The 72,089-nt window shown below is 39.8% G+C and overlaps 4 protein-coding genes across 9 annotated transcripts in view; 3 read left to right on the top strand and 1 right to left on the bottom strand.

Moving 5' to 3' along the window:
- The window catches only part of zc3h4 (zinc finger CCCH-type containing 4), an 18,590-nt gene extending 14,500 nt beyond the window's left edge, over positions 1-4,090 (top strand). For all 5 annotated transcript variants that reach the window (XM_078247008.1, XM_078247011.1, XM_078247009.1 and 2 more), the window contains one exon: positions 1-4,090. This exon is cut by the window's left edge and continues 16 nt beyond it. In XM_078247008.1, the coding sequence (XP_078103134.1) occupies positions 1-1,678 (1,678 nt within the window). In that variant the 3' untranslated portion in view covers positions 1,679-4,090.
- A 20,237-nt stretch (positions 4,091-24,327) lies between these two features.
- Positions 24,328-33,778, top strand: LOC144515848 (cdc42 effector protein 3). Its single transcript, XM_078247005.1, has 2 exons — positions 24,328-24,488; positions 29,903-33,778. Exon 2 carries the CDS (start codon positions 30,482-30,484, stop codon positions 31,397-31,399), a length of 918 nt encoding a protein of 305 aa, XP_078103131.1. The 5' UTR covers positions 24,328-24,488; positions 29,903-30,481; the 3' UTR covers positions 31,400-33,778.
- Positions 33,779-36,444: 2,666 nt separating this feature from the next.
- On the top strand, positions 36,445-51,219 carry ercc2 (excision repair cross-complementation group 2). Its single transcript, XM_078247002.1, has 23 exons — positions 36,445-36,586; positions 37,648-37,747; positions 38,428-38,505; positions 39,008-39,070; positions 39,299-39,412; positions 39,572-39,688; positions 41,163-41,279; positions 41,673-41,796; positions 42,127-42,223; positions 42,887-43,020; positions 43,147-43,315; positions 45,060-45,178; positions 45,403-45,472; positions 46,343-46,412; positions 46,881-46,982; positions 47,222-47,285; positions 47,505-47,626; positions 47,906-47,998; positions 48,260-48,332; positions 48,482-48,552; positions 49,542-49,685; positions 49,897-50,040; positions 50,268-51,219. Exons 1-23 carry the CDS (start codon positions 36,582-36,584, stop codon positions 50,358-50,360), a joined length of 2,283 nt encoding a protein of 760 aa, XP_078103128.1. The 5' UTR covers positions 36,445-36,581; the 3' UTR covers positions 50,361-51,219.
- A 203-nt stretch (positions 51,220-51,422) lies between these two features.
- Positions 51,423-70,170, bottom strand: klc3 (kinesin light chain 3). Of its 2 annotated transcripts, none has more exons than XM_078247003.1 (14): positions 69,951-70,170; positions 68,325-68,582; positions 66,611-66,676; positions 65,965-66,129; positions 64,895-64,970; positions 63,395-63,540; positions 62,649-62,731; positions 59,817-59,904; positions 59,390-59,491; positions 55,517-55,690; positions 55,014-55,113; positions 54,685-54,865; positions 54,231-54,297; positions 51,423-53,593 (listed from the first exon to the last, which is right to left on the bottom strand). In XM_078247003.1, the coding sequence occupies exons 2-14, from the start codon at positions 68,541-68,543 to the stop codon at positions 53,510-53,512; spliced, it is 1,551 nt and encodes a 516-aa protein (XP_078103129.1). In that variant the 5' UTR covers positions 68,544-68,582; positions 69,951-70,170; the 3' UTR covers positions 51,423-53,509. The 2 variants fall into 2 exon arrangements, with proteins under 2 accessions (XP_078103129.1, XP_078103130.1); XM_078247004.1 differs by having other exon boundaries at positions 68,334-68,582.
- Between the last annotated feature and the right edge of the window lie 1,919 nt (positions 70,171-72,089).

Here is a 72,089-nt window from a genome sequence, read left to right as displayed (position 1 = left end):
GTACTCCAGTGAGGATGAGGATGGCGGAGGTAGTGTGACCTCCATCTTGAAGACGCTCCGTCAGCAGACCAAGGCTCCTCAGAAATCTGACGCCCCTCCGAGCGACCCTCGCCTCCAGAAGGCCTCCCCTGCCAACGCTCCAGCTCGGCCAGCAGATCCCCGCTTGGCTCGAGACCCACGCCTGGCACGTGCTGCAGATCCGGCCGACACCACCCACTCAATGCCCGCTCTATCTTCCTCTGGACCGCCTGCAGACCCGAGGTTAGCGCGGCTAACTACTGCTGGTTCTGCGGGATCCACTTCCCACTCGCATCCTGCTCCTAAACCAGAGCCTCCTCTCGTCTACAAACCCCCGCCGCTTACAACCCCGGCAGCGGAGGAGGAGGAGACGGAGCGGGTTCTACGGGACAAGCCGGTGCCGATTCCTCTGGATCCGCTCATGGGTATGGCTCTGAGAGACCCACGCTCGCAGCTGCAGCAGTTCAGCCACATCAAGAAGGATATTGTTCTCCACATGCCGGCCTTCGCCAAAGCCATCACCTGGTCTCCTGAGGATCTTCTTCCTCTCCCCATACCTAAGCAGGACCTCCTTCCACTCCCACCAGGCATCCCTCCAGTCTCCTCCATAGACCCACGTCTGTCTCGCACTCAGCAGCCGCTCCAAACATCGCTCCCTCACTCACAGCCTCCTCCTGTCCAGCCTCCTCCCTCCTCCTTGGACCCCCCTGCTCCTTCTTCCTCCACCTCCTCCCTCCCAGACTTTGAACTCCTGTCTCGTATCCTGAAGACTGTCAACTCCAGCCCGTCCCAGACTCCCTCCCCTCCTCTCTTAACCGCCCCTATTGCCCCTATGTCGCTGCTGGGTCCACCTCCCCCCATGCCTATGCCTCCCCCACCTGCAGAAAAGCCTGTTGACCCCCGTATGTCCCGTAAAGTCCTCACAGACCCACGTCTCCAGCCCCAGAAGTCAGCACTTAAGCAACCATCCGACCCTGTGCCTCCTCCTGTCTCCTCTACCTCTCCAGCAACAACATCTAGCTCCTCTCCTCCTACCATCGCCCCCTATGACCCAAGGCTGCTCTCCTCAGGTGGGGCAGGCCGCGGTGTGGGTGCCGGGGCACCAGGGGGAGCCAGTGTGCTGAGCAACATCAGTCTTTATGACCCTCGGACTAACAAACCAGGCAGCCCTGGTACCAGCAGTGGCTCTAACAACTCCCCCAACTCAGCCAGCACAGAGTCCAAACCCACTGACCCCCCGGCAGGTAAACCTAAGTCCAAGGAACCCCTGTTTGTTCGGAAGTCTGCGTTGGACCAACCAGAGCCAGAAAAAAGTGCAGAGCAAGGAACCGATCGATACAACAGCTATAACAGGCCCCGGCCTAAGCCTGCACCCTCGCCCAACTCCGCGGCCCAGGGAGGGCCCGCTGCAGCAGCAGCCGCCGCAGGCCAGGGGGCTCCAGGAGCTGCTGGGGATCAGGGGCCCGCAGGTGTCCACAACCTACCAGTGTCCTCTTTATTTGGTGTGGTGAAGCAGGCGGCTAAGCCAGGCGGGACGGGCAGCCCCTTTGGAGGCAACAGTCCGGTGCAGTCTGACCAGGCGACCACGGAGCAGGACAACGCCTCGCTGAAGGACGTTTTCAAAGGCTTTGACCCCACAGCCTCGCCCTTCTGCCAGTGACCCCCCCCAACAACCATTGAACCCTAAAGCCCATCATGTGGTCGGCCGATGGCTGGTTTTAACATTTTTGGACACTGAAGAGATCAGTGAAAAGGAGAAAGAAAAGCGCACTGAGGCAACTGCCTGTAAGACTGGTTAAGAAGACAGACTTTTGTGAACAAACTGATGTCACACAACATGTTACACACACACACACACACACACACACACACACACACACACACACACACACACACTTTACCAGTGTTGCAGATTCAGATTCTATAAAAGACTCTTGGGTTATGGGAAGGGTTTAAAGTTAAATCTCTAAAGCTCTATTTTAAACAAACATATTGATGTATAAATAAATGTATTCTCCTCTTCTCAATGCTTAAAGAAAACAGTTATTCAGGCAGCAGCAAAAACACATTTATATGAAATGAATGTTTTAGCTTTTTCATCTTCATTTCAGTTCCTTCATTTTCTCCTCACCTTGGTGAACCTGGTTGATGTGCTTGTCTATATTTTTGGGCAGTCAAAGTTGACAATGCTCTTCGCAACAGATGAAAGGCCAGGATCAAAATTTTTCCCAACAAAATATTGCTTATTTGTGGTGTTGTGATTAAAAGAACGGCACTGACTGAACGGCAACTCCTTTAACACTGTTGCCCATCTGAAACAAATGACCCTCTACAGCACTGCCTTTGTATCTCTTTAACCCCTGTGCAAAAGTTTTGTCAAACTATAGCATACATGTTTTCATTACAACTGACCGTGTCACATTTGCTGCAGAATACAATTGCAAATACCTAAACTTAAATCTATATTCTGCTTTTTTTTTAATTTATTTTTCTACTTCTTTGCACTGTCGGTGTGTGTCCTCCGAGGGCTGTATTCATGTTTTTAATGTCTGTAGCTCCTACAGCTGTTCATGTACGGTTTTATTTCAGGTATTTAGCTCTTACCCAAAACGGGTAACTGGCGGTACAGGAAGTGACTTGTGGTCTTTCATTACGGCCTCTCTAACCACTACGCCACTGTTACTTTTTTTTTCTCATATTTTATCTTCGGCAGTCCTTTTGCTACAGGGAGAAAAGGCTCTCACGTGAACATTTTGTTTTATCTTTCTGTAAAAAATGGAGAGTTCTTAAATGACAGCTTTTGTAGCTTTAAGGTAGAAAAGATGGAAAATAACCCCACGTCCTTCTACAGTGGCAGATTTGAGCTTTATGCCATAGCATCAGTAGAGGACATTAACAAGTTTGTGTTTTTTTTTTTTTACCTCAAAGGTGCAGGGGGTTACCTCAAAGGTGAAACCTGTAATTAGTCAGCCCCGGTTGGTTAATAAGAATAGGACACTTTGATTCACTGATTCTGAATTCACCATCTAGCCTTTAGTTTTTTGTATTACTTTTTATTTTAATTTTTATAAACTAATTAGTTAAGAATGGTTAAAAAAACAGGGCATGACTGCAGATTTCTGAGAGTGGTTGGTGGAATGGAATCATTTGCAGCCTCACAGCATCAATTTATTAGCGTTTGGCTTTAGTAGCTGCTGACAGTGTGACAATCATAAACTAGACTTGGACCTACAAATCAATTAATGCATGAATCGCGTTGATCTGCGCAGGTGCTCCCTCTACAGTCAGTCTGAACTCTGCATAAAGAGAACATTTTCATTAAAATGTCAGATCTTAACATTTCAAAACAAATATTCAACACAGACTGAACCTGCTGAGTCTTTACATCTTTTCTCCAGAACCTCCCTTCATAGTTTCTACCCCTTTACCATAAATAGTTGAATTCAGAAGTCAAGTGCAGCGTCTGAATCAGTCTGAGGATAAGCGGTTCTTCCCATTTTGCCTGATTTAATTGCCAGGCTTGTTTGAAAATCTTTAAACGTGGGGTCACTGTCGAGGAGCTTCCTAGAAGTTCCAGACTTCCAGAAGGTGTCAGGATTGCCGTTGACTGTCTTGTGTATAAATGTTGATCATTTTAATTTATTTTTTTATACTTGGGTAAATATACTTCCTCATTTGACATTTTTGAACAGAATCATTTTATATTTCAGAACTATGTGATTGATCCCACATCAGTGGGACGTAGGCAGCCTGTGACAGTGTAAAGAGAGGAGAAAGACATATTTTTTTATTTGGTTTTGTGTGTAGAGATTCAAACTAACAAAAGATTCACTATTGCCCCCTCCTGTCAGGCCATGAAAAAGCCTGTTAGAAGGCTGAGTGTCAGCAATGGCAAGTGTGAAATTGTTGATTTGTTCTTTCCTCATGGCTTTGTTTTTTTTCAATTTTGTTTTTCTTCCCATGTAAATTTGACCAGTATCCTGTCTTTGGAGGAATGGAGTTTTCTAACTGTACACTGTAGGTTGTTAAAGTATTTAAATAAAGTTGATAAATGATCAGCCAGTTAAATCTATTTTACCTGAGTTCATTTATTTGACCAGTTTATATTTATGAAGCCATTTTGTTACCTAAATAAAAAAATAAAATAAACATGCTCCGTCCTCTGGCGTCATCCTCGGACTAAACGTTACATGTCCCCCCTACTTGCAGTCAGAATCTAAGTTATTTGCATCTTCTATCCATACAACAATTATCTGCAATAAGTGGAACAGCCTCACATTGACCCTAGTGTGTCTATATACTATAATCCAGTTCTTTTTACAGCCTGTTGACAGCAGAAACTAGCCTGATTGACACCAGACCCCTTCTCAGTTGTAACTGAGAGTGGTTCTGGGAAAGGTTCATTCACAGCTCATTTCCAAAGGGGCGTCACCAACGGACGCCGCTCAAATGCCTCTGGATAGTAATTGGATAGTCCTTCAACCACTCAGACCAACGGTCCAGGTGACGTAGCAGCGACAGCGGCATCAACGGGTTACTGCGCTTCGGTGGCCGTCATGTTGAATGTAAACAAAAAGCTGCTTGCCGTCGCTGTGATATCGTCATCGTGTAAAGCCCGCCTCAACAGTTGTGATTGGTGTAAAGCCCGCCTCAACGGTTGTGATTGGTGCCTCGATTTGGAAACATTGGAAATGGGCTTGAATGGGCTCTTGGCCAGACGGACTTGCAGAGCAAATCTCAAATTTGCCAAAAGTTCGTCAGGGTTTTTCCCAGGCTAAGCAGAAACTGCTAAAGATGTAAAAAGCTGTCATGTCTGTCATCATACCAGACGAAAAAATAAACACATTTTGTTTGATTTTGTTCCCTTGTCATCTAAAACAATGCAGTTTAAATAGGACTGTGTAGGGTTAATATTTCCTGTTTTTTTTAATACACCACTAATGCTTAATTTAAACTACTTAGAGAACCAGACGGGTGGGGTTTAGTAAATCAGGACTATTCTGGCGGGTTGACTCCGTGGTCACTGAATTGACCTTTCTTTCCTGTGACTATTTCATTTTTCCTTCTGTTGTTTTGTCACCCTGGCTGTCCGGTTCTCCAGTTAAATCAGAATCCTAGATCCCTTCATCTTTCACAAGCAGGCGTGTTGCTGTCAGCTTTTCTGTTTTACTATTTATATCTTTTTGTCTTCAGGACAGCTTGACGCTGCGCAGCTCTCGGCTCGGCCTCTGTGGATTTGGATCAGCACCCCAGCAGCTCACAGCCTGTTTCCTGGTGGGCTACGATCCTCTAGTGACTCACTTCCTGCTCCCCTCCCATCCTGCAACACTGGCTCCAGGAAGACAAACTATTCATTCAGTACCTCAAAGGTTTCCTATCACACACACAAACACGCACACATGCTCTGAGTTGCCAGTTTATTGGCAAAATGTAGTGGAGTAAAAAGTACGATATTTCCTTCTGAGATGAAGTGGAGCAAAAAACTATAAAGTTACATAAAAGGGAAATAGTCAAGTAAAATACAAGTATCTCAAATTTGTACTTAAGAACGGTACTTGAGTAAATGTACTTAGTTGAATTCCACCACTGATTATGACTGAGGGTGTACCTAACAAACTGGAAACTCAGGGTAAACTTCAAGTCAGAGCAGCTAATGAGTGATGCAAGCTGAGGTGATAGCAGAGTGTCTTACCTCATTCTGTACTTGCTGAATGAATCATTGTCTTTCTTACGTACAATTCCTGGATACATCTATAATTCAGCTGGGTGGATTCCTGTATTGTGCAACCATCAGCTCTTCTATGGACGTGTGTGTATGTGCGACTTAAAGTATTCTGTGGGAGTGTGTGTGACTTAAAGCAGGGCTTCCCAGTGTTTTGACTACACGGACCAGACAGCAGCTGTCATTTCTGACGAATCTGTGTGCTCTTACCCAGGTGTGCTGAACGATGAGTCCCACTTGATCGTAATTGTTTGTCAGCATAGGTAACGCCCCCTTACGGAGCACCATAAGGGACATGGGGATTTATTTTTTTCTAGTGCGCACAAGATACTTTTCTCGTGAGCACGCGGAAGAATCTCATGCTTATGAGAAACCAATCTAAGGCTAGCAAAATGATGCTAACGAAGTACTGCTAACGTTACGTGGCTAAAGGTAATATTTCACATTCACCGCATGAAATCGATTAACAGTAACCTTATCATCCTTAAGTTTGTTGATGACACTATCAGGTACATTTCTTTACGTTTTCAGGAAGATGAATACCTCCTCCTTGGCAGCCATTCATTCGTTATTCAGATTGGTTTCTCATGAACACAAGATATTTTCTGGTGCGCACGAGAAAAAATAATTATTCCCCATGTCCCTTTAGGGAATCCGTACCCCTAAACACTTTATAAGGGCAGGTGTTTTGTGCAACAACTCTGGTACATGCCCAAGAATTGGAGAGATGCCAGTGAAAAAAGGCTGTAAGTAATTTTACATTACACATTTTACATGTTAAATAAGCTTAAACTAAGTAAATATGATTTTGCAGAGCGTGCCAAAAACCCAGCTAAAACATATAATAATCTATTGATATAATAATCCGATATATGAACAAATCCCTTATTTTTGTTTTGTCATTGCTGGGTTTTGGATTTTCCTTTAATGCCAGTACTGACGCTCTGGAAAATCACTTTCAATTTAAAGTGCTCATATTACTTTTTGGCTTTTTCCACTTTCCTTTATTGTGTTATATATCTTTTTTGTGCATGTTATAGGTTTACAAAGTGAAAAAGCCCAAAGTCCACCCCAAAGGGACTTACCATCTCCAACAGAAAACACTGTTCACAAACTGCTCCAAACAGCTCTATTGTAGTCCAGCCTTTACTTCAGAGACAAACGTGGTCACTTTGGAACACACGTTATAATGCTCGCCTAGCTGCTAGCATGGCACGCCCTCATACTCTGCTTCTGACTGACTAGTAGTCCTTACCTAGGTACTGTCAGGGCACGCCCTCATACTCTGCTTCTGACTGGCTAGTAGTCCTTACCTAGTTACTGTCAGGGCACGCCCTCATACTCTGCTTCTGACTGACTAGTAGTCCTTACCTAGGTACTGTCAGGGCACGCCCTCATACTCTGCTTCTGACTGACTAGTAGTCCTTACCTAGCTACTGTCTGGGCACGCCCTCATACTCTGCTTCTGACTGGCTAGTAGTCCTTACCTAGGTACTGTCAGGGCTAGGTACTGAGCATGTGGGACTCCCAACAAAGATGGAACAGAAGTGAGATGTCTCACTCTGTAGCTAAAACAGAGAGCTCAACACACAGGGTGGAAAGAGGAGCTGCAGCAATGTGCAGTACAACAAAAATATGGTATGTCTTTGAAAATTAAACCATATTCTGGTACAAACTCTAAATACAATTATGAACTTGAAATTAGCACTTTAAGTTTATTTAACAGTAAATCCATTTAATTACTGCTGAAGTTCTTCTGCTTGTGGCATCTCTCCAGTGTTGTGTTCGCACATGGGGGGGGCGTTACTTATGCAAATAATCGACAATCAGCCACGGGCATCCAATTTATGGTCATCGTTCAGCACACCTGGGTAGGAGCAGGTTTGGATGGTTAGGAATGTCTGGTGCAGTTGACCTTTCTTATTTTTTTTCTCATTCAATCAAGAGAAAATATAAGAGAAATTTAAGAAACTGTTGCTGCATGAGGCCAATGTATTGCTATAAACAAGACAACTGGCCACCACACTATTTATTTCCGATTTTTTTATATCATAAGACAAACAGAGCAAATGGGACCTTTTCTTGCATGCCCTTCCCCTCATTTACTGTCATCTCTCTACTGTTGCCCGTCCAATAAAGACTTACAATGGCCAAACAATTTCTACATGAGAAACAGTTTCTCATGTAACAAGAGGCCGGAAAACAAATCCTCACAACATCCCCAAAGAATTTGATAACAGTGTTTCAGTTCTTGTTGATTATTATAGTATGACAATAAATGTGGAGCAATGATTTAGAAATATTACTGGGCCCATGTTCTCCCTTATCCTGCACTATTCCACTCCTGGTGTTTTCCCAGAGTCCCTTGAAACACTGACGAGTTGTGTATTCACTGCATCTTTTATTAGTAATCTGCTTAGCTCCCTCTTCAAGGAGGCTACCTGTGGTGAGTGTATATATAGAAGATCTGATCCTCTTAGAGGATGACTTCAGCTGGGATTTGGAGATTGACGGCCTGTAAGCTGTAGTGCTGTTTCCGCGCTTGTGGGGGCGTTGTGTGTCAATACTGATGTTGATGGCTGGGCTGAACCTCCAGTCTCCATTCAAAAGATGTGTTATGTCTCTCTCTCTCTTTGCTTGTCTGTGTCTGTCTGACTCATTATCCTGGGAATCCCTGCTTCATAAATGACACCGGGGTTAAGGATATAATGGAGATTTATTCCACACCAAAGGCTTGCGATTACTATTAAAGACCTTCTTTGCTTAAAATCAATTAACCAGCTCAGCTTATGCCACCACATGCGTCAAACAGAAAATAAAAGTAAAGCACAGATTGTTTTCCTGAGAAAGTTTTCTCTCCCCGGTCCCCACGCTCTCGAGTCTGGAGTCTGTCTGTGTGTCTCTGTCAGCTGCTTGTTGTAAGCTTCTCCAGATAAGAGCGTCTGTTAAATGCCAAGAAATGTACAATTGTAAATTCCTGCCTCTGACTCCCGTTCTGTCTTTGTCCTATTACGTTGGGGGACAGTCGAGCTGAAAAGCTGACTTCACTTGAACATAACTGACTTTCCAAATCCTGTGAAACTGCATCACTACCTGTGACAAAATCCACTTAAATACATCTCACGTTGCTTCAATGCTGTACAATATCAACACAATATTTGGGCTGTTTTATCATCCTGTTTACCGGACTGGTAGGAACAGTTTGTGCCGGAGCTGACATCCCAGCAGTTAACCACCACATAAAGGTCATCATCGCTATGTTATGACTTGAAAGTTCTTATATTATTACGACGTGCATGTGGCTGAAGATGACCTCAAACGTCATCTAACCTGATTAGTGGTTTAAATGACCAGTGAGGTCTTTATGATGAACCTCAACCCTAGATTATAATTGTTTGAAGAGACCAGATGTGTTGCTTTCTTGAGGTAAACATCCTAACATTTTGTTTAAAATTCCCAATTGGTTCAAATTCTATCCCACAGGACATCATTTTGTGGTTTGAGCCGACAGAAACAAGTTAATAAACTTGTTTATAAAAGGAAAATTACAAGATGCCGGTGGGCTAGGGTAAACTAATTTTCTAACCCAGTGTAATATTTAGCCTTTTTTTAAGCTATTATATTTTCAGCTAGTGCTTTCTGCTGGTATATACTCTAATCTTATTGGATTCACAAACATCAGCTTGTTTTCATATCATTTTGTCTGCAATAATGAAAAAGGGTCGGTGATGGTAAAATTATGCCCTCAGAGTCAGAACAGTCCGTCTTCAGGGTCAGCTTACTTACTTACTTAGCTGGTATCTTCAGGACAAGGTAAGATTTTTAATGTCGCCATGCAGGCATCAACACATTTTCCTCTTGAATGAAACAGGAACGATTCTTAGCGTTGCATTTGCTCACCTTAGAGCACCAGGTTGGTGGGGTTTACAGCATCAGGACAATTTAGTTAATATCAAAGCTGTCAATCACTTAACAATACAATGATTTCTCCTATTTTGCAAGGCAACGCCACTGTTTTAGGTACTGATCAAATGATACAATTCCCATATTTTGTCTGAAGAACTTTAACGAAAGATCTTGTTAACACGATTTTCTGCAAACTCTTCTTTTGCTTTTTTAGTGGCTTGTTGGTAAAACAAATACAACAGGTTCAGTTGTTGTTGACTATAGTTTTTTCTTATTAGAGCTGGTTTGATGCCATTTGAATTCAAGTTTTTAAATATCCCTCAGATTTTGATAAGTTGTTTCCCGTTTGTTCAGAAGATTTTCCCCCTGATCTGATCACCTGAAAACGGTTTGTCCAAATACTTTCGGTATAGTACCTTTAGAACCGTAGCTAACCCGCATGGACATGTACCTAAACACTTGATCTGTTGAGCGTTTCCACCGCAGACTGTAATTCTCTTGAGTTGTTCTTGGTCACTTTATTTACTGGTTATGTTTATTCAGGGTAACAATTTCACAGCCAACAAAATATCAGACAACAAAATGAAACAAATGTACAAAAACAAATAAATGACCTCAAGAAATGTAAACAAGTGTCAGTGTCTCGTATGCCCTCCGTTAGCATCCATTATTGTATGCACTCGATGGGGGAATGGAAGTGACAGGGGTGTTGATTTTGCCCATTGCATCCCACTCTTCCAATAGTGCTGTACGAAGCAAATGTTGCCCGGGTCGAGGTCTGTCAGCGGTTGCACCAGTCTATGCACAACGCATCTGCAGGCCTGCATCTGTGAACACCGAAATGCCTTGATGATCGCAGCATGGTGATGACTTGTTCCCTCCTGTTTTGTGCTTAGCGTGGCTTGATGACAAGTGGTGATCAGGGCTGCTCAAAACCCCTAAATAAACTCAAAGAAAGTTTAACAGCAGTGGCCAAACGCAGAACCAATGGGCAAAGGGGGATTTGACTTGATTATATTGACTGTACTGAAAATTGTTGTTCCATTGGTTCAATATGCAAGGATGATTGTTAATATTATTATTATATATATATATATATATATATTTATATGTTATTATTAGGGCTGTCAAAATAACGCTGTTCATTTCGATTAATTAATCTGAGAAAAATAACGCGTTAGTAAAAAATTAACGCAGATTAATCCATTCCATATTGACGCTTTGCATACAGACGAAAAATCTGGTGCCACTGATATGTCTGCGCTCTCTCTGCTGCTCTGAAACAGACGTTACAGGAAACACAAACCCCGCTGCATGTGACGCTAGTTAACACTACTCAACAGCAGCTAACGTCAGCCTACCGCTAGCTAGTAGCTGGATTAAACACGGTTACAATGCTGACAGCTAACGCTAAACGGTGTAAAGTGTGACTGTGTTTTACTGTAGAGGATTCAACACCGGGATGTAACAATCTGCAGCTGCCGTCGGAGAAACAATTCAATATGAAGTTTTCAATGAAACTGGTAAACTACAGTCTCGTGGTGCATTTGAAGTTATTGTAAATGTCCTTTACAGCAATTTACTAGTGAAATAAGTTGTTATTGTTATACATTATTATTAAATCATTTCATTTTGACCATATGGCCTTAGCAATAAACAAGCCGTTCTTTAATGTCACCAACTGTTGTTTAGTACCCTTTTTTTTTCTTTTTTTTACTTTCTTAAAAAGTATCGGTTCAGGCACCGTTAATTATATTTGCGATTAATTAATCACAGAGTATGTAATTAATTAGATTACATTTTTTAATCGATTGACAGCCCTAGTTATTATATATATTTGTTTTTGTGTATATAAAAAAAATTCTATAAGAATATTTTAGAAATACTTTGGTGTGTTTGGCATTAATGCAGTTTCACAGAAGCTCCCATGTCATCCGAAGATCCAGAGAACAAATGATTGTTTGCTGTTGGACACACAGAAATCTGATTTTACGGACCATGAGAGACTCGGATTGAAAGAAAAAAGTCTTGTGTTCAGTGTGGCCTTCAGCTGCAGAGTTTCTGATGAATAGATCAGCAGTCTGAGGTTGAGATGAACTAACTGACATCACTGTGTTGGTATGTATCTGCTCAACATGTGACAGGGGCCTTTGTGGTAGCCACATGCTTGTGGTGTGTGTGTGTGTGTGTGTGTGTGTGTGTGTGTGTGTGTGTGTGTGTGTGTGTGTGTGTGTGTGTGTGTGTGTGTGTGTGTGTGTGTGTGTGTGTGTGTGTGTGTGTTTGTTTGTTCCTATACCTCTGTACTGCTGTGCTGAACCTCACACAATTCAGTATTTGTGTCTGCTTGTGTGACTTCATATGTGGGGTGTTTGGGTCCTCGTTTACAGTGAATATACATCTCACATCAGTCTTTTCCAATCAAACCAACATGTACGTGCAACTTCACACCAAAATACAGTCATTTGAATAGAATTGTCACAATCACCGAAGTAAATCTGCACATGCCCATTGTTGCTTTGTGTAATGAGCCTGCGCCAGATAAAACAACAACAACGGCGGACTATTGGTATTGTAAAGTGACGCTAAGCAGCGACTCCACCTTGTCATCCGTCCACACAAATGAGTCACATTTTGGTTTCACCATATCACCTTGAGCTGTGTAACAGAAAGATGTTAAATAAATAGGTATCAAATATGTATAAATGATAAAATAATTAGTTTTGTTTTACTGTTGTTTGATTTGTTAATACCACCAAAAGCAAAATAAGCTCACTACACATGCTCAGAATCTTCTTCTGTTGTATTTGACGTAGCCTTTCTCGCCAGTTACTGGCCCGGTGAGCGTTTTTGCATTCTAATGTGGATGGAGACACTTTGTAAAACAAAAGTTCAATTCAATTCAATATACTTTGTTGTCCCCTTGGGGAAACTTTTCTTGGACTTTAACTGTACTTACAATAAAGATCAATAAATAGAAACAATAAGACAGCGATTAATCAACAGGAACAATAAAAACAGAGTCAGTAAATAGAGAAAAATAAAAAACCAACCATCCACAAGTAAACAAAGTGCAAGTTGTGTGGACAGATTTGTTGAAAAATGTTGAAAATATTACAAATATTTTTTTTTCAAAAATATACTGTGTGTAGTCAGGGCCTTAAATGACCTTTTGTGCCCCTGACCTAGTTTGGGACATCCTGATCGTTAAAATTAAATGTGCTTGATGTTTTAGTCTGAAGTCTTGTGGGTGGCCTATAAACACCAGTGTCAAGTTGGACATAACAATTTGCTAATATGATCAATATGTCTGTTCAGAACAGTGCTTTTCCCTCCAATGTGTCATGCTAAAAGTCTAGGATTGCCAAGTGTGCCGTTCCCATGTGGGCTCGGCACACACACACACACACACACACACACACACACACACACACACACACACACACACACACACACACACACACACACACACACACTTCAAGCCCCCCACACCCTGCTTCCTGTCCCTGAGTGAATTCCAGCCATCACTGTTCTCATCCTGGGAAGACTCCTCCTTTCCTTTCTTTATATTTCCTTTCCTTCCCTGTCCTTTTACTTTTTCCTCCTTTCAGTTTCTTTCTGTTTGCACTGAAGTTACTGTAGTTCATGTTCATGGCTTGTTGGTCTCTGTCCTCACTCTCAGCAAAACAAATTATTTCCATATCTCCTCCTGTTTTCCTTTTCATGCTCCATGTTGGTCAGACTGTGACGAGCCCATTTCTCCTCCTTGATGGATCAGTTTGCTAACAAACTAAACAATGCTGTGCTTTGATGCCAAATGCAAAAAAAGCATTACATTATCAGTAAGGATGCAGTCAGTCTGTCTGCTAAGAAACTCTGTATCCCTCTTAACATTGTTTTCCTTTGTGTAACGATAATCATCATCATCCATAAACTGAAAGTAAATGTCATCATTAAAGTACTGAGTGTTTTTCGGCGCCCTGATCTAATGAAACCTGCTAAAAATGCTGCAGTATATATATATAAAACATCTGCATGACTTTCTCTATTTCTGCTGCTGCTGTTGCACCACTTCATCTTGCATAACTTGTTTTTATTCTGATGTTGTTCTTTGGTTTTATGTTGTCAGTTCATTAAACATCTGGTGAATGTAAATATGAGAGGATTTTTTTAGATTGTGGCGCTGGTGTTCATGTTTATTTACACAGCAGCAGTCAACAGAGCATGCTCAGAACAACTAATGTCTTGAGAATGAGGGGAAGGATATTTTTGAGGAATAAGGCAAGAATACACAATATAAATGAGGATTTGTATTCCCGAATGAAGAGCATGATTTTCATTCTAAAATGGGCCACTCTGCATCTTGATTACTTTTTTCAGGACTTTTACTTGGAACAAAGTGCTTCTACACTGTGGCACTGCTACTTTTACTTTCCCATCACAAACTGAGATGCAATTCACCCACTGGAGCACTCACTTTAGTTAAACTCAGGGGAACAATTTCAAATGACGTTGATACAACTTGTGTTGGCGTGTCACTACGTCAGGCCTGGTCATCCGCCCTTCCCAGAGACTCCTAACATCAACATCTTAACGTCCTGTTGTGGAGCAACTGAACCAATCCACGGGACAAATTTAAAACTGGCTTGTTCCCAAACACATGCTCACTCCAACACACACACACACACACACACACACACACACACACACACACACACACACACACACACACACACACACACACACACACACACATATTTTTCAGCACTCATTGGCAACATTGGCACTGGACTGCATTTTGGAATTTCCTCTTGTGGGTGTTGTTAAAGAATGGAGATACCCACTTCTTATTTTCAATGTGTCACACACACACACACACACACACACACACACACACACACACACACACACACACACACACACACACAAATATACCTTATCCCTACTGGAAGCATTCCAGCATCGACGAGGCATGAGCTGGATGTTTGTTTGTCTTGCAGTTTAGCCATTAAGGTTCCCAGGTCTATTCTGTCTGTCAATCACTCTCACATAAACACATATGTTTGTACTGTGTAAACTGTTGCACCTTCCCCCTTACATTAACAGACACAGTAGTAACCTTAACCTTTGAACAAAGTCTTAAAGAAAAAGTTTGACACTTATTCGCTTTGCTGAGTTAGATGAGAAGATTGATGCCACTTGTACAGTAAATATGAAGCTACAGCTAGCAGTCAGCTAACTTAGCTTTGCATAAGACTGGAAACGGGGAAACCGCTAGCCTGGCTCTGTCCAAAGGTAACTAAATCCAACTACCAGCACCTTTAATGCTCACTAATTAACAAGTATATTGTTTGTTTAATTTTTACAAAAATATAAAGATGGACAAAACGACAGCTCCCCAAAAGTGAAGCCAAAACATCTGGTGGCTGGCTGCAGATTAGGTCATAAAACCCGCCCCCTCCATGTTAGCAGATAGGTCAAATAAAAAAATCAAAGTACACATCAAATTAATATTTCTCAAAGATGGTTTCTGTCATTTTAGGTAGTTTTTATCACGTTGATGTTTGTTCAAGTGTTAATAGTTTTCGCAAATCTAAGGTTAACATCTAGACACGACCCTATGGTCATCATTTTTACACTTTTTTTTTTTAAACAAATACAAATCGACAGAGCCAGGCTAGCTGTTTCCCCGTTTCCAGTCTTTATGGTAAGCTAAGTTAGCCTACTGCTGGCGTTAGCTTTATATTTACCTTACAGACATGAGGTATCAATCTTCTCATGTAACTGATAGCATATAAGAGTATTTCTAAAAACATTTAACTATTCTTTCAACCCTCAAACAGTTGTGGGAAGACAAAATGTCCCCACTTTCCAAAACTGTCCTCACTCTAAATATTTAAAGGCTATATACACACTGTGTCCATGCTTGATTCAGGCTCAGCGATAAGTACAGAGGTGATCATCTGGCCACATCCCTTCCTCTCTTTCTCTGCCCTTGTCTATTTCGGTGTTTGTTCCAGGCGAGCAAAGGCTCTGACCCACTGGACGACCCCTGAGCCTTGACAGAGAAGGATAGAGGGAAGGGAGAGAGAGAGAGAGAGAGACTCGCAGGGAGGCCAGAGGAGAGGAGGGGAGGATTGTGGGAACGGAAGGAGGCTAGAGAGGTGGGAGGATCAGCCCTGGATGTTGAGGACCAGGAGGGAGGAAGGGAAAGGGAATGAGGTAAACATGTTGACAACATGCATCTCTGAGTGTGTTTAAGTCGATGTCTAAACACTGTCCTGTGTACATGTGTGTATATGTAGACCTATGTGTTCCCCTGTGAAGTGTATATTTTAATAGCTCAGTATTTTGAGGCTGGAATGACACATTTACGGTGTCCTGTGTTATTTTGCCCTCTTACATCATTCATTGTTTTGCTTTCCACTGCCTCACTCTCCGGAAAACACAGCAGGAAAAACTAAGCGCTACACTGCATTTACAGTCTCAGCCAAGTAGCATTATAAACCACTTTAACTTTCCCTCCTGGGTCCAAATTGAAAGCTGAGATGGTTGGCTAATTTCACCAAATGATAGTAAAAAAAGTATTCTTTTGTTGACATGAAGTGAAATTACTTGTGCTGTAATAATTTACCAGTTCTTTATTTATAATAATATTACAGAGCAAAAAAAAAACAAAAAATATTACAAAAAAAAACTTGGATACTCTCTGAAATGAAAGTGGTACATTTGAAAGTGAAGCGATGTGGTCCCTTGAAAAATATTTTTTTGACTTTAATCAAGGAGGTGAACTGGCATCTCTCCAAGTGCTGGCAAGCAGATTCATATCTGTTTTTTTTTTTTTAAATAAATTACTTGGTTTAATAAGTAACATTATGGTCAGAGTTGCAAATGCTGTGTTTTAGTGACAAGACAAAATATCAACAATGTTTTTTTTTTTTTTGCTGTCGTACAAAGTCGTGTCCTGTCTCACGTATTACGTCATGTTCTGTGTCACTTCTCTTGGTCTTTTCGTGACTAAACGTAGTTTGGAGACCAGATGTACTGATCAAGGATTCCTCCTGGTGAAAGATCTTATAGTGTAAAACACTTGGTCACCGGTCAATCATGTTGTGTAGTGTGAACAGTACAGCAATCTTTTTTTCTATTATTATTATTTTTTATATATATATATAATGTTTTTATTGATTCCCTAGGAAATGTTACTAATAAATAAACATTAAGGGCTTGTTTTTTAAGTACAGCAATCTTTGAAAGTAGTGTGAACTTAGCTTTAGCTGCTAAATGCTCCACTATGTTCACCCTCTAGTCTCTAACTGTGTCCGTCTGCTGTTTGGTGCCGAGCAGGTACTGTACAGTGGGTTTTTCCTCTAAAAACAGCTACCTGTTGTGGCTGAAAGCAATGCTATGAGAGCAATGGGAGTAAACCAGAACAATAAGCTTGTGTGCAGAGAATTGAACAATGAGCTGAAACTTACTATTAAACTGTTTGGAGATAATCATTTCACATACAAGTAGCCATGTGATCCATCGTTAATATGAAAATATTGATTATAGCCATTCCAACACAAATCGCCAAGTTCACTAAGTCAACCCACTTTTACATTTATTTCTTTTGGAAAGAGGGATTACTGTAGGTCAAAAGTCAACATAGGGATGCTTCCATATTTCTGAATGAGTCAGGTTACAGTGTTTCTCTGACGCAGGAAAACAGCTGGAAACTACTTCCTCTCTGAGGTCATCTCTCTGGTCAGGCCTCCTTTCTTTTTTCACCTCTCTCTCTCTGTTTGTTCTTATTTGTGTATCTTAAATACAAACTGTAAACATAAGAAAAATGCTTGTTAAAAGCATGTTTTTTTTTTTTTTTTTCTCTCCTCCTTTTCTTGTTTTCCTCTCGTCCCTCTTTCTGCATTTTCTGTTTCTCTCTCTTCTTTTAGCCCTGAGGCTCTGCAGTTTGCTTCAATCACAGCCAACTAAATGGAAACACATGAAGGCTAATTTACTCACAGATTCCCAGAATTCCTGGCTATGAGGTCACTCTGTGTCTCAGTTGTGCGTCGTGACTCTCAATGCTCGGAAATGAAAGCACAACCCCATACTCACCAGGAACCACTGTGGGCTGGATGTTATGTGTGTGAGGAGTGAGGACTATTGAGGCCAAAGCATTTTATTATTTTTTTTTTAAACCCTTGTGTTGTCTTCCCGTCAACCTCAACGTTTTTGACGCCTTGATTTTTCCAACGTTTGAAATTGTTAAATTTTTCTTCTACATATTTTCAGCGCTTATTTCTACGTCCCATATTTTCTGATATAAAACAAAAATTAAAAACGGGTCAATGTGATCCGAGGTCAATTAAAGATTTTTTGGGGCATTTCAGCCTTTAATGGAAAGAACAGCTAGAAATGAAAGCAGAGAGAGAGAAGACATGCAGGAAATCGTCACAGGTCGGACTTGAACCCTTGACCTTCTGCATCGAGGCATACACCTCCATATATGCGTGCCTACTCTATTCAAGTCTGATTTATTAAAATGATGATTTTAATGTTTATCTTTAAGTGCTTTTAATGACACAAACTAACAAATACACTCCAGACTTCAGAAAATATGGTATCATTATTCTTTCAATTGTAATCCCAATGTTGTACCCCAATATATATTAATAACCGCTAAAAATCTCATCAGTGGGTCCATCATTGCAGCCATGTTTTGTCTGGACTAACACTGTTCAAATTCAAAGAACTTTATTTCATTTTGTAGTTAAGATCCGGATCTTTAAACGTTAAATGTAAGTCTGAAATATGGGAAATAAAATAAAATGATGCTTAAAACATCTGGGATGTTGTTATGTAAAACATCACATCTTAAATTATTGTTTAGCTTTGGTGAAGTGTTGGGAGAAGCAGATATGGAATATTTACAAATGAGATTTTGTTATTTACTGTGAAGAACATCGAGGAAAAATAGGGACATTTAAGTTTGTGTACAAGTTTTAAGCAGCAGGTAAGTAAACCTCCTGGGAATGAGATTCAAAGTGATTCAACAGCGGGACTTTTCCTCAATCTTAACTCCTTATTAAGATAGACTTTATTAATCCCACACTGGGGAAATTCCTGTGCTATTGTGAAATCTATGAGACTATAGAGACTGAGAGAATAATTCCACCTGGCTGAGTGAGCCTGTTGCATAATAACTCACAATGAAAGAGAACTCTGGCTCTGGCTGTAGTCCTGTCTGCCAGGGTCAGTTTGCAGGACCAACATGGTGCCATGTTACAAAGAGCAAACAAATATAATGTCTTTCCTTCTTGCTCTAACTCTGTTTCTCTTTAATTCCTGCCTCTCTCAGCGATGTTAATAGAGGCACTAAAAGAAGACGTTGTCCTCCACCTTTCATTTAATTCTTCTCTTTGTTCTTACACAACTTTCTTGGGGTGAAACTCAGTCAGAGAATTCACACAGGCGCAAACCTCCATCCCCCACGTTGCCTCTCAGAGCTGGACGAACGCCAACCTCTCTGGGGGTCTTAGCATGGGGCGACACCTGGGGGCAGGGGCTCCTCCAGGAATTTTGGGCCCCATGACAAAAAATCAAATTGGGCCCCCCTCTGCGCAGCTGTTGTCACCACATCTCTAGGACCTAACTGTCTCATCAAAAGCTTTACATAACTCTAATTAAAGGCTTGCAACTGTCTTGCTTCTTGTAGATCAATACAGTTAATATTGTCTGTATCTTACATGCAGGCTCAGGTAAGCTACTCACTGTTTCCAACTGTCCAGCATCCAGTACAGACAGTAGGTTGTTGTTTTTGTATTTTATTTCATAATGATCATTATGTGAGAAAATAATTGTTATTAATGTGTTGGAATTTCTGTCATTAATAAATATTTCATTTTCTTCCCCACAGACTCCCTGCAATGATGCTAACTGGCATGTCATTGAACACAATGTTGCTCACCTTCTTCACTGGGACAGGGAGGGGCACAGTTAGGGGGAGACTGGGGTGCTGCTGACTCATCTGTTGTTAAGTCTGCTAAAAGGGGCAGGGACAATGATTTAATATGAATATCTTGCTAAATGTTTCCCTGCACTGATTAAATGGTGATTAAATGTAGGCTAACACTAGTCTGTAGCTAGCTAGCTTATTTCACTATGGACATTAAGCCAACAGGTTAATACCACTCACAGACTATAGGCTACCCACCTTTCTTGGTGAAAAACTGGGTTACAGTTTGACACCCTTTCCTTTGTCTTTCCTCTCTCTCTTTTCTCTCTTTCCTTTTTTGAAAACCAGATTTTGATTTAACGTTACTTGGTAACATTGTGGTCACTGTAGTTCTGGCGCATTTACTGACTGCAACTAAACACCGTCACTGAGTGCGCTAAGGCAGGACCAAACCATTTCATGCAGATACAGGGGGGTGGTCGGTCAATATGGATGTTTACTTTTTGGTCAATGGGGATATTTAACTTTTACTGCCAAAAACAAGTAAAAACAAAGAGATCATTAATTGTATTATTATATTTGAAATATATATACTGAATGATGATGGTTTAATAATTTTATATTAGTTTTTACCTATTTTTTGGAGGCCCTGTCAGTCATGGACCCTTGGAATTGTCCTAACTTTTCCCCCCTATACAGCGCCCCTGGCTTGGGGGCTGGAGCCTCGCCATGGGCCTGGAGACAGAGATCATGCATGGATCCTCATGTGGCCCCAACCCATACTGCACGTATTACATCTTGATTTACTTAGGTGATGTCATATGTGTGTGTGTGTGTGTGTGTGTGTGTGTTTATATATATATATATATATTTTATTTTATTTTATTTCTTTTTTTTTTCTGTCCCTGCTGTGTGATGTAACATCTTTGCAGAGACTCGTTTAACACTCTGCTTATCAGGTTCACACATTCCAGTCGGCTTCAAACACTTACAGAGAGTGAGAGTGATACAGTGAGCGAGAGAGATAAAGAGTGTGTGTTCTCTTTAGGTTTGTCTTGTTTTAAAGGAGAATTCCAGTCGATTTCAACACGTAGCTCTGTTGTTTTTAAATTTGGAGTGCTGTCAGTAGCGAGAAAAATGAAAACAATCGGTGCTGCCTACACCGTGTTATCCTCCTGCTAGCATTAGCACCCAACAGGCTTAAACAGGGAAAGTTTTAAACTTGTTTTTAGCCTCTTAACATGTTCAGAATGTCATTAAAAGTGCCTACCCATGTGAAGTGATTCCTTCTGAGTGAACACAGTGAATCTGACTGCAGTAGATGTGAAAGAAATACATAAAAGTTCTGCTAATTCAGCTCTGTTTAGTTCCGGTGTTGATACTGCAAGGAGTGCTTCGGGACCGTCTACAAACTACAACACCGAAAAGAGATGCAAACATATTTTCAAAAATAGGCATATGCTTATTTTTTAAAAGTAAGTGCTGTAGTACAACTAGCAGGAGACAAGTTATAATGGAGGTAAGGTTGGAGACATTACCTTATTTAATCATTAAATTAATAATTAATTAATTAAATTAAATACATTTTGAACATGTTAAGAGGCTAAAAACAACTTTAAAACTTGCCCTGTTTAAGCCTGTTGAGTGCTAACTCCAGCAGGAGGATAACACGGTGTAGGCAGCACCGATTGTTTTTGTTTTTCTCGCTACTGCCAGCACTCCAAATTTACAAACAACAGAGCTACGTGTTGAAATTGACCGGAATTCTCCTTTAAGAAAGTCCAACCCAAAACCCTGAAGAGGTCAAAACTCCAGCAACACTTGCAGTATAAAGAACTTTGTTGTGAGACAAACATGCACATAATACACAGCTGTGCTGGAAGAAGTATTCAGATCATTTACGTCAGTAAAGGTACTAATACCACACTGTGACAATACTCCACTACAAGTAAAAGTCCCACATTAAAAACCTTACTTAAGTAAAAGTATGGAAGTAGCTAAATGTACTTAAAGTATCAAAGTAAAAGTATTAATTGTTCAGTAAAATGTCCCCTCTCAGTGTTTTCCAATTATATCTGATGTTTGTGGATTAATATTCCTGCTGCATTCATGTCTATGTTGCATTTTATTGCTGCAGATGTTTTAGATTTCCTTCTCCATGCACCTTGGAAGTGGGTGAATTTGTGCAAGAAACTCCAACTCTGTTACCCCAAACCCTAAAAATAACATTGCACATTGCTTCACATGCTGCAGTTTTATTGTGTGATGCTGCTTCAGCGGAAAAAACGCCGGCTTTCTTTGCAGACGAGCACAAAGCACACTCCAGTAGATGAGTAAAGAGGGAATGAGTTTAATTTCCCTAGCAGGCATCCCGCAGGAGCTGTAAACAAGATGTGTCTGCAGTCTGACCCACGAACAGCAAACGTCTGCATTCTCCATTTGTTAAATCCTCATTACCTCGCTTTAATTAAGCTCAGTGCCAACCCTGTTGGGGCCATCAGAATGAGCCTCCAAACTTTATGCTCCAGCAGGTCTCGACTGAGCCAGCAGTAAAGATTTGAGGGCCAATTTAAATGTCTAATTATTCCTCATAATACCAAGACTTTATAACTCTTTTGAGAAAACATAGCCAAATGTTGTGTTTGATTGATTCTGCTGCTGTTGCTGTAGATACACACAACATTTTACAACAAAGGGCACAATGAAATGTAAGTTGTCACAATGTTTATGTAAGTGTTGCTTGCTTGCATGGCTCCATGTACTGAATAGTGACGTTGTTGATGCTAATGTTTTGCTGCTTCCTGTTGCTCTGCACGGCTTCTGCACTGTCCTCAGAATGCTTATTTTGTTGCTGTCTTTTCGTATTTTTCTATCTTCTGTCTGTAAATCTTAACCATCACCTCAACGGTTTCAAAACATCTCATTAAAAGACTGCAGTTGAATTACAGAAATGCTGATTCATGTGCGTTGTCCTCATAAATAAATAAATGAAAATATTTCCTGATACTGTACTCACAGTAGAATTTTATGTAAGCAAACTAATAAAGATTCATTAATTTGAGAAAAAAAGTTTGTTGGTGAGCTCTGCTTTAGCCCCATGAACTAGTGCAGCTTTTAAAAGCATTGAAATAACTCTTGTACTGCAAAGCTGCAGATTTCAAAGCTGACTTTTCTAATGCAGCTTGACAATTATTCAACTGAATAAAAAGTCTGGTGGCTGTTGTCTGTATGAACAACAAACAATGTCTGCCAGCTGCTAATACAAATAGTACATCATAAGAGTCTTCATCATCTCTAAAATGTCTGTCACAGTGAGACAGCTCTCTAATTGGCTGGATGAGGCGAAGAGGGGGTCCGAAAACCAAGATTCACTTCACAGTACACAGAAAAATTGGGTCTTACAACAGCAGCATTGTGCATAATGTAACTGTAGCAATGACATTTTATTTATTTTTATTTTTTGTAATAATGAATCTGGTTGTGTTTTTGTGTTTTGTCAGAAACAGGTTAAATCTGTAAGGATTAAATCAACTCAACTCAACTTTATTTATATAGCACCTTTCATGCAAGCATGCAGCCCAAAGTGCTTCACAGAACAACATTAAAACACAGATGAGAAAAAAACAAAAGAAAACAAACAATAATAAAAAAATAAAAGAAAATAAGCAAGACTGAAAATTACAACAATAACAATATAAAATGTTAAAAGATAACCAAATAAAACCAATAGAATAAAATGAACACTAGGGTTATAATTATTATTATTTTGTGTGTTTGTCATCAGTTTTACTCGTCTTGATCAGTAACATTGTCTCATCCCTCCTAATCCTCTTCTTCAGAGCAGTTCTAAATTATCACACACTGATTTAAAGATCCGTTTAATGGGATATTTATCCATCTCCCAAAGTGACACCGGAAGCGAGGAATTTCTTCTTTTCAAAATAAAACAACGCACGTCTTGTTTATGTTTGGAAACAATACATGCACAGTTTTTTTTCCCCATTTAAGAAGTGGTGAAATGTAACTAACTACATTTAATCAAGTGCAGTACTTAAATACAATTTTGACATACTTGTACTTTACTTGAGTATTTCCATTTCTGCTACTTTATAGTTCTGCTCAGAGGGATATAATATACTTTTTACTTCATTTAGGCTGTCTGACAGCTTACAGTTACTAGTTACCTTTTTCATAGAAAAACACATTATATGATGCAGTACTATATTGTACTAATATATTCAGTAGTATACCAATTAGGCTACTTAAAGTGGCTATATGAAACTTTCAGTTTGTGTTAATTCTAGCGGCTTAGATTAATATAGCGCATTTTATGAAACCCAATGACGCCTTACACAAGTACAGGGAGACAAGAGAAAAAGAAAATAGTAAGCCAACACAAATACGGACTAAAAGGAATAAAACGTCTGCGCTAAATGGAAGGGAGACCTAATTACTAACTTTAAAATTGACTCCACGTTGAGGAACATGAAAATGTTCTTACATGTATTTGTTAGTAGGCCCAATGGAAAAAAAAACAGAATAAAATTACTGAAAGGAGACGTTTTACTTACTTACTTAATTTTGGTTTGATGCTACTACTTTTGTACTTTTACTTAAGTAACATTTTGTTACAAATGTTCACAGATAGAAGAAGACAGATCTTAATTTGAAATTCCAAACCGGACGTTGTTGGTGCTATATTTCCAGCTGATTTGACGGCGCTCCTTGTGTGTGAGAAGTGGTTCTTTACTTTCTCAGTCCAGAGCGCTCCAGAGACATTAATACCCAGCCAGTAAGAGGTTTACCTGCCCTGAAGCTGAGGTCTGTGTCGGTGGATTGTACGACTAAACTCTAGAGATTTTATTTTCTCAAGAAAAAACAGAACGACGTTTCACTCTGGAGGTAAATATCTTTATATTTTATGTTTATTTTGAGGCGTTTGTGGTACTTTTTTGTACATGGGTTTAAACGTGGTCAGTGGTCGGTCGGTGGTCGCGGCGCATAAGCTACATACCTGTTGTTGAATAGACCTACTGTTTTCTATTATGTGACTAACAAAAAGAGGAAAAACTGACTAGTGTAACATTTTGTTTGTTAACATAATAGCCTGATCGGCTTCGCTGCGCGTGACACTCCCTTGTTTCAACGTGCGCAGTTTTTTGAGAGCAAAACCTACATGCAGCCTACACATTTTACTTCACTTTTTAGACAGACGTGATTACAATCAAATATTATCATCTGTTGAAGCTCTGAGTAATAACCTATATATGACAAATTATAGGCTATATTTGGTTCACCCATCAGTAGCAGTTTGGGCTTTAATGTAGGCTGCAATCTATTCAATTCAATTCAATTGTATTTATAGTGTCAAATCCTAATAGACGTTATCTCAGGTTATCAGTAGGTCTAGACCGCACTCTATAATTCACAGACCCAACAATTCCCCCAAGAGCAATTGCACACAGTGGCGAGGAAGAAAAACTTCTTCTCACCAAATCCAGGTTATGATTATCTCATTTCTAAGAAGATCAAGTGTTACAGAAGCAGTCAGAGCTTTTCCTGTGGGGCATTCACCAAAAGGGAAATCAGTGGTGTGTGTGTGTGTGTGTGGGGGGGGGGTATTACACAATTTAAAAACGTACCCATGCAGTTACTCAGACTACCTGCAGTGCTCCAGGAATAAACTCCACTCTGTTGCCAAAGACAGGAGGTCACCGCAGTCGGCAGGCAGCCAGAGTCCCGCTGCTCTCTGACACAGTGTAAGTGCTCCAGCTGCACACTTGGACACTATTTTTTTTATATATATAGTTTTTTAGAACAGCTCACACACACACACACACACACACACACACACCTCATAGTCAACTTAGCAACATTGGTTGTTTGTGAGGGTCAATATTAATCATTTCATCCTGGCCATCATCATCAGAAGCAGCATTCATGATTGGAAATAGATGTGCTGTATGACTTGATGCTGACTGGATTAGACTAGAAAGAGACAGATTTGGCGAGAGAGTCTTCAGGAAGACGGGTGATCTTAGAAGCTGCAGTTGCATAATGAGAGAGAGAGAGAGAGAGAGAGAGAGAGAGAGAGAGAGAGAGGTAATTTGAGTTTATTCTTAAACTCACTATCTTTTATCTCTAATTTTAGCGCTTTAGCAGTAGTGTTAGACTCACTGTGGATCAGGTTTTGTTTTGTATTGTTATACTCTCTTGGCACTCATGAAGTTAAGGGAGAGAGAGAGAGAGAGAGAGAGACAGAGAGAGAGAGAGAGAGAGATGTTATCCAAAACCTGTCCACATGTTAGTAAACCCATTTTTCCAACGCCCTGTGAATCACAGCTTCAGATGACTCAATGAGTATGCATTCTTTTGTCAGGGTTTAACATGAATATTAATTTATTCATAGTTTTACTGATAGTTAACAGTGGGGAGGTTCATACTGGAACCTCACTGTGGAAAATAACTAGACAAAATAAGCTTAATTGTTATGGTAAAAACAAACGGATTAACAAACAATCGCCTGCTGTGCGCAATTACGCTTGACGCAAGAGACTGCGGAGGACAACAACAATGAAAGGAGCCGCATGTTCGCTTCAGTAGGCCTAGCCTAAGTGTTTGTCCTAGAAGTTTACAGGGCTCACTGGTTCTCTGTCCTGTTGTAGCGGACATGGGCAGCAAATGGAGCCTGAGAGCAGAAACAGATGTCAGATCAGCCTCCTCTGTGGCTAATTGCATCAGCAGCAGCTTCCTAGTAAAAACGGTGAAGCACAGAGGAAAGAAATACCAAATAGCTGTCTGAACTACAGTATTTTCTCCTTTATGGTTATCAGTATTTTAAACTATGGTCACCTAAATGAGAAATATGTAGGATTTTATGGGGGAAGTTTTGTTTGCACCTCACTTCTTCAAAGGGCTTGATGGTTCAGACTTGGTTAAGGTTTATTAGTTTTAGATTAATGTTATAGGGTAGGGCTAAAGGAATATAGTACAGATTACAGCACAGATATGTGTGTGTTTGTGTGTGAGATAGACAGCTTAGACTTGTGGGAACCTTCATGGTTGAACTGTAGGACAAACAAACTTATGCTTCATTGATGCTGGAAAGCTTCCTGTGGGGTTATGTGTGTACGTATGTGTGTATTAGTATCTCATTTAAACAATCAATAAAAAATAATAATAATGTGATAACTATACGTAAATTGAAATTTGTATTGTCTTTGTACTTTAAAAATATATATAAAACACTATCTATAGAAACTGTGTTGATGCCATTAAGGTAACATCTCAGGATGTCAAAATGAGGTTTTGACATCCAGAAACAGATCTATGACTCAACTTTCCTTATTTGGATGAACTATTCCTTTGAAGGGCAGGTCGCCCACATCCCATCATCCCTCTGTCAAACACAGTAATTAATTAATGGGAAATATCTTCAAAATGCAACTCCGCCCTTGGTTCAGTTCTTCACTGGTATTCAGTGGTTGTTTTTTAATTAGGCTATATATTTTAAACGGACAAATGATTTTAGTCATCGGATGTCTGGATCTGGATGGAAGAGAAACAAGCCGAGCAAACGTTAGCCGGAGTATTGATGCTCATCTGGAAATTATTATCTGTTTCCTTCTGTATCTGTTGCCCACTATGAAGTCAGTTTGATGAAAAGCATCAAAAGTACCTGAAACGTAAATGTAAACTTTATGGTCGTCACTTCTGTGTTTGTCTTTCAGTTGCGATCAAACCCCATCCTCTGTTATAAACACTGCAAACACGAGTAATAATGACATCCAACTTCTCTTCCCTGATTATTTCTTTAAAGTATCGACATCTTGATAATCTGAACATCTTTCATGCAATCATTGCTGCCATGAAAAACAAGATTATCCCACTCATGAGTTTTTTGGTCTTTTTATGTAACAGTTTGGTTTTTGTCCATGCAAATTAGGCTAATACTTGATTAGTTCCACTTCCAACAAAAGCTTTGCAACGTGAACAACTGGACTGACGTTATGTCTTCATAGCAACATTTAAAGAAAACCTGGTTGTGAAAACGGGTCTCCAGGGCGGCTAACGTCATTCCGGGGCTGCACATAAAAGTCTGTTGTGCCTCCACCTAAAATGAAATAAAAAACAGTTTGGGTTGCTGACAGAGACTGATGGTACCATGAAGCGTCATTTCCATGCTTCTCATTCATTGTCTATGTTAGCAGCCGATCAATGCATTCTGGTAGTGTTGCAGTGATTTTGGATACGCGGGGTGTCAAGTTGCCCACTCCTCATTTGCATAAAGTTTAATCCACTTTGCTACTTTATGCAAATGAGGAGTAGGCAGCTCGACTTGCCGCCTCTCAAACACTACCAAAAATCTTTTAAACTGACCGTTATCTGAAACAAAATCTGAAATGAAGACAGATTCAGCACCTGCAGCTTTTTTTCTCGCATAAAATGTTTTCCGAAACATATTTCGGTGAACTATTTTCGTAAAATAAGATAAAGTTTCCGAACGAGCCGCCATGATGGTCTGTTTTAAAATCCAGGGACAGACAGCCCCACGTGAAGCATTTGTCAAATCAGGTGCAACCATCACAGTTGTCGGAAGGTGTAGCATGTTTTCTTTGTTTGTCAGTGGTCAGTAAAGAGAAACTGATAACTGCTATTGGCATGCCAACTAGTGTACAATGCTGGGAAGCGGGGTGATCCCTGCTGTCAAAAAACAACTATGTGGACACAAACCATTAGAGAGCGCACATGTGGAAGACCCAGATACTGACCAATCAGAGCAGACTGGGCTTTTTCGGGAAGGGGGCTTAAAGAGACAGGCGCTCAAACGGAGCTTTTCAGACAGAGGGTGAATACAGGTATATTCAGACAGAGAGTATGAGAAAAAGTGATAAAGTGTTTTTTGAACATTAAAGCATGTAAACATGTTTTAGTAGAAACCCAAAATGCAAGTATGAACCTGAAAATGAGCATGATATGGGACCTTTAAGTAGGATTTTCTATGCAGAACTTTTAACTTGTACTGTAACAAAGTATTTTTACACTGTGGTACTGCTAATTTTATTGAAGTAAAAGATCTTAGTGGTTGTTCCTTCCACGGCTGTTCTTTACCAAACTGGTTTTTAATCTGTGTGAAGTTCACAGTAACCTGAATGTGAACCCTGTGTGAATATTCACTAGACCATTTCAGATGCCACTGTGGTGATGATACAAATATTTTGTTCCTGTCAGTTGGAAACTCTGGTTCTGGGTGAAAAATAGGCAGTATAATTATTGAAAAAAGTGACATTTCTTCAGATTAAAAGGAATCCCAGAGACAAACATGTATGTCATAGTTTTACGGTTTGTTATTAACACCAGAGTCCACACATTCCTCAGTGCATCGTAAACATAACGTAAAAGGGCCTGTGAACCCAAAGTAGTAGGTGTGTAGGACACTCTGACCTGCACAGCATTCAGACAATTCAAGCAACATGATCTGAAAGTTAAGCATACAAATAAAAAACTGTATTCATGACTAAATAACTCTTTTGTTGTCCAAGGCGCTTTATAGAAACTTTATGCTTGATCTATGAAGTTTATTATTAATACATGTTTCAAGACAAAATGCTTCCTCAGACTACAAAAAGAAAGTGATTCCTAAATGTCTCTTTTTTTCTCATCACCTAAAGTCTAGCTATGTTTTTGTGATTGCATTCCATTCCTCGAATTTTGTGACAAGACCTCTGAACACTGAACATAAAACAGTGGACTTCTTTATCTTTAAAGAGTTAAAAACCAAAGGAATATTTCGAATAGTGATGGGATCACAAGATCACAGAGCCCTCGGGGCGAGACACGAAATGTCGTAATTCAAAGTGTTTGTCTCAGGAAAGAGACTTTAAGATGTTTCACCGATAACAGGCGGGTTGTTGCAGAGGCCAAAAGCTTTTTAAACCAACAATTTCCATGCAGTAATTTGTGTTTCCACTAACTGAGCTGAGGGGTCTTTTGGGAATGCATGACTAATTTTCTGCAGTGATGCATGGACTGACTCATAAGAGCAGCCTCAAGACCTCAAGTCACACATTTACACATAATTTGGGGCCAGAGACCCCTTTTAGCAAACACTCAAACACTCAGGATTCTCTGAGGGTTTTCCATCATATGTCCTCATTGAAGAGAAGGTTGTAAATCTCCTCCTGCCTTCATTCCTCTCTCCCCCAGCTCCTGCCTCCTCCCTTCCCCTTTGCCCCGTCTATCTCCCTTTTCGCCTTTCCTCCCTCTCTCTTCATCTCTGTCTGACACCGTTTTTTCTCTCTCGCTTCTCCACACAGATCTCCAGCGTTTTGATGTCACATTCCTGACGTTTCTGAAGAGGTCGGCCAGACAGCACACAGTGAGGCTGCCGAAGATCAAATCCTTCATCCCTTTTTTCTGAGGAGGGATCAAGACCAGAGTGCGTGTGTTATGAAGGGAAGAGGACCCAGTTTTTGCTTGAATATGGCTTTTCTGTGTGTGAGAGAAAGACACAGGGAGCTGATCTGAGGTCAAGGCCTTCCTCTTCTCCCCCCGGAGTCCCATGACAGCGTGAGGCACAACCCCCAGGGTTGCTATCGCTACGCTGACCGACTTAAATATTTGAATACTCACTGGGAGAAGCAACACAGACTGGATCTCTCAGTTGGGAGTGGAAAGAGCCAGAGGAGCTTCTTAACAAGTGAGTTTGCTTTGTAAGCTATTTGTTCACATTCAGCTTCATTTCTTCTGCTGGTTTTAATCACCATGAGAAACTGACTGCTACCCAAACATAAAGAGGTGTTACCCAGTGAGTGGACCTGAGGACACTAACCTCTCCTCTCAGATAAAAAGAGACTTCTCTTTGGATCACCTCACGTCGACCTGTCAGAAGCAAAATGCCTGCAAAGACGCCAATGTACTTAAAAACTACAACTCCCAAGAAGGGAAAGAGACTGAGGCTCCGTGATGTCCTCTCAGGTGATATGATCAGCCCCCCGCTGGGCGATGTGCGTCACAGCGCCCATGTGGGGCCCGAAGGGGAGGGCGACATGTTTGGAGACGTGGGTTTCCTGCAGGGTAAGATGAACATGCTGCCGCCCCTGAGTCGGGTGCAGGACGGGCGCTCGCACAGCGTGGAGAGACACCTGGATGACGGCTTCACCGCGAGACAGGACACACACAGCTACGCCTACAATGGTTACCACTATCAGCACACCTCCACTGGCCTCCTAAAGACCACCATCTCCATGCCTGTGTTCATCTCCCATGAACAGGCTCCACCCAAACCCCCACGCCTCCACCTGGACGACCCCTCCTCGTCTTCTCTGCCTTCCCAGCAAAACAACTTCCACCACCATCAGCAGCCTGCAGACATGAGCCACAAACAGGCCAACGGCTACAGGCACACAGACAACCACAGCCAGCTCTTTGAGAACGGCGTGGTGGGTCGTTTGGCATCAGAGCCCTGCCGTGACATCTCCCTCTCCCCAGCCATCCGCATGCTCGTCCCCTCCTCTGGCTCCTTCTCAGAGGCCTCATCTGAGGACTCCATGTCAGAAAACTGCGGGCCCCTGGACGGTCGCCGGGGCCTCAGCCTGGACTCTGATGCCGGCCTGAGCAACGAGGATCTGAGGAGTGAACGCAGTGAGTCGCCCTGCGCTGCCTTCCATCCGGCCGGTCTCACGGTCTCATCCGGGGTGTCACGGTCAGACTCTATGGCAGGCTTAAACTTGGACCTGGGCCCATCTATCATGGAGGACGTCCTGAGTATCATGGACCGCTACAAGACTGAGGACAACCGCTGTGAGCTGTGAAGAAAGATTAAAGGGTTACTTCTGTATTTTTCAACCTGGACCCTATTCTCCCATGTTTTTGTTCCTAAGTGACTGATTTGAACAACAATCTTCGAAATTGGTCCAGTATTAAGCAAGACGCAATACGCTGTTAAAGAGCAATTGCGAACCTTTAATTTACGTCCACAAAAAGTCACGTTTTGCCACAGACATGCTCAGATTATAAGTGTCTGACAACATTATGGAAAGGATCCCTACAGAGATAGACCGTTTTGTTAAAGAATAAGATATTTTTTGTTTAATTTGAAACAGCCCTGAAATCGCCATCACCAAACTCACCAGACACCATTAAAATAAACAGTAATTTTATCATCATAAAACGTACTTCATTCAGGGTCGACAGAAACAAAATAAAACAAATGAAAAGCTGTCTTGGTTCGTCTTTCCACTGTTCCAACAATCACCACTCTGGTTTGGTTGAAATAAATCCTTAATTCACCCATTTACATGTGGAAATATGCTGGCTCTATACAAGCTAAAAGTATTGATTATTTACATGGAGTCTGGTGAGTTTGGCGATAGTGATTTTGGGGCTGTTTCGGTTTAAACAAAAAGGAATTTACTCTTTAACAAAAAGCCCTATCTCTGTAGGGATCCTTTTGATAATGTAGTCAGAGCTTAGAATAATAATCTGAGCCTGTCTGCAGCAAAAACAGTTCTTTTAGTGGATGCTAACTGACGCTGAACATTAGTAATCCTGTAGGGTTACATTGCAGCCCAGTTCGTGGCTGCCGGTTACAGCGTTCTCGCTCAATACTGGACCAATTTCAAAGATTTTTCACATTAGTCACTTAAACGTGCGGTATACTAAGCGACGTGAGTATTTATACTCGTGCGTGGTGGTCGCGACACTAGTTGCAGTCTTCTCCTGAACAGAGGTGGCGCTAATGAGGAAAGGCTACCGATGTTGTTCTTTCTACGGACTAGAAGAAGAAGAAAAAGGTAAACAACGGCAGAACTGGCAGCAGCATTGACATCAATGTTTCGATTTGATTCGATGACCTACTTTGTCGGATCAAGTCTTTCATTAATCAAAAAAGAACTCATCTTAACCCAGTAACTCGTAACTCATCCATGCTTCCTGTTTCCGCTTTGTCGCGTGCCGCTGAAAAAAATAAAGACTATAGAGAATAGAGAACTTAAAATCCTGGCGCGCCAGCGAGATCTACGTCAGGTCGGCTGCGGCGACTGTAAAAAGGCCTTTAGACACCGATGCATGGGAAAATGTAGTCCAGGTTGAAAAATACCGAAATTACCATTTAATGTGATGTACAGATATTTTTTATACATAGTTTAATAAATCCTTAAAGACTTGTAAAGATATAAGGAGGACAAAGGATGGAGGAATGGAGGGTGGAGAAAATGTATTTTTCCAGAAGACAGCTGAGTATAATGGCCATTGAAAGATTTAAGAACGGTGAGAAGCGTGTGGACATTGTTGTTAATTGTTGGGACGTTGCTGCCCGACATAACAACAGCCAAGGCAACAGGCTGGTCCTTAGGAGCCTTTATCGAAGCTAAACCTTATGAACACTTAAACTGTAAGATAACAAAGTCACCTTGGTAACACAAACACATTCCCCTTTTCTTTGGACGAAACACCAGCCACAACCCACATTGTGTTGTCTATTAATCTGACCTATGCTGAGAATTTTCTGCTTGTTAATGGTTAACAAGTTGCCGACTGAGTCAGATATAAAAGTGTCAAAACGGACTCGGGAGATATGGGAGAAATCAGCAGCTGTGAGGAAAATTCAGGAGCAGCAGGACTCACGTATCCTCTGTGGAAACTACAGCTACTGATAAATAATGTCTTACAACTGCAAACTACACATTCAGTCACACTAAGCTGAACTGCAAACATAAATAGTTTTATGCTGAAGGCCATATTCTGTCCATATTTGTCTGAAATGTTTCAGAAGACTGAATATTAATATTTTATTTACTGTACTGCTTCAATGCCAGATGAATGTGAAAACCTTTGATTTTACTCTCCTTTTTGTAAAAGATGTAAGGTCAAATAGTCTCTAGTGTTACATATGGGAACAGCATCACTGACATTTCAGCGTCTTTCTTTTGATCAGAGGGGAACTGGAGAAGCTTATTCTTGTAGTTTAAATAATAAAATGCTTTACATGTAAGAAATGTGTCGCTTTGTAGGCCATTTTTTTCAATTATCGGTCTTTTTTTAAAAACACTCCTCTTCCATGTTGTCGCTCACTGTCAGCCTCCCTGACATTCACTGTCTGCATTATCACAGCAGCCTATTATTCAAATGTCATTTAAGCTGTATAAATATATCACTGTAAATGTAAGAATAAAACGTTCCTACAAAGAAAACTGAGGATGCATGGACAATTCTTCACACAAACATAAACACAGACATAATTGTTAGGGATGTAACACTCAACTCACGATTCAGGATTTTAAGTTCACGATACGATTTTTTTTTAACAGAATGAGCTGCAGACAAATGACTGAAAGATATTTATTTATTTATATAAACTGTGCAAAACAACAGATATTTCCTCTTATCCAAAGTGCAACTGAAATTGTATTTTATCTTAAATAACAAAAATTAAATAAATAATTAACAACTCAATAATAACTAAAAAAAAATCTCGCTGATTCAAACATGTGAAATCAAAAGTAGATTATGCCCAAAAGGCCAAAATTGCATTGCGGTTCATTTTTGATCTCAGTTGGTTGTAATCTTTACACATTTATGTCGATTTTTAAGGGATTTGCGATGCATCGTTACATTCCTAATAATTGTGTTTGATTATAATTGATGATTCATTTAAAATATAAGAAACTATATTTTGTTTCTTTATTTTAAAAACAGTCAGTGGCTAGTACCACTCCCTGTATAATGTAGCCTATTTGCTAAGAGCAGTTGTAGAATGTAACCAAGTTATATTACATATTAAGAACTCAAGAACTGTCAAAATTTGAGGTACTTGTACTTTACTTGAGTACTTTATACTTCTACTCCTGTTAAAATTCCCCAAGCAGAGGCCACCTGACCACAGCTGAGACCACAGGAAACGTAAATCAAACACCCCTGCGTGGGAAAGAAACGCCCCTTTTCGGTGCAATCAATCAACCCAATTAGAGGCTGTGGCTGAATCTCATTTCCCTTAAATTGCATCCACGGTTCCTCCACTCGCGTTTTAGTCTTAGTCCGTACTGAGGAAGCATGGGAGAGACGCAAGAAAATCATGCGAGGAGAGAGGAAACGAGGAAATGTGTTTTTTTTAAAGGGAAGGCTGCTCTTGTGAATCCTCGCTCATAGCTCCTCAGAGATCCCTCCTCGAGCAAGGAGATATCAAATAGAGAATTGGGCTGCTTCTCAAGTCTCTTATTTGATATCTCCTCGCTCCTCGCTTAAACCAGAAGTTGTTGTGGCCCTCCTTCGTGAAGGCTTTCTCAAAGCTCTCATTCCTGCATCGAGGAATGAGGATCTTTCAACTCCACTTAAAACTAGTTTTTGACACAGCTCCAGTGTTCAGTGCTCTCCAGTGGTCACAGTGCATAATAACATCCGTGTGTATTTTATTTTCTTGTATTTTAAAAACGTTTAAAATGTCATTTAAAATGTTTTTATCTACAATTATGTTGTAGGCTATCATTTTACATAAGCGTCTGTCTTGTTGCTATTGGAGTGTAGTTGTAGTGGAGAACAGTAAAAACTAATGATTATTAATACATTGCAGTACATTGTTTATACAGTACGTGTGCATTACATGGTGCAAGGTTTTATAAATACCTGTATTATCCCCACTGAAGAATATGGAATATACATATTGCAGATATATATTGTCACTCCGGTTATAGAACTACAATCATGTGAAAACACTTCATTAGAAAACACAGTAAGTAGCCTAGTAAATGTAAAAGGACATATAAAATATAATAAAATAATAAAATATTAGAAGCAGTAGAAAATACATGATGTATATTTGGAATACATATATATATCATACATAGAATATAATATAGAATTTAGATCTGATTGTTTGATTTTTCTCATTTTATTTTGAAATCACCGGAAATGACTAATATGCTCTAATGCTTGCAATGACGCTGATTTGATTAATTTAATATGTTGCAGTTTCTCATTGTGGCCACTAGAGGGCAGTAAGGCTCCTCAATCAATACCACAATCTGGTCACCTCTCGAATGTCGGTCTATGATGTCGATCTAGCTGCGCCCTCTGGTGGTCATAGTGTGGAACTGCAACACATTAAATTAGTAAAAATTTGCGTCAATGCAAAGATGATAGAGAACACAGCAGCATTTCCGGTGAATCCTTTCAAAATACAGTAACAAAACAAGCAATTAGAAATGTACAGAAATGGTCATGAAATTCTCATGTTAGTTATAAAATACAGGTCAGCCGCTATGACGCGCAAGGCGAGGGTCACGTCATCGACCAGGGTAGTCCATATAATCAATCGGAGCGATAAATGTTTACTGTTACAGCAAAAACAATAAAGAGCAAAAAACAACTGATAATTATCAACAATATGCAACACCTACATAAAAAGTGGGATATTTTTACCGTACATACATTTACACAAAGTATACTAAGTTGTAGTGCAGTTATGGATCAGATCATTTAAAGATGTTGAGTCCAGGGTGAGAGTGTTTGTTGTATTATTATTATGTTTATTTTTATTTGTGTACAGTCTGTGGTTCCTACATGCTACAGGCTTATCTGTTACTTTCTGGAATTTAGTTTTGCACTCTTTGCACATTAATACTGTACATTTGATCTTTTATATATATCTACTGTAAATTTGTACATTTGTTTTTAATATATATAATGTCTGTATAATATATGTTGTTTGTATATCTGGAGTTTGTAACAGTAACATGAATAATTTCCCACTGGGATTATTAAAGTATTTCTGATTCTGATTAATAATAATTATTTAAGTAATGTATTCTTCATCCTGTGGGCGGCGGTAATGCGCATGGGAGCGTTTAAACTGCCAAAAATCATAATAGAAGAAGCAGAAGAGTCTGCGTCGGCGCATCAATGCAGTGTGTTTGGTGTTTTTACAAACACTAAAGTTATAAATGACAATATCAAAGTGACATACAAAGAAGAGGAGCAGCTGCTACACGTTTTACAAAAATGAAGTGAGTGTTTCTACTAAAACAGAAAAGAAAAAAACGGTCCTTGTAGACAAATGTGGATTGTTTGTGCTAGCTTGGTCTCGCATTGCCAGAGCTAGCTAGCTTTCTCCACAGCGCTGTGGAGCGCTAGCTTGATTGCATCAAGTATTACATTAACGTTTCCTAACGTTGCAGTTCACAACATTTAGCTAAGGAAACAGTAAGCATGATATTGACACCTGCATTTTATTCAGGTCATCCTTTTAAAGTCAGCGTTTGTGTACGTAAATTAGCTGTGACTTATCGATCCAGCTTCACTTTAGCTTAGCTTGTCTAGTTGTAGATGCTATGTGCTGCATTCATTTGGTGTTGGAATAATCGGAAAGCTGACTTCCCGAGTGGGAGTTCACCTCCTTAAAGTCGTAACAGCAACTCGGAAAGTCGGCAAAAACTTTTGATACACAACTTTACGCTTTGGCAGTAACATGAGGGACAAAATTAAATGTCAGAGTAATGGCGAAACACTTCATATTAGGCTATTATAAGTATACTTATTATAGGTATTGGATGTACTTGTTTGCTCATAAGTAATTTGTAATATGATATTAGGTTGTAACCGTTAGTTGCTGCCCACATAGAGTGACCTATATTAGTTAGAAGGCGTATTTATTACACTTGTATTTATTTAACTAGCATTTACTCTGATCAGTCTAGTGGTTTTAGAGAATGTACTGAGGCAGCAACAAGTTTGCGACAGAATCAATAATTTAAAGCTTCAAAGTGGAAATAAATACTGGAAACGGCATTTGATTAAACGCTCTGAGCAATAAAGTATAACATCTTCTTTGTAGCGTCCATATTTTTTCCCCATATTACGACTTCGAGCCTCATGAACACACCGAGGTCGGAAGAACGACTATCCAAGTCGGGAAAACGACTATCCAAGTCGGGAAAACGACTATCCGAGAAGCACGTGAATGCAGCATAGCATCGTTTCGGTGCTTTTACACACAGATGATGATGAGAGGCAGACTGTCTCTGAATCTGCATCATGTGAGGAGTCAGTTACTATTGTTTTATTCCAGGCTCAACATCGAGGGTCTGCTGGTGTATTTCCCATATGACTACATCTATCCTGAGCAGTACTCCTATATGCTGGAGCTGAAGAGGACTCTGGATGCCAAGGTGGGTGGTGTTTGTGTCTCTCAGTTGATTCTACAGTAGCGCTGCTCGATTAAGGTCAATATTAGAATCATCATTATTATTTATTACGATTACTTTTTGACTTTTGGAAAGATGTTGCATTTATTGAACTTAAAACAACAGTGAAACAACTCAATAAATCAACTGTGACATTTCCCTTATAATAATAAATTATAAAAACAATAAATTGTCAAAGTTAAGATAGCATGTACACATGCTGTCCTAGCACGTACTCTAGTTCCAGTCTCTCTATCAGAGGAAATGGTGAAGTATCTGCGATTGTAGTTAAAGGATATGTTCATATTTTTTTCCCTCTGTCTTAAAAGTGCTAACATCCCCCCGAATGTATTTTTAATTAATGAACTATCCTCTCTATACTGGACTTGTTACTTTCTAAATCAAGCATGAATCTTCCAAAGTTAGTCTTTCCTACAAAATCCCCTCTTGTGTTACTGTGTTGTATCGTGTTTACTACTCCGGGGAAACAAAGAGAGGACACAGTTTACAGAGTTTGTCTCTTAGCGACTGATTAAACACGAGTCAAGGGGGAGCAGGGGGCACATCTATATATGTGCGCCTGCTCTACCAACTGAGCCAACCCGGCCACAGGACAGCTACACTTTGTGTGTGTTTGTTTGTCATCCCATGCTGTTTATGTTCAGGGTCATGGAGTCCTGGAGATGCCTTCAGGAACAGGGAAGACCATCTCTCTGCTGTCTCTCATCGTTGCCTACCAAAAGGTGGGTTTATTGTCTTATGCTCCACTGTGGTTTCCCAACGGCCAATGCCGCATGTGCACCGTATTAGGGCTGTAAGTAACAGTTATTTTCATAGTTGATTGATGAGGGAAAATAATCAACAGATGTGTTGATTATTTCCCCGATGAATCGATTAGTTGTTTGGTCTATGAAATGTTCAGTTTTTTCCAAAAACCAAAGATGACGTCCTCAGATGTCTCATTTGGTCCACAACTCAAAGATATTCAGTTTACTGTCACAGAGGAGAGAAGAAGGTATTCACAAAATATTCACATTAAAGAAGCTTGAATCAGAGATTTTGTTTTTCATAAAAAATGACTCAAACTGATTATCAAAATAGTCAGAGATTTATTTAACAGTTGACAACTAATGGACTAATCGATTCATCTTTGCAGCTCTACACCCTAATATATTCAGCTCTGTCTCTCTCTCTCTCTCTCTCTCTCTCTCTCTCTCTCTCTCTGTCTCTCTCTCTCTCTCTCAGGCCTTTCCTTTGGAAGTGACCAAGCTAATATACTGCTCCAGAACAGTTCCCGAGATCGAGAAGGTGAGTTAATGTCAAATAAACTAAATAAAGTTAAAAAGTGTAATTCAGGAGGACATAGAGGTTTAATCCTAGCAACAACTATTTATCATGTCTAACTTTCCCTACTGCTCAGAATTCACATTCTCAAAGAAGAAGAGAAGAAAGAAGAAACACATTTAAAACAGTATTGAAAAGATGCTTTAGGGAAATCTGAACTTTTGACGTTTATTTCATCTGCTTTCTGATCAGGTCGTGGAGGAGCTGAGGAAGTTGATGGAGTTTTATTCCAAGCAAACTGGAGAGAGCAACAACTTCCTGGCTCTGGCTCTTTCCTCCAGAAAAAACCTCTGCATCCACCCAGAGGTATAAACAGCTGCTGCACAGGACAAATCAGGACCTCACATACAACACGGGCAAAGCATGAACACACTAACATTTTAGAAACCGAATTAAGCTTTCTGTTCTTCTTTGTGTCTGATGTGTCTTAAGGCTTAAATAAATGCTTCGTCTGCTTCTCTCCAGGTGAGCGCTCTGCGCTTCGGTAAGGAGGTTGATGGGAAGTGCCACAGTCTGACGGCATCGTACATTCGCGCACAACGCCACAGCGACCCCGACATGCCTGTGTGTCGCTTCTATGAGGTAAGCAGTCCCCTGAATCCATCCAGTTCAGATCAGCTGGTACTTTTCAACTAAAGTGGAAGTAGCTTGAGGGAAAGTTTGTGTACAAACATTATAAATGACTGCACCCCATTACAAAATACAATATCATTACATTGATACCTCATAATATACTAAGTAAGTGTCGGAAGAGTGTAAGAGTGTACTAACACACTTAAAAATGGGGCTGGACAATTAATAAAAAATGTATCGACATCGAAATTCTGAAGCTGTTATCAACCTCTTTTTTCCCATGACGATAATTTATTTCTGTTGATAGGCCTACTTTCTCCTTAAAAACATTCTACCACGTGTGCAGTGTCCGGAATTAACACTCGCCAGTCGCCAAATGCGGGAGCGGGCCGACACGAACACTGGCGCACACACCAGACACAGCCACTACCTTCCATTTACTGATAGCTAGCGTTTAACTCAGGCTAATTAATTAGCTAGTAAGTGGCGATTTATGGCAGCCAGCCTTCCAAAAGAAAAGCACAATGAAATTAAATGTTAACCAATCATTAACCATTGACCGACAAGCAGGAAACGGAGTCTCAGTTCACCCGTCTGGGAGGCTCTGACACACTTTCCGCACTCCGTGTCCGCGGACAGCTGTAGGCTTGTACCGGTGTTGATGTTTTGTGAATTCTTGGACACATGCAGCCACTTTCCTGAAACCACTTGCAGGACTGACACAAGTCCACAGCGGCCCGCGGCGTGTATGTCCGAGCCTGTCTCCAGCGCTCCACCTGCAGGTTGTCAGCTGTGTGTCTGCCTGGTGTACTCTGGGACGGCCGATTTAACTCGCCGGTCCTCATCAATATAGTTTCATGTGTCACGTAGCTCTTTCACAAGCAGAAAAAAAAGAGAAGCTAAAACGCAACGTGCTGGTCCAAAGTTAGGACTAACAAGTTAATGTAGCTAGTTAAGAAATGGATTGCCTATAGCCTATTTACATTTTTATCATGCAAAGAGACATTTTTTTAAACTTCATACAAAAAAATAACGTGTGTGTGGTCGCAGCTATTGCCAATTTGCGCTTGTTGTACCTATACTGTAGCCTAGAGAAGGTTGACACAGTAACATAAACAATACCATGACAAATGCCACCTTAAGTACGGTTATGATGATCATTCTTGTTGACACTGTCAAATTTAATTTTTGTGGGTATAGTTTGTGAAGTTGTGTTGTCATTTTAAAATGCATAACATTATATATTTTGTCATAACGCCCAGCCCTAATCCCAACGGCTGCAGAGTCTACGACACTGTTAAATGTCGGATACAATCAGGGTTCTCGCCATTTAATCCGACCAGTTTTGATGTGATTCATCCTGCTTTGGTGTGTGTGTGTGTGTGTGTGTGTGTGTGTGTGTGTGTGTGTGTGTGTGTGTGTGTTCGTATCTGTCTGCTGCTCTGGTTACGACGCTCCCTGTCCTTCTGGTTTGTGTCTGTAGGAGTTTGATGCAGTCGGACGACAGGTGCCTCTTCCTGCTGGCATCTACAACCTCGACGACCTGAAGGACTTCGGCAGGAGGAAAGGCTGGTGTCCTTATTATCTGGCACGCTACTCTGTACGTTGCACTACAGACTTTTGCAAGCATGAAACGTGTAGCGTGGTGTGAAGGGGAAAAAAAAAAGCTTTCTTAATATTTTGGGAAACCCATTACTGGATGGATTTATAGTAGTAAAGGCAGATGGTTTTCAGTGATTGTTTTATTAATTGAAAAACTTCTATTCTGCACATTAAAGGTACTCATAGTTAGAAACCTTCCAATAAAGTATACAATGTTTCTCATCAAGATTAATTGTTTGGTGATCGCTGTTGACAGACAAATCTGAAAATAATCTGAAACAGTTACTCTTTACTGAGAAATGTAGTAATATTTAAAAATAAAATTCACAAAGGTTGGTGTTGTATCTCTTATTTTGTCCCGTTTTCTCTCTCTGTCTTTATTTTCTCTCAGATCCTACATGCAAACATTGTTGTGTACAGCTACCACTACCTGCTGGACCCCAAGATAGCTGACCTGGTGTCCAAAGAGCTGGCCAAGAAGTCTGTAGTGGTGTTTGATGAGGCTCATAATATAGGTGAGGAGATGAACGGAGTGTTGTATAAAGATATAGTGCAACCAACCAACCAAGGCAAAAACATGCAAATGAAAGCTGGGCTTTTATCCTATGGAAGTGCTTGGCCCCGGTTCTCTGAATCCTTTGGTACCTTCAAGGACACACATGAAAACAAAGTAACTTAGACACCACACTCGCATACAAGTAGGTGAGGCAGCTCACAGTCTAACAATAATGAAAACCTGATCATTTTTTTATCATCATCATCATCTTACTAGAGTTAAAGATGACTCATGGAGAAGCTCTTCACATCTTCTTGTCTTTTCATCCCAAACCTCTCTGTCTCCTCAGACAATGTGTGCATCGACTCCATGAGCGTGAACATCACCAGGCGAACACTTGACCGCTGCCATACCAATGTGGACACTCTTCAGAACACCATACAAAAGTAAGAGCAAAGGCAAAGGTCTGCAGCAAGTGGACTGACACATTGAACTCATTGAGTGCATCTCAATTCCCTTAATTCATCTATGTTTCCATTACTGGTGTCTTTTCTCCACATCTTAGTCCCCCAAGGAAACTGGCGCTGCAACGATTAGTCAACAAATCGATTAGGCGATCGATAGAAAAGTATAGTAACACTTTACTTGAAGGTATCTACATAAGAGTGACATGACACTGTCATGACACATGAACCCTAACCATAACTTGTCATGACAAGAACCGAACTTACTAAAAGAAGCGTTATGTCAAACGTTTATGACTTGTTTATAATGTTTGACACGTTCATGACTGTGTCATGTCACTCTTGTGTAGATACCTTCAAGTAAAGTGTAACCAAAAGTATTAACTATTTTGATGATCCCTTTTAATTAATTTTTCATCCAAAAAATGCAGAAGAAAGGAAAATCATTCTGATTAAAAAAATTATGAAAGTTATGATTTTCCACATTGTTAATCAGCCCTTTTGGGTAATAATCCACTGCAGTTTAATTTAAACCGTATCCTTGATAAGTAAGGAATGGTGGAATTGGGATGGGCCCGTTATTTCTGCATGTGTGCATCAACTTCCTGATGTCATCTCTGCTCCGCCTCCCCTGCTGTCTGATAGGATAAAGGAGACGGACGCCGCTAAACTGAAGATGGAGTACAGGCGATTGGTGGAGGGACTGAAGGAAGCTAATGTTGCCAGGGAAACAGACGTCTACCTTGCAAATCCAGTGTTACCAGATGAAATTCTGAAAGGTACGGCTGTCAAATCATCTTGTTATTGGTTTTATTCCTTCGAGTTTAGAGTGATGATTCAGATTAAAACACAAAACTAGGTCTCCAAAAAGTTGACATTGCTGTTTTCTGCTCCCTTTCCCTCAGAGGCGGTGCCTGGCAATATTCGCACAGCAGAGCACTTTGTTGGTTTCTTGAAACGTTTCCTGGAGTATCTGAAGTCCCGTCTGAGGGTCCAACATGTTGTACAGGAGAGCGCCCCGCAGTTCCTCAAAGACATCTTCGACAAAGTCTGCATCGACCGCAAGCCTCTCAGGTCAGTGTCGAAAAACCAAATGGAAATCTTACTTTTTACAAAATGGGACCTTAAGTCTCCACCCTTTTTTATAACCTTGACAAACTCTCCAGACAAACATAAGCTTTAGACAGCGTTGTGATCATGTAGTCACTTACTTTCTTGCTCTTTCACTTTCTCAGTCTCTTCCTCAGTTGCTTAAAGGTGCTCTAAACGATGTCGGGTGACAGCACTTCTTGTTGACGTTCGAACAAAACGAGGCAGAGCCTCATCCCGTCCCCTCTCCATCCTTTCTGTGCTTCCGCGCACTAACCCCCTAAACCCCACTACCAAATCCTTCCTTCTTGTCAGTTATTGGCTGGAACGCTGGAACACTGTTTGGTGGTGCAGGTTGGCACAGTTTGTTTTTGTTGGCGTTTGTGGAGCCTGAGCTGTCTACAGAGGCCACGTTTTTTTTTACAGTGTGTTCAGGGGACAGGCAGCTAGCAGATAGTGAGGAGATGTTTGCTGTATGTGACAAAAAATGTTGTAGCCTAAAAAAAAGCGTGACATCGCTTAGAGCACCTTTTTAATTACTTCTTCACTTTCTTGTTCCCTCATTTCCTTAGCAGCTTCCTCAGACCCTTACAGTCATGTGAACAAATTAGGACACCCATGCTAAAGTTGACTAAAAAGGAAACTTCTTTCAAATCATCTTTTGGAAATTGATCTTAATGCCTTAATTAAAAAAAAGTAGGAAAAATCCAATCTTTAAGGACACCAATTTTTTTTTTGTGAATGAATAATTTATCGTAAATAAATAAATGTTTTTCCTTTAAAATACAGGTGGCATAAGTCAGTACACCCCTATGTTAAATTCCCATAGAGGCAGGCAGATTTTTGTTTTTAAAGGCCAGTTATTTCATGGATCCAGGATACTATGCATCCTAATGAAGTTCCCTTGGCCCCCACATCATCACATACCCTTCACCATACCCCCACATCATCACATACCCTTCACCATACCCCCACATCATCACATACCCTTCACCATACCCCCACATCATCACATACCCTTCACCATACCCCCACATCATCACATACCCTTCACCATACCCCCACATCATCACATACCCTTCACCATACCCCCCACATCATCACATACCCTTCACCATACCCCCACATCATCACATCCCCTAGACCATACCCCCCACATCATCATATACCCTTCACCATACCCCCCACATCATCATATACCCTTCACCATACCTAGAGATTGGCATGGGGTACTTTCCATAAAATCATCTCTCAATGCAAATCAAACCAGCTATTAGGCTAACTGAAATAAAACCACGCCAATCTCTAGGTATGTGATGATGTGGGGGGGGGGGTGTCTATTTTAATTCCAAAGGCCAAAGGAACTTTATCAAGATCATAGTATCCTGGATCCATGAAATAACTGGCCTTTAAAAAAAAAAGTCTGCCTGCCTCTATGGGAATTTAACATAGGGGTGTACTGACTTATGCCCCCTGTATTTTAAGGAAGAACATTTATTTATTTACGATACATTATTCATTCACAAAGAAAATTGGTGTCCTTAAAGGTTTGATTTTTCTTCTTTTTTTTTTTTTAATTAAGGCATTAAGATCAATTTCCAAAAGATGATTTTTTTTTTATTCCTCTTTTTAGTCAACTTTAGCATGGGTGTCCTAATTTGTTCACATGACTGTATGTAAACCTTTTTCCTCTCCATAATCTTGTATCCATCCCTCTGTGTCTCTTCAGGTTTTGTGCAGAGCGGTTACAGTCGCTTCTACGAACTCTGGAGATTGCTGACATCGCAGACTTCTCAGCTGTTACTCTCATCTCTAACTTTGCTACCCTGGTCAGCACCTACAGCCAAGGTACTAAAACACTTCTGTACATCTTTAAGTACTGAAACCAGACACTTATCAAATATATTGGTAGACACTATAGTTGCAGTAAGATGTAGAAGTAAGATTTAGATTATTATGTTTTGTGATGTTGATGTTTTTAAGTAAAACTTTGTTTGGGCGGTTTTGAAATCCTTATTTTAACTTAATTAATCTCTCTCTCTCTCTCTGTCTCTCTCTCTGTCTGTCTGAAGGTTTCACAATAATCATTGAGCCCTTTGAAGACAGAACTCCAACCATTGCCAACCCTGTGCTGCACTTCAGGTGGGGTAGAATCAATGAGGTTTTTAAAGTTGGGAAGCATTATTGATTAATGTCTCTTTGGTGTTGTCTCTCAACGCAAGCAAATCCACTGATGATTGTAAAAAATAAAAATAGTATAGGTGTTTGTAGCATTATAAGCATTTAAAATGTGAATTAAAAAAACTTGACTTGAACATTTAACACCACCACTTAAATGTGGTTCTCAAGATGAATGGCTATTGATCAGAACCAAACTCCGTTCTTCTTAACCAGGGGATGAGATTCCAGGCCTCAAAAACCTGTTTTCACATTTTAGGACAAAAACTCTGTGCCATCTGCCGACTTCAATTTGGAGCTGTTCAACAACTGAGAACTGCCTCTGTGAGCAGCCGACCAATGTTTCAAGATATTTTAGCTACAAAGACCAAGAAGCCTCATTCTGAAGGCCAAAAAAACAACAGCAAAGCAGTTATTTTTAACACTATTTTTCACAATTATAACCTTTATTGTTATCTCCACCAACGAGGACCGGATCCAAATAACAGGGCAGATACACACATTATTTTTCACTTTTGTTAACATTGCGATTTAAGGCATTTGTGCTACATTTATGTGGTGTCGGAATAATCGTAAAAAATAGTTCCCAAATTGGAAAATTCCGGTGAATGCCCCCTCAAGTGGTAACATTAACACTGTGAGATAGGGCGTGCTTAGACTTGACTATCAGACATTTCTGTTGGATCTTAGCTCTATTTTGTTGATAACAGTTGATTACACGTTCCAGTAGATCAAACGTGAGACCATGCTGGACTAAATCTGTATGATATGAACAGTGAAACACCAGGTTATGACTGTTCTGATATTTGTTTTCTGTCTTTATATCTCTTTCAGCTGTATGGACCCGTCTATTGCCATCAAACCTGTTTTTCAAAGATTTCAGTCGGTCATCATCACCTCTGGGGTAAGTTAGTTAGTCACCAGTCTGTCTCTTTCTTCTCGGCTCAGTTTACAGTTTTCAGTCCTGTAATTAACAAGAATTAAAAAGAGCTGTCTATTTTAACCAATATCTCAGGCTATGTATGCAGAGTGGTGAACAGTTACAGCTGGAGACTTTCCATGATCAATATAATCCTTTAGTTTCATTCATGTAATGTTTGACTGAATTTCCCTGCTGTCATTTTGTAAATGTTGCTTTCATTTGTCATTGTACTTTGATGGATTGCTTTGATTAAAGTGTTAAAGTATCACACTTAGTAGCGAATTATTACCATTTTTATTCACACCGGTGGCCTGAATATTATATCTTTCCATCTATATATTTTCTGTTATACAATTCTTTGTTCCCCAAACTACTGACTGTAGACGTGCACTGATAACTGAATTCCTGCTCTCATTTTGACTCTCCTGTCCTTCTATTTAACAACTTTAGACTCTCTCGCCGCTGGACATCTATCCCCGAATCCTCGACTTCCGCCCTGTTACCATGGCATCCTTCACCATGACGCTGGCACGGACCTGCCTCTGTCCTCTGGTGTGTAACTACCCTCAGAGACACACGTTCAAAAACTCACTCACACTAACTCTGGTGGATTGCAAGAGAAATTATGGAACTAGTCGAGGACTCAAATTGACAAATCGTGTCATAAAAACTGCATTTCTGACCAAGTTCAAACCCTTTATTGCATAAAATCAACAATTCAAATTGTATTACTATAATGAATTGCATTGTTGTTTTTTTATGTTTCTTCCTCTGTTTTGTTTTTTACATAGATTGTTGGCAGGGGAAATGATCAGGTGGCCCTGAGCTCAAAGTTTGAGACCAGAGAAGACTTTGGTTAGTAGAAATGTCTCTGTCATTCTTTATTGTCCTAAAGGCAGTATCACATCATCATATCAACATAAAAATAAAATGTTTGGTGAAAAGTGCAACTAAGACATGCATATACACACAATTCTCTTTCAGAACATAATATCCACAAACGGTTCTGAAAACAAAACATATTATTTTTTGTTGAAATATAATGCCGTTAATTTTTTTTTATTTTGTTCCCAGCTGTGATTCGTAATTATGGCAACCTACTTCTAGAGATGTCTGCGATCGTTCCCGATGGCATTGTGGCATTCTTCACCAGCTACGTCTACATGGAGAATATAGTGGCGTCTTGGTATGAACAGGTCAGTGTGTTGACACACACACACACACACGCACACATACACGCACACACTTGCACACACATGCACACCTGGTAGACTGCGCTAGTTATTTTGAACATGGATCCTAATTTATCTTCTCCCTTTATAACGATAATAATCAATGAAACAGAATAGTATTTGTGTCGGCAAGCATTATTGTTCAAGTTCTTTTATTCTTAAAGCAGAATAGAGCATTATCTCTTTGTAAATAAAAGGAAGCGCAGTTTCCTTATGTGTGTTTTTGTACATGTTTGTTTGCAGGGTATCCTGGAGAATATCCAGAGAAACAAGCTGATCTTCATTGAGACTCCGGATGCTGCAGAGACGAGCATGGCCCTGGAGAAATACCAGGAGGTCAGAGAGACACCTGTCATCTCCAAGTATTTTTATTTAAAAAAAAAGTCACAAATCTCTGTAGTTTACAGCTGCCAAGGTGCTAAACGAAGGTCAAGTTGGTAAAGACGGATGACACAATGCTTGTGATTGTTCCATTTAGCTTCAGCAGTGCTGTAAAGGAATAAAAGCAAACTCATGGCGATATTTTATCTTTCTGTTGTCGTGGTGGGTTGCAGACCTTTGACCTCTTACCTTTCGCTGTCTGTCTCTTCTCTTCAGGCATGTGAGAACGGCAGAGGAGCAATCCTCCTGTCTGTGGCCAGGGGAAAGGTGTCTGAAGGAATAGATTTTGGTATGCAACAGATTTCTTTATGGTTATATACGATATAAAGATTTAGTAAACTTAAAAAGTTAGCCTTATATTGGGTGTACTAACCCAATATAAGGCTAACCCAATGTTCTGTTGTTCAACATAATAACTTTGAATCTTGTTCTGTTCAGTGCATCATTTTGGGCGGGCCGTCATCATGTTTGGAGTGCCTTATGTTTACACGCAGAGCCGCATCCTAAAGGTCAGAACTATCTATGTCTGCGTCTGAAATCAATCACTCTTATTATTAAATTCACAATTACCATCTGCCAGTTTATTTTTTGAGTGCCTGAACTGTGTGTAAAATGTCCTCCTATAACAATGAGGAAAACAAAGCTTTATGGCTTATACACTACTTTCTGCTAACGATACAACAATTTGAGAAAAGTACCGATGAACTCTCCACCTGTCAATAACCCAAAGTGATGATGATTTATAAGTGTCGGAAATCTCAATTTGCTGCTCACTACAGAACAAACTATTTAGCGTAGGGCATAGTGAACAAGGGAGTGATTTTGGACAGAGCCCATATCTTCGTTTCACCTAACCACAGGACTGGTCGGTGTTAAACCAAGTCAAGTCAATTTATTCGTAGAGCACATTTAAAACAACAAATGGTGATGAAATACACCAGTCACACTGGCAGCATACACTCATTTACTTAAACTAGATCAGCCCGATGTATCAGCCCATTTATAAGAATGAGGGTATCTCTCAGTATAACAACAATACAGTTCTACTGTACCACAAACTACACCCTCCAAAATTACCATAAAGTGGAATCTACACCTCTCTAAAACAGTTTTTAGAGGGAGGATTTTTTTGCAGGACTGTTGTAGTAAACTGCATTAGTTTTAGCTTAGTGTGTACCTAATAAACTGGCAACTGAGTGTATATTTCATTATTTTCAGGTCCTGAAAAGCTTGGAAACATTAAGTGATTCACTAGTTACAAAATATATAATATGGTTAATTGTCATGTTGATTTCATTTTATTTACATTACTGATCTCAATTTAACCTGTGATAACTTATATTAGGATTGGTTTCTTTTAGCAAAATATTCATGTTGTCAAAAGAAACAAGCACAGATGTTCTTGTGTGCGATTCCTCATTCTGACTGTTCAGTTTTACGGTCCTCTCTCTGTTCATAGCTTGACAATATTTCTCCCTCACTGACTCGGATGTTTCAGGCTCGTCTGGAGTACCTTCGGGATCAGTTTCAGATCAGAGAGAATGACTTTCTGACGTTTGATGCCATGCGTCACGCAGCCCAGTGTGTGGGCAGAGCCATCAGAGGAAAGACCGACTACGGACTCATGATCTTCGCTGACAAGGTGTGTGATGTTTCTGCCCAGTATACATTTTGTCCTATGACCCTGCTTGTCGTACATGTCTTAGCATAATTTTGCTTCACATTCACGGCTGACCTTACAACCACATTCTTCTAATTTGAAGCCTTAATGTAGCTCCACTGGAGCAGTCGGCGGTTTATTGCCCTTGAGTGAAGATCAATCAGTATGTGATGACTGCTTTTCCCATTCGCAGCGTTATGCCCGAGCAGACAAACGTGGGAAGCTTCCTCGCTGGATACAGGAACACATCAATGACGGCAGTCTGAACCTCACCGTGGACGAGGCCGTCCAGCTGTCCAAGCACTTCCTGCGGCAGATGGCTCAGCCTTTCAGACAGGTACGACTCGCGCAAGTGTAAAATCTGTGCTTCAAATTAAGCATGTAGCAGCTTCCTACTTTACCCTATTCAATTTTAAGTCACTTAGAGCTGCATGGTGAACAGCATGATCAACCAGAGGTCCTCAGCAGTGTCATTTAGCAAGACACTGAAAGTCTGTGATTACCATACTCACCTTTTTGTTCCCATACTTCTTATCTCTCTCTCTCCCCCCCCCCCCCCCCCAGGAGGACCAGTTGGGTCTGTCTCTGTTGACTCTGGAGCAGCTGGAGTCAGAGGAGATGTTGCAGAAAATCGCTAAGATCGCTCATCAGACCTGAAGGTGACATATACAGTATATGCACTGTGTACTGTCATGGCCATGATGGGGTCAGCACCCGTTAACAATGATGTGTCAAATAGCAGATGCAACTTAATGAAAAAGATTTTGTGTACTAGATGTACAGTACATGGTTTACCACATTTTTACAACAGTTTACATATGTCAGAGTTTGTTGGTCATCACTAAACAATGAAAAGTATTTGAAACACATGTTGGCTCAGCTCTGGTGGTTACAATAATGATTTCTAATTGGAGAACTGTCAGTCGGTGTGTAAGTAATTACACAGAAAAGACACAAGCCATTAGTACTTCAGGTCACACACTGAGTCTACAGAATATTGGCACCACAGCTCTCACCCACACCCTCTAAGTAGTGCTGCGTTTCTCCACTCTCTCTGTATAAGGGAAAACATCACATCAGATTTAAACATATCAAACACATTTAGTCAGATTGTAACTGATTTTGCAGTTTTATGGAGATGATCCTAACATTTTGTATACTCGGTGTATTCAGTGGTACAGATCACTCACAGGTGTACTGTGAGAGGATGTAACAGAAATAATGAATCATTTCCAAAAACACATTTATCACTTTTCAAACCAAAAATGTTTTTGAAAGTGTACTGTTTTGATTCAAACAAGACAAGCAGATATGTTAAAAATAAGTTCATCAGTGGGTCAACATGTTGCATTAACTACAGAAATGTTATTCCATCTGTGGGTGTAACATTGGTCCATATAGCGTCTGTCATACAGACTACTGTACATGAATACTGTATCTACATTTTATACTGAACGTGAATATTTGTGTATCTGTTTTTCAACCAGGAAGTTGGAATATAAATGTTTGTATTTAACACTTGACTTGTGTTTTTCTTCTTAGGAAAGTGGTTTAATCTTCATCAGAACATGTTGTCTAGGGCAAACACAGTAACTATTCAAGCAGAAAATGAAAGCCCTTAAATTAAAAAAAAATATACTTGTCAAACCCTAAAAGACATAAAACACAAAGCAATATTTCCATGGAAACCACACAATCTGACAATATAAAACAATCAAGTTTTAATGTTATTGTAATTTATTTCAGCTCAAGTTTGCAAATATAAAATACAAACATTCATATTTTCCAGAATAAACAGCATCAGGAGATGTGTATATAGTCCACATCCCATTTTATATGTAACATTCTTACAAGTGATTTGTTAACAGACTAAGTCAGCCCTTATCGAACAGCAGTGACAACTTCTCTCACAGCAAATGTACATCAGTAGTTCTCCATCATGGGGAAAGAGGATTTACATTATTACGTTTGAAAGAAAAATAAATGGAAGTGGAGTTTTGTGGAATGAAATCCATTATGAACAGGTGGTAACGTCATTTTCAGGAAGCCAAGATTTCCTAGCAGCTCTCATTTATTTGCGTCCGTATCTTGCTGTAAAAAATTCTGAGGATTAAGTGAATGTTTAAAGTTATAGTTATTGAAGGTTAAACATAAAAAGGAAGAAGCTATGGATGTTTTGTTCACGCAGCGTTGTAGTTGTCACCAAATCTCCAATTTGAATTTTAGGTAACTAATTCAAGTGATTCTTGCTATAACAAATTAAAAAGAGCACAAAGAAATCTATGCGTCATTAAAAGCAAGTGGTCTAGTTATAGTAGTGAGTTGCAGTAAGTTGTGGATTTCAGGCATTTCAGTGAATAAGCATAGACGAAATAGACCTACTTAAGTAGGCTACCTGTGCCTCAAAATTGATCTAAAGCCATGCTACAGTAAGCTACATTTACCTCTCTGGGGCAGATAGACTGCACTCTAGCTGCTAGATGTTTCGGCTGTCTCCACAGTTTAGCCACTAGCGTTGTATGTCTGCTTTTGGCTCTGGGCAGATAGTGTCTTTTTGGCTTGTGTAAGCTTTCTTGCTGAAACATTTTGAACGAAGGGAGCGTTCAGACCAAAGAAAACGATCCGGCGATTCACTGCAGGGTTGTGCGGCGGTGGGTTACTTAACTTAACTCCTGTTGTGTTGTTTCAATGCAACAAATACATAATTGCTGAATATTGAAATGTGTACTTTAGGGATGTTAACATTCAAGTATTGATTGATTTACCACAGTTTGATTGCTCAAGAATATATTAACTGACAATGTGCAAAAATACCAAACTTTTAGCAGTACCATCTTTAAATTCAGATATGTGCATTCGTTTTGTCCAGCTGTTTATATTTAAGTAAAAAAAAAAAAAGTTGGTCCTTATTCTCATAATGTGGAATGACAAAACTGGACTGAAAGTAAACATTTATCTTGTTATGATTAGAATGACCTGCGCATTTTAAAGGCAAAACACATTTAAATAACTTCAACAGTCAAACTTGATAGCTTCACTTACTCGTGAACCAAATGTAAAATTTTGACATCATGTTTTGATCTTTGTGCAAATAACTTTACATCCCTGTGCTTCTCAACAATCTATAATGTCTGTCTGTATATCTTTAAAACATCTTAAACATAAATAACGCAACTTTTTCCCCCAGTGTTAATAGAAATGTACCTAAAAGGGCACACTAGCATTAGGAAACAACGTACTGTATTAAAGATTAAAAGACATGGTCTGGTTTAAATATAGAAATGTAAAAACCTTGAAAGTGAAGTTTTCTTACAGTGTAAAGGCTAGTGTTATTTTAAGTAGTCTAAAATGTTTTTTTTGTCTTACATTTTTAAGTTAAGAGTTAACTTTAAAATCAGGAAACTGAGTTTGTTTCTAATCTATAACCAGTGTTTTTAAAATTTCAAGTGAACAGGAAGGAAAGGTTATAGTGCAATGTAGATATGTCAAGGTGTAGGCGGTATGTTACTACACCGTTTTAATCACTTTTTGGAGAAACCTGTCATTACCGGAGGCAAACGTGTGATATTATTAAGCTGGCAGTAAAATTTCCTTAATGGCAAATAAAACTAACTTGTTATTACTTCTTTAAATAATGGATATATAACACATTTGCAAATTAGATTTTTTGTCTCCAGTAGTGACAACTATCTCCGTTTTTCTTGAGGGGACTGAAAGTGGGGAATCCACTTTGGTGTAGAACATCTGACGCGAGTGATACTTCCGGTTCTCGTGTGTGTGTGTGTGTGTGTGTGTGTGTGTGTGTGTTAGCTGGTACCACCGAGTGAACCTCGTCTTGTCAGGCTCTGCGTGCTGGAGCTCAGGCCTCGAACATCTGTCAAACGGCTCGACTGAGGAACAAAACAAAAACGCACATGATGGATGTTCACGTGTTACTAATTTCTGTGACATTTTATGAAGTTCCTTTTAGACAAACCATGACTTTTTAATCACTTTTTTCGACATACTTACTATACTATGCTTTTTATGAATTCTTTTGTTACATACTATACTATGACCTTGTGTTTTCGTGCCCAACCATCATTTATACATCTGGTACCTGGTCTCTATTGCACATGCCATACTGGGTATTTCTTAAGAGGGAGCTCCTACATGACATCACCCCCCTGAAGTTTCATATATTACCTTTTATTAAAGTTTATTGGTCGAATACTTGCAATAAAAGTACATGCAGTGGATTATTGAGCTCCTGTTTCTTTAATTGTGCCATAACATACTTATAAATAACCATAAAGATTCAATATGTAGTAGCCAAATATGAACTTCAAGTGTCCTCGTGTATTACTCTTTGTAATAAACCTCGTCTCTGTGTAGTCACTCAGTTCGTGCTCTCGTGCTTTGTTCCCATCCCAACTATCTGAATTATGTTGCATTAATACAGTGGACCAATGAGTTATCACAAACTAAGACAACATATGTTATGTTGATAAAGCCCATTGAATCATTGATCCCCAACAGTCTGCTCACCTGGGCGCCGTCCTGACTCTCTCTAGCTCCAACATTCAACACATTCAGAGAGTTCGCCCTCTTCATTCTGAAAACAGGACAAAATATCATAATTACTCTTAATATTTACACACATAAAACTTCTACAAGCTTAGTTTTACTGATTTGGAATAACTTTTTGGGAAAATGTACTGCCGCCAACACTGGTTAACAGGACTGAAAAATGGAGATATCATATCAAGAGAACGAAAGGCAATTTAGAGGCTTCTAGACAGAGGTCTTAATTTAAATATAAAATAAAATATGAAAGAATTTCTCTCAAACATTAGATATCCACTATTTGAAAACAAAAAAGCTTTTTTCTTTTTGCATTATTTGTGTTTGTAAAATTATTGAACAGGATGTTCATTTAACTTGAACCAGCAAACTTCTGTAGCAAAGTCAGAGAAAAATATGGGCAAAAATATTATGTTACCCAGCATTCCTCGGGGTCGTTTCCTCCAGTCCAACTCCTTTAAGCTTGCGGACCAGTTTCTCGCTGCTTCTGCGTATCGACTCTCTGAGTTTGGTGAAGGAGCCGCTGCGCTTCAGGTTACTGAGTCCGTCCTGTCCGGAGCCGCCGTCCTCGCCACCGGACCAGCTGGGACGGCCATCGCCTGGAGGACCCACAGACAGAATGACAAAGAAATCAGTGTATATACATACAGTATGCAAAAAAAAAGCTCTCTGTGTTGGTGTTCTTGTCTCCTAAACCATGCATTAAGTATATTATAAACGCTAATATAAAACTTCAAAACAATGTACCTTCTACAGATCCAAACTCCTTTTCATGTGCTCTGGTCAGGATCTCTTTGTAAAGAGCTTCAGCTTGTCTGTATTTCCCCTGCTTTAGATAGCACGATGCCTGAGAAAGAACAAAGAAATGGAAAAGTAGGTTACAGAAAAAGGTTTGAGAGAGAAAGTGACAAATGTTTTTTTAAATGATGTAGTTTCATTAGCAGCATTTAGACTTTATTTTGCACAAAAGTAACATTTGAATAATTTATAATGTATATATAAAAGAAATGTACTGGAAGCAGTTGATAACTTGATGTATTTCATATTGATATTTGATGAAGCTGACTTGCTTGATTCTTCCACTTTTGGTGTTGTACCCACATGGTTGAGTGCGCTTATTGGATAAAAATGAATGTAATGTAATCATTTATTTTTAAATTGGTCATCACCTTTGTGAATTGAAAATCTTGACTAATCTTTAAGCAGAATTCACATTTTAACAAAATTCATACATCAAGGTTCCCTCTCACCAGGTTGTTCTTGGTCTTGGCCACGTTGGCGTCGTCTGGTCCCAGTTTGCTCTGGTAGATGTGCAGAGCGCGTTCGTAATACTGCTCCACCTCCTGGTACTTCCCCTGGTTCTGACACAGCAGAGCCAGGTTGTTCAGCTGCTTGGCCACATCTGGGTGGTCTGCACCCAGAACCTGAAGGAGCGTTCAGACACAAATTACAAGTCATAGTGTAGTATGTTGTAAAAACATCATAAAAAGTTAGTTTGCGTGGGTTTCCTCCAGGTGCTCCGGTTTCCTCCCACCGTAAAGACATGCATTTATGCAAATTAGTCGACTGGCTAACGATGCATTTACAAATATTTATTAATGTACATTGTCCTAATGAATAAATAAATCTTAAAGTATATTAAAAAAAAGTCATAGTATAGTATGTCGAAAAAAGTCATGAAAAGTCATAGTATAGTATGTCGAAAAATAGTCATAGTAGTTTTAAAAAAAAGATTACATACAGTATGTCAAAAAAGTCATAGTATAGTATGTCGAAAAAAGTCATGAAAAGTCATAGTATAGTATGTCGAAAAATAGTCATAGTATAGTGTGTCCAAAAGAAATTTAAAAAAAAGGCATACAATAGTATGTCGAAAAAAGAAAGGTCATTAAAAAGTAATAAAAAGTCATAGTATAGTATGTCAAAAAAGTTTTAAAAAAAAGTCATAGAATAGTATGTCAAAACAAAGTCATAAAAGGTCTTAGTAAAGCATGTCGAAAAAATACATAAAATCAGGTAATACAAAAGTAAAAAAAAAAGTCATAAAAATTTATAGTATAGTATGTCCAAAAAAAGTTATAGTATGTCGGAAAAAGTTTGAAAAACAGTGTGGGTGGCAATAGCTCAGCCAGTAGGGAGTTGGGTCGGGAAGTTGGAGGGTCACCAGTTCAAGTCCCAGTACGGATCAAAATACCAAACGTGGATTTCAGGCCCCTGTGTAATGTTTGCAACTTTACTAACTTCGTGAAAAATGTGAACTTCCCCTTCTTTCTTCATCAAAAAGACATATGTTTCGACATAATTATGTCGAAAAAAAGGTCATAGTATAGTATGTCAAAAAACCTGAAACGAGTTCCTGCGTGTATTCTCCCCTTTCTCACCTAGCTGTCCTGTCAAAAATTAAAAAGGCGGAAAAAGCCCCAAATATAATCGTGTATAATAATAATAATAAAAAGGGTCATAGTAAAGTACGTCTAAAAAAGTTATAGTATGTCGGAAAAAAAGTCATGATAAGTCATAGTATAGTATGTTGAATAAAAAGTCATTGTATAGTGTGTCCAAAAAAAGTCATAGTATATAGTATGCCAAAAAAGATCGTAGTCATTGTAAAAGTCATAGTATAGTATGTCAAAAATATGTGTATATTTACATTAAAACAGTGTGTGTGGCAATAGCTCAGCCCATAGGGAGTTGGGTTGGGAACCAGAGGGTCACCAGTTCAAGTCCCAGCATGGATCAAAATACTGAACGTAAACTTTCCCTCATGCGATAAATGAATTTCTTCATCAAAAAGTAATTGTCGAAAAAAAGACAAATTATGCAAAAAAAGGTAATTGTATAGTGTGTCCAAAAAAGTATGTGGGAAAAAAAGTCATAGTATAGTGTGTCGATGAAAAGTCATAAGTCAGTGAGAAAAAACAGTGTGGGTGGCAGAAGCTCAGCCAGTAGGGAGTTGGGTTGGAAACCCGAGGGTCGCAGTTCAAGTCCCAGTATGGACCAAAGTACGGAACGTGGATTTCAAGCGCCTGTGTAATGTTTGCAACTTCACTTTACTAACTTGGTAAAAAATGTGAACTTCCCCCGGCAAGATAAATACATTTCTTCTTCAAAAAGTCATAGTAAAGTATGTCCAAAAGGTCATAGTATAGTATGTAGGAAAAAAAATCATAGTATGTCAAAAAGTAAAAATCTGTCTATCTCAAGATTTTTTATAATCGTTCCAACCAGTCCAGGGACTTCCTCCGGGCCTCCTCCCAGCTGGACGTGCATCCTTACCAGATGCCCAAACCACCTCAACTTGCTCCTTTCGACGCAAAGGAGCAGTGGCTCTACTCCGAGTTCCTCACCGATGACTAAGCTTCTCACCCTATCTCTAAGGGAGCCACCCTCCTGAAAAAAAAACCATTTCTGCCGCTTGTACACATGTCATACAAAAAAGGTCATAGTATGTCGAAAAAGTCATAGTATAGTGTGTCGAAAAAAAAATCATGGTATAGTTCGATCGAAAAAAGTAATAAAAAAGTCATAGTATAGTAAGTCAAAAATGTCAAAATATAGTATGTCAAAAAAAAATCATAGTATAGTATGTTGAAATAGTCAAAAAAAGTTCATAGCATAGTATGTCGAAAAAAGTTATAAAAACTCATAGTATGTCGAAAAAGTCAAAAAAAGATCATAGTATAGTACGTTGAATAAAAAGTCATAGCCTAGTATGTCAAAAAAAGGTCATAGTATAGTATGTCGCAAAAAAGTCATAAAAATTCATAGTATAGTATGTCAAAAAAAAGTAATAGTATAGTGTGTCAAAAAAAATATAGTATACATGTAAAAAAAAGTCATTGGATAGTATGTCGATAAAAAGTCATAGTATAGTATGTTGAAAAAAAGTCATAGCAGTGTGTCGAAAAAAAGTCATAAAAAATTCATAGTATAGTATGTCAAAAAAAGTAATAGTATAGTGTGTCAAAAAAAAGGCATAGTATGTCAAAAAATGTCAAAAAAAGGTCACAGTATAGTGTGTTGAAAAAAAGTCATAAAAAGTGGCCGGGTTGGTTCAGCGGGTAGAGCAGGTGCACATATATTTAGAGGTTTATGCCTCGAGAGGTCCAGGGTTTGACTCCGACCTGTGACAACTTCCTGCATGTCTTCCCCCTCTCTCTCCCCTTTCTCACCAGTCCTGTCCATTAAAGGCGGAAAAGCCCCCAAAATAATCTTTAAAATAAATTTTAAAAATAGTAATAGTATATATAGTCATAGTATAGTATGTTGAATAAAAAGTCATAGTATAGTATGTCGCAAAAAAGTCATTGTATAGTATGTCGGAAAAAAGTCATAAAAAGTCATAGTTTAGTATGTTGAATAAAAAGTCATAGTATAGTATGTCAAAAAAGGTCATAGTATAATGTTGAATAAAAAGTCATAGAATAGTATGTCGCAAAAAAATCGTATAGTATGTCAAAAAAAAGTCATTGTATAGCATGTCGAAAAAAAGTTGTAGTATAGTATGTTGAAAGTCAAAAAAAGGTTATAGTATGTCGAAAAAAGTCATACAAAATGTGTCAAAAAAGTCTATAGTATATGGTATGTCATAAAAAGGCATAGTATAGTTAGTATGTCAAAAAAAGTCATAAAAAGGTCATAGTATAGTATGTAGGAAAAAGTCATAGTATGTCAAAAAAGTCAAAAAGTCATAGTATAGTATGTTGAAAAGAAGTCATAGTATAGTATGTCAAAAAAAGTAGGTCAAAAAAGTCATAGTATAGTATGTCATAGAAAGTCATAGTATAGTATGTCGGAAAAAGATCATAGATGTATGTTGGCCCCTGTGTAATGTGTGCAACTGTACTAACATGGTGAAAAATGTGAATTTGGGATTATTAAAGGCATTTCTTCTTCAAAAAGTCGTAGTATAGTATGACGAAAAAAAAAAAAAGTCATAGTATATTGTGTGGTAAAAATGTCATAAGAAATCATAGTATACTGTATAGCATGTTGAAAAAGTCATAAAAAGTTATAGAAAAAAATCATAGTACATAGTCAAGTTTATTACAATTATTAGGAATTGTAAGAATTCGGAGGGACCTCATAACTGCAGTATAAAATACAAATGTGCGTTCTCTCACTTTCTCTCTGATCTCCAGAGCTCTTTTACACAGTGGCTCGGCTTCCTTGTATTTTCCTCTTTTCCCATAAAGCACTGCCAGGTTGTTGAGCGTTGCTGCCACCTGCACAAACACACAAAAACAGACAATGTACATTTCATACCAACTCAGTATGTCTGATCTAAACTACACTAAAAACCTTAAATTGGAACAATGTAAATATTTTGGGGTAATATAGAAAAGTTCCCAAGAGACTAAACATTGCTGCCAAATAAAGGTTTTATGTTTTATTTTTTTACTTACACAGTGATAAAACTAAATGGTGAAAATCAAGTGAAATAGAGAAGAAAAGAAACTGACAGACAACCAGGTTGGATTCAGTATGTGTCAGTGATAATTAAACCGTCTCATTAGAAAGCAGCTGGTTTATTAAAGGAGGCTAACTTACAGCCGGATGGTCCACTCCAAGAGTTTTCTCTCTGATCGCCAACGCGTCGTTCAGCAGGTTGGCTGCTTCTTTATATTTGTTCTGGTCTCTGTAGAGAATAAAATGTTGCACTGTTTGCCACCTCAGATCAAATATTTTATATAAATTCACTTTTGTTTGGTTTGGGTAAATAAAGTTCCTTGTTCTTAGTGCAGGAACATTGTTTTGTTGAATATTATATAATTTCTGCTTATTTTATTCTGTAAAGAGCTTTAATATTATGAAAGGTGTAAACAATATGTTTGTAGTAATGGTGCTGATGAAAAAGCTGACATAAGTACAGTACTGTGCAAAAGTCTTAGGCAGGTGTGGAAAAAATGCTGTAAACTAAGAATGCTTTTTATCAATTTACAAAATGCAAAGTGAGCAACCAAAAAAAACATCTAAAATCACATCAATATTTGGTGTTATTACCCTTTGCCTTCAAACCAGCATCAATTCTTATAGGTACACTTGCAAAAAGTCAGGGAACGTTGAGGATCATAGACGCAGTGGTCGGCCAAGGAAACTTAGTGCAGCAGATGAAAAACACATCAAGCTTATTTCCCTTCGAAATCGGAAGATGTCAAGCAGTGCCATCAGCTCAGAACTGGCAGAAACCAGTGGGACCCAGGTACACCCATCTACTGTCCGGAGAAGTCTGGCCAGAAGTGGTCTTCATGGAAGAGTTGCAGCCAAAAAGCCATACCTCCGACATAGAAACAAGGCCAAGCGACTCAACTATGCACGAAAACATAGGAACTGGGGTGCAGAAAAATAGTACTGATGAGTCTAAATTTGAAATATTTGGCTGTAGCATAAGGCAGGTTGTTCGCTGAAGGGCTGTAGAGCAGTACAATAATGAGTGTCTGCAGGCAACAGTGAAGCATGGTGGAGGTTCCTTGCAAGTTTGGGGCTGCATTTCTGCAAATGGAGTTGGATATTTGGTCAGGATTAAAGGGGTGGTTCAGAATTTTGGACATAGGACCTCATTTCCAATTTAGCCAGTGTGTTATTTATCAGTGGAGACAGTTTTCAACACTTTTCATCCAGTCCTTACAGTTGCAGAGTTCGCTGGTGCTAGGCTAGCGCAAGTCAACAGTATCTGCTAGCCTGCCACTAAACAGTCTTACCCACTCCACAGTACACCCGAGGCAAATAATTTGTAACGCCAGACTATCGATGTAAATGTCTGTTGATAGAATAATGTTAGAAATAAAACTACCCTTGCATCGCATTGCAATAGTTATACTTTGTTCCCTGTAGTTGGTAGCATAGGCTACAGCAGCAGCGGAGTGATATTACCTAGGCTACTGAGAAAGCAAGTTTCCATGACAATCACACAAGTTTATTTACCTGGCGCTGCAATTTGCATGTAAACTGTCCGAGCTTACATGATATTCAGTCAGCAATTCCCTTACTTAGCGGCCCCAGCCAGGTATCTACCAAGAGTGGATCTCCCAATAGAAATTTGTGGAAACTTTGTGGTGCCCATCTGTTTGGTTTATTTTTACAATTTCTAAATGCACACTGAATCACCATGTTGTCTAGTCCTTAGTTTCCAATCCAATGCTTCAATACCAATGTACTAGGCTACTACTAGGTGTCCCGACTGGAGCGCGCTTCTCTGTTTACTTTTCGGCGCAGTACGACTAACCGGGGGAAAGTAAAATTCCGCCGCTGATGAGAAACTAGTCCCTCAAAATGGAAAGTGATCACTGAGATGCAAGGGTAGTTTTATTTCTAACATTATTCTATCAACACAGACATTTACATCGATGGTCTGACGTTATAATTTATTTGCCTTGGGTGTACTGTGGAGTGGGTAAGACTGTTTTTAGTGGCAGGCTAGCAGATACTGTTGACTTGTGCTAGCCTAGCACCAGCGAACTCTGCAACTGGAAGGACTGGATGAAAAGTGTTGAAAATGGTCTCCACTGATAAATAACACACTGGCTAACTTAGAAATGAGGTCCTATGTCCAAAATTCTGAACCACCCCTTTAATGGTGTCCTCAATGCTGAGAAATACAGGCAGATATTTATCCATCATGCAATACCATCAGGGAGGCGTATGATTGGCCCCAAATTTATTCTGCAGCAGGACGACCCCAAACATACAGCCAAGGTCATTAAGAACTATCTTCAGTGTAAAGAAGAACAAGAAGTCCTGGAAGTGATGGCATGGCCCCCGTAGAGCCCCGATCTCAGCATCATCGAGTCTGTCTGGGATAACATGAAGAGACAGAAGGATTTGAGGAAGCCCATATCCACAGAAGATCTGTGGTTAGTTCTCCAAGATGTTTGGAATAACCTACCTGCCGAGTTCCTTCAAAGACTTTGTGCAAGTGTACCTAGAAGAATTGATGCTGTCTTGAAGGAAAAGGGTGGTCACACCAAATATTGATTTGATTTAGATTTCTGTTCATTCACTGCATTTTGTTAATTGATGAAAATAAACTATTAACACTTAAATTTTTGAAAGCATTCTTAGTTTACAGCATTTTTTCATACCTGCCTAAAACGTTTGCACAGTTCTGTAGCAGAATAATGTTATACAATACATTATTTATATTACAGCAATGTAAACAAAAAGTAGAGACATATATCAGAGCTCCTAACAACCAAAGTTGTAAGAATTAATTTGCTAAATAAGGTCATCAATACGAGACCTGTCTCCTCTGCCTTTCACAAAGATGGAAAAATGTGCATTTAGATAATAATGAATTGACTCCTAATGTTAGGACACCTGTCTCAGAGGGTAACAACAGGGTGGACATAAGTAGAGAGCATTATCAATTTGTTTGTGTCTCACCTGTATACCAGTGCCAGTATATTCAGCATGGTGGCTACATCTGGGTGGGTGTGGCCTGAGGACTTCTCCAGGTCTTCCAAAGCCTGTTGAGACATTAAAATAATGATTTACATTTTTGAAAAACTGCATTCACCTATTCATTTCTGATCTTGGTAGGGGTTCCCCCAGGGCAAACTGTTCTCTGAGAGTGATTCAATTTCAATTTGGGCCTAGGTGTACATTCACAAACACTGCTGTGATGTTTGACATTCCGGCCAAAACACAGGTCTTTCTTCTTCTTTCTTAGAGAAACACAACCCAACGTCACCCTGTGGTGGCAATCGTATAACTGCCGATCAGACTTGTCAGTCAGTTTTGAGGCGGTGTCAGAGTCCCGTACAGTAAACCTCACTGCCTCTATCGCTGCCACAAGAAAGTTTTAAAAAACTATTAGGGTAAAAAACCAAATCACAAGCACTTAACGTCCTAGGAGTTTGTGTAACAATAAAGCACAGTCGCTCCGTCTCTTGTCTTTCTGGTATCAAGCGCGGTTGTAAATGTCAATATCTAAACAATCTGATGGAAAACAATGAATGTGAAAGTCTACTTGTGCTACATTGGACAACAGGATATCACACAAATGGGCCATTTAAGTGACATACCAAGCTGGCAGGGAAGGAGCCAGAGCTGTTGCAGGCCTCAGTTCTGTTTCTGCAAGTTACAGGATACTATACAGAGGACCAGTTCAAGGTAAACGCCCCTCTCACCTGTTTGCAGAGTGGCACAGCGACCTCATATCGACCCTGGGATGCGTACTGGATGACCAGGTTGTGGAGTGTTCGAAGGCGGGCGGGAATCTCGTAGCCGCCCTGCTGGGCTGCGGCTGCTGCACTGCTGTGGTGAGGCTGGGACACTGAACAGCAATAAGCAGACAAACGCAAAGAAATGCAAGATTTGATACAAGCCTGGACTTAATGTAAGCAATCAATTACAAGTTTGAGTCACATTCCATTAAAAGGTGCTGTAGGTAGGATTGGGAAGATCCAGGACTTAGCCAAAAAATGTGATCATCAACAACTTCTCAGTCCCTCCCCCCTTTCTGCTGAAGCCCAAAACAGTCTCCTAAGCCCCTCCCTCCACAAGGGAGAATGAATGCGTGTGCATGAGCAGTGATTGACACGCAGTTAGACACCCCCCCTGGCCCTGATTGGTGCATCTGAACAGGGATCGGTGGATTTTTGCAAATTGCACTACAGGCTGTAGGTGGTGCCAGAGGAGCCGGATTATTTTTTTAAATGACCTGCTTCATGTAGTTCTACTCGAACATAGGGTCAGTTTCAGCAAATATGACAGAAAGTTAGAAAGTCTTACCTACTGCACCTTTAATGTAAGTACATTAATTAAATCAGAACCATTAATTGAAATAATTGTACAATTATCAATATCAATTAACAGTGTTTTTTCTAAAAGATCTTTAAAGTTTTGTCAGAGATTGATACTTTAAATTAACTCTTGCTTTGTAGCTACATTACAAAAGTGCCATGTCTACAGTCATGTGACAATGTGACTCTCCACTCATGTTGTATTGTTTTCAGAAAAATAAAGTGCTGTTATACAAGAGAACTTCAGACAAGATTAACAATTACATTATCTGCCTGCATTTAAAGAACAAAGTTAGCTGAATGAGAAAATAATTCTACCATCAGGTTTTACTCTGAAAAGATCCCGATGTGCACACTCATTATCACGGCATGTGACAAAAATTTGACATCAGAGCTTAAAAAGTCTTAGCTGTGTGTGAAGAGTTGTTACTCAAAATATCATAAGCAGTGGCATACAGTCGCACTGAGTTTATCTATGAACAACGAATACTGTTGCACACCTCTAGTAAAATCCTACATTTACACATAAATAATGTGTGACGTTGAGCTCATCAAAGCCGTTTTCACATATGAACTCCTGACAATGTACGACACATCCAGCTCCGTATTATGTCTAGATAATTTCAGGTTTGCAGTGCATGTGTGAAAGAAGCTCATGACTGACTGATCTACCCATGCAGTCAGTTTGAGTTTTATTTTCTGAGCTTTTGAGGCTTCTTACACCATCCTGACAAAATCAAGGTGATTGGAAATTCTTTGTGATGATGCTAACCCATTAATAGTTGACCTTCCTGCACTTAGACAAATATGAGAATGTCACATTTATGCTGTGAATGATTGAAAAGCATTCTGCATATTACTGGTAGAGATACATTATAATCTTACCATGTGACTGTTCCTCGTCCTCGGTAGGAAAGAGGTCATCCAGAGACTCTTTGGTGGAAGTCGTGCCTTTGTCATCCTGAAGTGAGAAACAAACACACTCAGCCAAGATAGAACTGTAGATACATTATTCTATCATATTGTCAATATTTCTCAATGTGTGCTTCGCGGGAGTTCCTCTCCAGAGTGAGAGCAAAGGGAAGAGGAGAAAAACCGGGTCTGGAGCACAGCTGAGACCCGCTGTCGTGTAGCACTGTGGTAGCTGCGGTAACCACTCGTCTCCGCTGCCTTCTCCTCAACAAACCGTGCATCTTGCTTCCCTTATTTGATAACTCCTCGCTACTCGGTTGAACCGGAAGTTGTTCTGGCCCTCCTTCGTAAAGGCCATCTCAAAGCTCTTATTCCTGCCCCAAGGAGCAAGGAGCGAGCATCGAGGAAGGATCTCCGATGAGCTATGAGCGAGGATACACAGTGCAGCCTTCCCGGAAGCCGTGCACCTGAAAGCCGTTGTTAAATCCGCCCATACAGATGACGAATTCATGTGACGCTTCAGAGGAAAGGACCTTTCATCCCTCTAAAAACACATTTCTTCGTTTCCTCTCTCCTCGCATGATTTCCTTGCGTTTCTCCCATGCTTCCTCGGAGGGGCGGACTAAGACGCGAAGAACGGAAGCAAGTGGAGGAACCAGACATGCAGTTTAAGAACCTGGGATACACCCAAAGTGTGTCTCGCACATATCCTGCCACCATTACAAAATAAATGACAAAAAAGAAAAGAAGAAGGCTCTCTCTTGAACCAAGTGCCATTTTGGATGAACCTATTGGACAGGAATAACGATATATCCATGTGGAAATATACGATCACTATCTGATCAGGCAGGTTGTACTGAAGTGTCAAGTGCGAACACACATATGTGGTGACAGCTGAGATCCGATCTGGCACATGAAATCACAAAAGTAGCATTGAAAAGACAAGTGTAACCACGGCCCTGGTTGGCTGGGGAAGTAGTCTTCCTGAAGAAACACACAACACACACATATTTGTGTTTGTGTGCAGTTTGTCGTCTCCTCACCAGCTGTGGCTCCTCCAGGTCGTATTTGCGTATGGAGGACATGAACTGCAGGTGTTTGTTCTGCTCCTCCAGGGTGACCACCTCCTGCTCCCTGTCCTGCAGCCGCTGCTGAGCACCTGCCAGCTCGTCCCTCAACCACTGGTTCTCCTGACAAAGGCGACGCACCTGAGGAGGAGGGCACGAAGAAAGCGGAGGAGGTGATAAAGTAGGGAGAGGTAAAGAGAAAGAAAGGGGGAGGGGGGAGGAGAAAGGGTGTAGGGGAGGGAAAGAAAGAAGAAAGTAACGAGGAAAGGAAAGAAGATGAAGGAAGAGGGTGGAGAGGGAAAGGAAAAGGAGGAGGAGGAAAAGGGTTCGTTGCGGAAGGAAAAAAGAAACAAGGAGAAGAAAGATAAAATGACATGAAGGAAAACAGAAAAGATGGAGGTCAGAGAGATAGGAGGAACAGAGGAATGAGTAGTTGGAAATGAAGGAAGAGGCAGAGGTAAAGAGGAGTGAAAGGACGTAGGAAAAAGGCCAGATGAGGCATGGGTTATGAGGAGAAGAGGACGAAGGAGCAGCATTTGAGTGATCATAATTTCTTTAGGGTCAGAAAAACACAATGAAGGATTTACCAACGTCAGAGAACCTCCCGTCTGCAGAAACTCACCTGAGCGCGCAGCTTCTGTTTTTCTGCCTCCAGTGAACCCAGGTGAGCCGACAACGCCATCATCACCTGGAGGGACGAGAGACAAGTGAAACATGATGTATGCTGAAAACAAAGCCTCAGATATATAACAAAAATTATAACTTTAATTGATAATCAAACCAAACATAAAACATTAGGAAAACACATTCCCGGACAAAAGTATGTGGAAGTCCAAAAGGCTCCAAAGATTATTTATTTAAGGAAAATCAAAAAAAAAAAATGTTTCCCTTTATTTCAGAGTGACAGTGGATAGATAGGAAAGGTGGGAGAGATGGGGATGACATGCAGCAAAGGGCCGCAGGCCGGACTCGAACACGCCCCTTAATTGCATGTTTTAGTAGTATGTTTTATATTATACAGTAACTGTTGGTCTTTTAGTCCATCCCATTTTATTTTTTGTGTACCTAAGCTGCATTTTTCCTGACAGCTGCGAAGCATTTTGTGAGATTTGTATTTTGATTCTAATTTTGGACAAACTTTGAGACAAAAAAGCCCCAAAGAAATAATAAGAACATAACATAATTAAAACAAATTACACCAGCAATATAATAATAATAATATTTTTTTTTGTACTTGAGGGCAGTGGAAACATATAATTGCCTCATAACAGTTGCCTATTACACATCCAGACGAAACTTCGCAATGTTAGCATTGATCAGGAGTCGTTTCAGCCTTCCGGAAAAATGTCACTACAGTATTCACTCTCCTTGTTGCTCTGTTTTGGTCTCACCAACTCCAAAGGGAAATATCTGTCTCTTTAGCTGCTAAATGCTCCACTATGTTTGCCAGCTAGTCGCTAACATTGCCTATCTAGTATTTGGTGCTGAGCAGATAGAGTACAGTGGGTTTTTAGAGCTTTTCCCCTGAAAACTGCTGCCTGCTTAGCCTGGCTTTGCCCGCCTACATACTTCCACTCAATTTTCATTTTCTTTCAGTATGTCGTCTGGGTTTGCGGTATATTCGCAGGTTTTCTCCAGCCAAATCTTTACCGGTCCAATCAGCGAACGGAGGGAGTGGCTGAGAATGATGACGTTGAGGACGTGCACTAGAAAGATGCGAGCGAAGCCATTCGGTCTGTTGTGGCAGCAATGCTGCCGAATATCCAGAAGTTAAAGCCTGAGCAAGAACAATCTTTGCTGAGTTGTGTTGGTGGCCATGATGTTGTGGCCCTCCTCCCCACGGGGTTCGGGAAAAGTTTGATTTTCCAGCTCGCTCCGTTAGTGGTGAAGGAGTTGGCTGAGGCTAACGCTAGCGATGCTAATACTAAATATAAGCCGATAGTTGTTGTCGGTCTCCCCTCTTGTTGCACATGCGCATGACATACGTCACGACCAAACGTTAGCGATTGGTTATGGCAGATCCAGAGTGGCTCTGGGCAGATCCAATAGTTTTAAACTTCAACAGAGTACCCGCCTTCAAGGAAGTTAACACTTGTCAATGGAGAGTGGCAAGACTCTCTGTACAAATGAAATGTACGAGAGGTAGGACCAGGCTATTGCCTGCTGTGGTCAAAAACGCAGCTATGAGAGAGGTGAGAGTGATCCAAAACAGTACAGTTGTGGGCAGTAAAACAAAAACAATGAGCTGACACACGCTACAACGCTGTGCAGAGCATATTGCAGCTTTAATTTACCTAAAACAATACATCAATGACTTTGCCTCTATTCTATATTACCATTCGCACCTGTGCCTCACTCAGCCCCAGCTCTATCCTCTCCAGTGATTGGCGGATGATGCCGCTCTTCTCCTGCTCCACGCTGCCGCTTTCCAACGCCGGCCGGCTCTCCAACGCCTCCTGCAGGTTCTCCAGCAGACTGCGGTTCTCTCCTTTCAGCGCCTCAAGACCGGCGATCACCTGCTGCGTGTTGCACAGAATCTCCTCCGCCGACAACATGGCTCCAACTCTGAGGTTCCTCCTCTCACAACAACTAACCTGGGAACAGCACAAAGAGGAACACATACATGATGGAAAAAGTCATTGTAATAGATGTAGTAAAAGGGACAGTAGAGGTAGAAGCTAGGGATAGACTGATTATCGGCCCGTTTTTTGGCAGTTTGCAGATTATCTGTATCAGTGTTTTATTTGCTTGATAACCGATAAAGTTAATTAATTAGAAAGTGCGCTACTTTGGCTCAGCTACAGCTCTCTGCTTCGGTTTTACTCACCACTGAGTCTGACTTAATGTCCCGCCCACAACACTATCTGACTCTCTTTTACTGTGGATTATGTTGAAAGTTCCTAATTTATTGAATAATTGCTTAAAGCATTGAAACAAAGTTTTGTGTTGGAATTTGTAACATTCCAAAATCTTAATTTTCTTGAAAACCAGTATCGGTCAATCCCTAGTAGAAGCAGTAAAAGCAGGGCTCGTGGTATCAGTAGAGGTAGTGGTATATTCACCAGCTGTAGTAGGATAATAGTTGTGGCACTGCAGTATTTAAAAGTCAGTATTCTGTTGTTTTAGTATCAACTTGGCTTTAACTCAGCTGTTGAACACAGTCCCACTCTGGTGCTGAGTCATTTCATAAATGTAAATGGCAAACATTGAAGACTTTATAAAGACAAAACAAAAGATGTTTGGATGTGGATTGGCAGTCACCTACTCGTTCTGCAGGCTGAAGCTGCATAGACGGTGTGTGAATTATTCGATTTATTCAATCCGTCATCAACTTTGCTAAACACAAACATATGGTGGTTTTCAGTTTCCTCTTTTCTGAGAGTTTGAGAGGAGAAGTGGGTACATAATACATACAATGCAGACAGTTTACTAATGCAAACTATTTTGTTGGTTTGGTTTTATTCTGTAAACCACCTCCACATTGTCAAAATAATAACAATACACTCAATCCAACTAGGAAAACGGACATACAGAAACAAAATATAGAATCTATCTATCTATCGTGGGGTTTTTAAATCACAGAAAAATGAACAAACGTTCGTGTCTTTTCCAATATTTTGAGACAAATGTGGATAACATTAAACATTAAAATATATGAAAACACACACACACATATGTTTGTGGGCGGCGCTACAGGCCTCAGGGTGAGTTTACCAACATATCAGCTCAGAAGTAATGTATTTTTATGCTAATTTAAACCCAACACAAGTTTCTCTGCTGATGTAGTGACGACTGCGTCACATTACGTGACATTTCTGTTTATGTTCTGGTTAACACATAATCGGCTACACTGTACAATACATGTGGGTGATAATTATGCTCTGAAACACGATGTAAACACACGGACAAACACGCAGGCTTCATTTCATATTCACATCAACAAAAAGTTATTTATAGCCTACCTGCTAAATCCAGGCTCTGGCGGCGTGGTTTCGTCTTTTTGTTCCCTCTGAGCTCTTATTATTACTTTTATTTGGGAAGCAAAACCGGTCATATACAGCGGAACATTTCCGCTCTCAGTATCTTTCAGTTTATACACTGCTGAACAGATGGGACGGTTAAAACTAGAAGCTGTTTAATGATTCACCTGATGCCTCCTCGGCTCTTAGCTCCTCCTGTCATCAGGTCATCACAGATTCAAGCTAATATAACAACACATCCATTTTCCGGTTCTTCCCTTCAGAGTAAAAGTCTTATCAATGCACATCAGAGGCAAATATTGTACTTGTTAATGTACATTTGTCTGACAGCTTTAGTTACTTTTTCAGATGACAGTTTTTCATCCCCTTCCTGTCCAGTGAAAACCATGTATCTCCAGATGTGTTGATGTTGAATGTTTGTGATACACTGAAGGACGAAGTGTTCCTTTATGTGTTGAGAAAATGCTCCTACTTCTTAAATAAAGTCTTTAAAAAGCCTCTAAGATCAGATGGAAAATGCATCATCACAAAGCTGAAAACAGGGCTGTTTTTTAGAGATATGTGGTTCTCACAGGACAGCGACGCTACAAAACATATGATGATTATATAATATGAATCATTGCTGTAGATTACCCAACAGTAAATGAGTTAAGAGCACAACCTTAAACATCTACAGCAGTAAAAGTCAACATACACATTAATGCAGCAGGAATATTAATCCAGAAACATCAGATATAACAGGAAAACACTGACAGGGAACACTTTACTGCACAATGAGTACCTTTACTTTGATGCTTCAAGTACATTTTGCTGATAATACTTATACTTTCACATAAGTAAGGTTTTTAATTCAAGACTTAAACTTTTCAGTGTAGTATTTCTACCTTTACTTAAGTAAAGGATCTGAATACTTCTTCCACTACTGTCAGTATCTGTGTCCTATATGTTTTACAAACACATAAATAGGATACCCCCCCAAAAAAAAGTTGAGCCAAGATGGATTATTTACCACAAGCTGAAATCACATTTGTAATTTGGCAATACGGCAACACTGACAGAAAAGCAATAATTTAACCTGACTCTGATATGGTAATCTGTTTAGTGACCCTATTTCAGCTTAAGTTTCACTCGTTGTTCTGCACACCTAATGGATCAGATAATCTTCATTCAGCTTCAATATTTGAAGTTCAACTGTATGTGTTAAGAGTTTTTCCAACAGTATGACAATAACAATATGGGACGAACAACTCCAACTACATAAACAGTCAAATAAATTATGAAATATTCAAATATTTTGCAATAACCTGATATATAGGCTATGTCTAATTTAAGTAGAACACAAACATGTATCACCTATAACTGCATAAAAACCCAGAGATTTTATTCTGAAGGCAAAGTCTTACGATTTCCTGCATTTGTCCAGTTATGTGCGCATCCATTGACGCATCTGAGGAGCTTACCTGATCCCATATTTCCCACCATACACCGCGCCACTGGGGCTGGCCCATGGGCTGGCCGGGATGTCCTGCCCGGGACAAGGCCACCTATCTGTCGGAGAGATGAACTGCCTGCAGGACAGTTTAATATTGACAGATCATTATAGCCTGACAAGCCAGACCCGCATCCTTGGCTGCAAATGACATTTGCTGCCGCTAGGGTGCGTCTAGATTTCTAGGCTAGACCATTAATGATGACAGATTATCAACGGTTTACTTTGACAGTTTGTGTTTGTGGCTTATATATATATATATATATATATATATATATATATATATATATATATATAGTTTCTTTCACATTTTGAACCATTTTCCATGTAAAAAAAACTGTCATTTTAGGATGTACAAATCACGTCACCTTTCTTTCAAGAAGACTTGAATAGATATCTCAATAGATAACAGATACTACCAATTATTAGATGTATCTATAATGCATAAATATTTGATTCTACTTTAACAATTCTGTACTTGTAATTAAATGAAACCATGTCTCTCTTTCTAGGTGATTGCTCATTACTCTCATTTTGAAATCATCCATCCCTCTCTGTTCCTCTCTTAAGGCTGACATTTTATTTATTTATTTGTAGTATAGTCACATAAAGAATAAAAAAAAAAGAATAAA

The sequence above is a fragment of the Sander vitreus genome, chromosome 3, assembly GCF_031162955.1.
Source record: "Sander vitreus isolate 19-12246 chromosome 3, sanVit1, whole genome shotgun sequence".
Lineage (NCBI taxonomy): Eukaryota > Metazoa > Chordata > Actinopteri > Perciformes > Percidae > Sander > Sander vitreus.
This window is presented reverse-complemented; position numbering and strand designations above follow the sequence as displayed.

Coding starts and splice junctions, on each gene's coding strand:
- klc3 (XM_078247003.1), bottom strand. CDS start 68,543: ATGTTGTCGGCGGAGGAGATTCTGTGCAACACGCAGCAGGTGATCGCC. Junction 55,691..59,389: donor CTCTGGAGATCAGAGAGAAA/GTGAGAGAACGC, acceptor ACGCTCCTTCAG/GTTCTGGGTGCAGACCACCC. Junction 55,114..55,516: donor CCAAGACCAAGAACAACCTG/GTGAGAGGGAAC, acceptor GTTCTTTCTCAG/GCATCGTGCTATCTAAAGCA.
- ercc2 (XM_078247002.1), top strand. Junction 39,413..39,571: donor ACCTCTGCATCCACCCAGAG/GTATAAACAGCT, acceptor GCTTCTCTCCAG/GTGAGCGCTCTGCGCTTCGG. Junction 43,021..43,146: donor ACCAGATGAAATTCTGAAAG/GTACGGCTGTCA, acceptor CCTTTCCCTCAG/AGGCGGTGCCTGGCAATATT.
- LOC144515848 (XM_078247005.1), top strand. CDS start 30,482: ATGCCTGCAAAGACGCCAATGTACTTAAAAACTACAACTCCCAAGAAG.